The 71,065-nt window shown below is 35.6% G+C and overlaps 1 protein-coding gene and 1 long non-coding RNA gene across 2 annotated transcripts; both read right to left on the reverse strand.

Moving 5' to 3' along the window:
• Positions 1-23,201: 23,201 nt before the first annotated feature.
• LOC137572103 (uncharacterized) lies at positions 23,202-24,171 on the reverse strand. The gene is made up of 2 exons (XR_011031530.1): positions 24,110-24,171; positions 23,202-24,049 (listed from the first exon to the last, which is right to left on the reverse strand). It is a non-coding gene; the product is annotated as an uncharacterized lncRNA (long non-coding RNA).
• Positions 24,172-32,972: 8,801 nt separating this feature from the next.
• Positions 32,973-60,348, reverse strand: DIP-zeta (Dpr-interacting protein zeta). Its single transcript, XM_068283882.1, has 10 exons — positions 60,190-60,348; positions 53,930-54,634; positions 49,135-49,241; positions 44,449-44,665; positions 42,719-42,877; positions 42,497-42,625; positions 36,818-36,968; positions 36,151-36,293; positions 34,167-34,289; positions 32,973-33,933 (listed from the first exon to the last, which is right to left on the reverse strand). Exons 2-10 carry the CDS (start codon positions 54,222-54,224, stop codon positions 33,788-33,790), a joined length of 1,470 nt encoding a protein of 489 aa, XP_068139983.1. The 5' UTR covers positions 54,225-54,634; positions 60,190-60,348; the 3' UTR covers positions 32,973-33,787.
• Positions 60,349-71,065: the final 10,717 nt, after the last annotated feature.

Consider the following 71,065-nt stretch of genomic DNA (forward strand, 5'->3'; position numbering starts at 1 on the left):
ATACATTCTACACATTCCTGGCCATCCTTGCCAGTCCCTTGTCACTTTTCCTACTTGTCAGCTACATGGCGACAGCTCCTTGTCATTTTAAAGCCATTTGATGTATGACAAATCAAATTTGACAAACTGCCAGCAGTTGTTTTGCATCTTTGTAGCATTTTTCAAAACAGAGCGCAGAGTCGAGTCCTTCCTTACCCATGTGAAATCAACGCAGTACTTTTGCACATTAATACCGTATAATGTCAGAGACAACACAGGGACCCACATAAAAGTGGGGATACAACAGCAAGAAAAAGAAGTACGAAAAAAAATTTACATAGTCATGTTTTCCACACAATACGTCATGACAAGCAAAATTGCTACTGGGGACTTAAAAGGATGGAGAAGGAATCCCTGAATGGAAAGGACCTCGGTATGTTGATTAAAGACAATGAAGTGGCTGAAAATACATATATGTAAGTATGTATGTTCATCCCTTTTAGATTTACGTAGATATATGCTTATGTATGTTATTTGCTTTTCATTTGGGTCTGACGCATTTCAAAACTAAATAAAATATCAAAACACGTCTAAACTAAAACGAAAAATTGCGGCAAGCTTTGCCCCCAACTCCCAGGGAAATAAAAAGAGTTATTCTTGTTCCGCTCCCTTTTTTTCCACACAGTTTTCCATGTTGGTTTTTTCTTCATTTTTTGTTTAATTTCGTGCATTCCATATCTGACAGTCAAACCGGCGAAACGTGAGCTCAATCAAGCGCCTCTGCTTCGAGAAAGCGTCCAACAAGGGAAATTTACAAGTCACACAGACAAAAAGACGAACCGAGCACCAAGAATGTGGTCTAGCATGATGGCAAATGTGGTGGGATTGGGAGTGGGGTAAAGAGGTAGGCAAACTGAAACTGCAGTCAACATTTTTGTACATCTATGTGAATATATAGTTGTCTTTTTTTTTTGTTTCTGTTCTATATTTTTTTTTGGTGACTGCATATTGCATATAAAAAATTAAGTCGCCAGCGTAAGAAATATGCAATTTGCTCGATTTGTGCATGATTTCTCATTGCTAGCATAAAGAAAGTGTGCACTGAGAGAAACAACCATAAAATTTCTAAATATGTATTCTTTACTTACAATTAAACATATTAAGGTATTAATTCCAAGAGTTAACTTTTTGCCACTTGTATTTGGGTTCATTGCAGTATTATTGGGGACTGTAAATTTTGAGCATTTTTTTTTGACAGTTATTTTGATTGATTTACTTAAATGTTAGGGGTACTTCTATAAAATATATTGGAGGTCTTGCATAGCTAGTTACTATTTACCACCCTATTATCAAATTCTTAAATAAGTGACTTCAAAATGTCAGTTAATACCATATTTACCTTTCTTCATTTTGAAAAACTTTCTCTCCCGAATGTTGTTATTTTTAAGGTGTTTAAAGGATGAAATCCTTCCATCGCTATGCGATATTTTGTAAGAAGTGTTCAGTATCTTCTAGTACTTACTCGACTGCGTTTTGGAGAATGTATTGTATTGCTTTTTTTGTTCTTTGATCTGTACCATTTCTCTAACTGTATGCATTGCAGTCTATGGGGATCTGCACATAGAAGGAGTAGTCACGCCTGCATTTGCCTCTTTCGCTTCCTATTCCTTGTGCACCAGCACTCATATATAAAAACTATCGCTAAAGCCACAACGACGTTATCGATACATGAGGTGCCCGTTCACACACTCAAACATACATATGATAAAAAAGCGTAGACCCCAAGGATATGGTGCCAGTTTTTATGTCAAGTTATTGCAGTCGCACTACCGATCCCAAAATCCACGCTCTGAATAGAGGCTACAGTTTTGCCTTGGGCGACTTTGACTTTCCGAAAAACGCTTTTTTGATTGTTGTACAATGTGCGCCGTTTGCCGTTTGACTTCGTGCATGAATGACTTTGATAGGAACTTCATTTTGGAGGCGAAATGCATGTGGATTGCTTGCCCGAGACTCTGAAATTACTTTTGCGCCAGTTGCTTTGTACATTTTATATGAAGATGAGATGACGTCGGCATTCAACGTTGACGTCGGCGGATACTGCTAACCACCTTGAGGACGAAGTTGGCCATGTAACGTCAACTTCTGGACGCATGTTTCAAGCCAACTTTGGCTACCTTAAAATCGAGTTATCTGTCTGACGTGATATGTGAAGTTTGTTTTTGCCAGAGACCTGCCGGAGACGTCATCTCTGGCAAGTAAATTAGTAATCAATATGTAGGGATTGAAGATGCTGGTGGATGCATCGCTAATCCCATTAGCTGCACACATGGTCGCTCCCTCAGTGGTTGCTCGTTGCTTTAATAAGCTATGCTGTGTAGCCCAAAAGAACTTGGTAGAAGACTCCACTTGAGCTTAATCAAAAAACTTGCAAGTCTCCGAGTTGATGAAATGCTACAAGAGGCTACCAGCTACCAAAAACATCTTTCAGCATCTTGTGTATGGCACACATAAAGCACTTTGTATGCATACCGGGCACCCTCTCCTCCTTTCAGTTACCCCAAAGCATCACCCCCTCCGCCACCCTTAACATCATCTCCTCTATGTTGTAGTGTGTTATGAATATAAATTTATTTCCCACGTCACAACACAAACACCACACGACGCGGAGAAGCCACAGGGTGAGGGAGGAAAAGGGAAACTTACAAGCGAACTCAGACATTTCACACATCGCGCATAATAATAATAATAAACGATAACGAAATTTACTTCCTACGAAACCACACACAAATATCCACACACACACACACCCACATACATCTTTGTGAATGTAGATAGATATGGAGTAGATAGGACACCACAAAGAAGCGCATCCTTCCTACTTCCGGCTTGTGCTCTTGTTATGAAATTTTATGCTACTAAACTAGAAATAAGCATGAAGAACTTGTGTGGAGTGCTACTTCATGGGTTTTAATTTATTTAATGTAAACTTTTCGTCTACAAATGGATTAGGAAAGAAGGAAGGAAAATAAAAGTAAACAAGAGAAAAAAGGAAATGAAACGATGAAAGAAGAACGCAAAACGAATGGTACAAGGAGAAACTAAAGAATACCAAACAAAAATGGGGATTACTGAACGAATGAAAAAAAGAGAGAGATAAAGAGAAGAATTCCCGACGAAATCTGAAACTATCAAACGATGGATGAAAGAATGAAAGAAATAAAGTGAGGAAAAGAAGGATAAAACAAAGTTAGGAACCTGCGTTTAAGGAATTCTTCTCTTTATCTCTCTCTTTTTTCAGAAATTTCATTAAATGCAATAGAGAACAAAACGAAAAGAATGTAAAACAAAGAGAGAAGCGATCAAGACGCATGGATCATTGAAGGAAACTAAGAGATATATAGGCGAAAACCCTTTCCTTTACCCCAAAAATGGGATTGCTTACGACCGAATGAAAGAAGGAAGAAAATAAGAATTAAAAGTGAGGAAAGAAATTACAAGGGAAAAGAAAGGAGATAGATAAAGGAAGGTAGTACCACGAAATGCACAAAGAAGAAATAAGCTTAAGTGATCGAGATATTAAAATTGCTCGAAGAAAAATTCAGATTGAAAGGCAGAAAATCAAAGAAAGAAAAATAAAGGAAAAAACAACGAAGATCAAGATCAGAGTTAAGAACAACCAGAGGGCGGGAGCTAACTTCGACCGCGTCAAAGTTTGTATACCCTTGCAAGTTTTTTGTTACTCTTTCATTACCTTTGATCTTTAAAATGAAAAAACGATTTGAAGGGTTTCTTTATAGTCCAATGTTTGCGAAACGGTTTACATATGTACGACAAAACGAAGTTATTTTTTAGAGTCGTTGTTTTCCGCCGATTGTTCCTATGGGAGCTATAAGATACTATATCTTATCACCCGATCTTGATCAAATTTGGCACAGTCGTTTACAAGTGTAAAAAGATTAATAATTTACTTAGCTTCGCCTTTGTTTATATTAACCCTTAGAAGTGAGCATCTTTCGAGTCATCTCGGAGTAAATCAAACTCCTCATGATCTTAGTTAGTCAAGTTAGTTTCAGTTAATTTTTTTTTTACGATTTTTTTACATTGCTCGAATGGATTCTTTTGTGTTTGTACAAACTTATATATATATGGTTTATTAATAGATAATGGTACAGTAGAATTCTGGGATGTGTAGTTATAGTAGTAGTAGAAGTAGAAGTCCAGTAGTAGTAATTCCTCGTATCTATAGTAGTAGTAATCCCTCGTAGCTATCGTAGTAGTCTCGTAGTAGAAATCCCTCGTAGTTGTAGTAGTAGTTGCAGTAGTAGAAATCCCTCGTAGTTGTAGTAGTAGTTGCAGTAGTAGAAATCCCTTGTAGTTGTAGTAGTAGTTGCAGTAGTAGAAATCCCTCGTAGTTGAAGTAGTAGTTGCAGTAGTAGAAATCCCTCGTAGTTGTAGTAGTAGTTGCAATAGTAGAAATCCCTCGTAGTTGTAGCAGTAGTCCCTCGTAGTTGTAGCAGGGAAGTCCGATGTTGTTCCGAAGCAATTAGTAGAACGACTGAGAAGTACAGCTGTTAACAGACCTTTAACAGTGCGACGATAACAGCTTGTTAGAGATGGGTCACATACATAACAGATTCCAAATGTGTGGGGTAGTAAAATGAAAATTAAACAATTACGTACATAATTTACATTACATAGGTCGGCTTGATTGTGGTATCCGACAGAGTTTCCCATTCGTTGTCGTCTAGCTGCTCCTCCGACTGTGGCGAATCTTTGTGGACGCACATGGAAAAATGCTTGCCCTTCAATGAGACTGAAGTCTGGGTCGAAATCGTGCGTTGATTTCCGGCCGATACGGCATCCTGGTTCTGGTCAAGTTCCACTATGGACATACGGTTCATTTGAAACCAAAAAAGCCTTTTTGGAATATTGATTTGCTTCATTGTCTGCAACAAATAACAAATTTGTGTCATCCCTCTCTGACTCCATCGCTCGCTCTTTGCACTTACCCACTGCTCATATATCTCAAAGACGATCCAGGCAAATACGAACCCGAGTACGAATACGTATCCGAATACGTACCGAGTCGTCTCGCCATCACAGTGTGCTAGTCTGAACCAGAATTCCTCCAGGATACTCTCAGCTTTTTCAATAAAGGACAAAAGATTAAACATTTTAGAAAATATATATTTTAGTTTGTCTTTTTCCGATTTTTTTCTGCTTCACTATGAATGAATATTTTGCTGGCATGCCTTAGGTACACTTTTTGGTCATAAACCAGCCTACTTGGATGATGTTTGGCTTTTTTTTCGGTTTTAAAATTGTTTTTCCATCTAGTCATCCGCCTACTTGATCGGATGCAGACACACATTAACTACGCTCATGCATAGATAGAAATCCGACGGAACAAAATTATACAGAGTTCGTCCCATGATCCATGAGGTGTATGGGCGGAGATGCTTCCTTCTATGCGTTGCACACTTCTGACCAAAATGAATATACCCTTTTTGCAAGGGTATAACAATGGCAGGAATAAAACAATAATATAGAATATTTATTTAAAAGACTTGAAGAAAGAGTAGAAAACGAACAGAAGGCTTTAAGGAAGAAAGCAAAGAACACTAACAACCAGACTTAAAAAGTATGAAAAGATACTAGCATACTCAATCGACGAAACTACTCTACCTTATAAATCATTCGTCCTTCTTTTTTTATCCTCTCTTACCAGCTATCTCTTTCAATTACCTTCATGTATAATACATATACATACATTCATATAAGCCACTATGTAAATTCTGTTCCCTTTTAGCGTCCTTTCATCTTAATTGATTTCATTTTAGATGCCCGACCGAAATTTCAATAAACCAGTTAGCCTATCATCAAGCCATGACCACCAAAAACCAACAGAAAAGAAAGGAGAAAAATGCCCAAACTAGTTACCCGGCAGCCATAAAGCCAGGCGGGAAACATATTTTAGCCATGAAATTTATGCCCCAACACACTAAATGAATTTCGAGTGAAACGAGAGGGAAAAAGGCGGGGAGTAGTGATAGGGGTAGAGGGTATCCTAGCAGCTAGGACCACTTTTAAAATGCAACAAAGCCGAAAAGGGAGAAGAGCAAACGACAAACGCAAACAATGCAGATAATTTAGTTGGTGCGGCCGCTATTTTGTAGCCAAACGAAAAGAGATGCTGTGGGTGTCGGACAGTGGGATTGTAGATCGTTTATGGGACCAGTACGGGCAGCCATGCCAGGGCAGCTCTGCCAACTTGTTTAAATTTACGCTAACTCGACGGACAAACGAAAAATCCATTGGCACACCACAAAAATAGTTAACTTTGTACATGGAACATTTAAATTATGCAGGCTCCACAGGATACTGGGCCTATCGCCATTCTCATCCCAGCCATTCTCCTCCCAGACCATTGTAGCTTAGCCTGCCTCTGCTGTATGTTTGTTTGCCAAATGTCTGTCAGACAACACAAATGTTTACATTAGGCATTCAAAAAGTTCATGCAAAATAAAATAAAGTCGACTTGAAAGTGACTTTAAAGATTTACTAAAGGATATGTATACATATATATAAATCTTTTACATATATATATACAATATCGTATGAGAGTTTCCACAAAATGCAGCTCATTTAAACACATGTCACAATACTTTCGCACAGCTGTCACTTTGACAATTTTCTAGATGAGTTTTCTTGCGATTTCAACGACGCTTCCGCCTTCGACCCAAAAAAAAGACGAAAAAAGCAAACCGAGACCAAAATCTCTGAGTTAAGCTCGTCTGAGGTGGAACAACTCGTCTGGCCCTGTGCGTAGATCCCGTCAACGTCATCATCATAATGTTATGCCACACACACACGCACAATACAAACACACACACACACACGCTCTTATGCTCAAATATATCACTAGATGTCTTTTGGCTTTTTATCAGCGTCTGTGTGTGTGCCGTGTAATGAAAACTTGTCTTTTGGATATAGACGAAGTATTAGAAAAATGGCCAACAGCTGCGCTTCTTGACATTGCTGAATTAAAGGTGGTACATTTTGTTTTTGCTTCTTAATAATTTGGTGGAAAATGAAAATTTTACAATAGATAAATGCGAATTATCAACACAGACTTTTGGTAATATATCACTATTTATTTTAAACTGTAAGAAAAAGGTCGGTGATTTGTGAATTTCATATAGCAAAAAATATATACCTATTACAAAAAATATATACCTATTATGAGTCCTTACCAAAGCTCTTGATGATAAAATTGCTTGTTCCCTAAATAGCTGAATAGCTTCATTTTTGGGCTGCCTAAAACTGATCTTGAACCTACCAACCGCAAAGCAAAAAAGTTGGCCACAAATACATACACATTTTTTATATTAATTTGTGTGAACAAATTTTTAGTATATAACTTAAACTGTATTGTTATTAATTGGGTTAACTTTCATCAGAACAATAATAACAATCTTTGCTCTTAATTAAATCATTGCCAACATATTGTCCCTTAATCCACTAACATATTTTCCCTTTTCTTATGCCATGGATCTCTTGGTGGCAACCGCAACATATCCAACATATGGCACGTTTATTCATTTTAAATTAAGGGCGTCTCTTGCTACTCATAGCACTCCTTCTGGCGACATATAAGCGACAGCAAAGACGACGCAAACAAACAGACAAACTGACAGTTAAATGACATGCCAGACATCCAACAGGCTGCTGCATATAAAAATGCAACAACAAGCTCCTTCTTCAGATCCAGTCATAGTGTGGTAAGTCAACCATCGATTCTCCTTCCATTTATGTCTGGCTTTTTAAGTCTTATCTGATTTGATTTCTTATAGTAAGGGATTCTGTTCTTTTTTTATGTTTTATCCTCTGTCTATCTTCAGTTGCTTGGAAAATTGCATTTGTCAATAAAAGATTTGATGTTATTGATTTTTTTTTGCCTAATTAGTATGAAAAGGGGAAAGAGAAAGAAAGTGAGGGAGAAGTGTAGTAGAGTCACGTTAAGTCACGTCTTCGACTTTACAGAAAAGTTTTTAATTGCAATTGAAGGCCTTCGTTGTCTTATTGATTTGTCTGGAAAAGTTTGCTGGCTGAACTCATCAGCCTTTTCTAAACTGAACTACTGACAAATTGTTTGTGAGCTCATTTGCATAATTTTACCTTGAATATTTAGTTCAGACTTTCTGATGCCAAGTCAGGTAGTCACCTTGAACCCAAAATGGAACACATGAGAATTTAAGGAGAGTACAAAGCCAAAAGGTGCAAGAGAATTCAACCCAGGCCATTTATCAAATGAAGAACCCATCCAACCCCTTCTTTACCTCTCCCTCCATTTCGTTTTGCTCTCGCTTATCTGACCGGTTACACCTGACGTATACGTAATTTCTTGTGGCAAATGATTAACGAGTCTTGACGCCTTGGCGCCTTCACTTGACTCCATGACATTGAAATAGAGTTCAGCACATTTCAAATACAGTAAAGAAAAGTGCATAAATTTGTGTTTTATCATTTATATGCTTGAAATTTTAAGGGCATTGAAACATGAAAAATATTATATTTTAAACTAATGTAGATAATAAAATATAACTTAAAGTGTTGTTTTTTTGTATAATTGGATAAAGGATGTGTAATTGCAGAAGTCTAAAATATTTGGTTTTCGTTTTTCTTAATTATTTCATTTTCAAAATCAATGCATGTTTCATTGGAAGTCAATCAATCAGTTAAAATATCTATTGTTTGACATGAAATGCATTTTCCTTTTAGACATCGCCCTTTCTCCCCGACCCTTTGTTGGTTTTGGTTTGGTTTTCCGATTCGTTTCATGCTTTCAACACATACTATTCACTTGCTGATTGGAATCATGAGCAATTTCAATCACATACTCGTTCACGAATTGTGCAATAACCGAAACCAAATATTTAACATTTCCATGCTGCCAAGGAGTGCAGCTTAGTAGAGCTCGGAAAACACATTCACCCACATAAGTATGCAGTCACACACTCGCACGCATAAGTACCCGTTCACACACAAAACACACACACACATTGAAACTTGTATAACATTTGCACTCAACCGCTAAGTAAGTTGCCCAGAAGGCATGCCACAGTCTATAAGCAGCGATACGTAAAGCCCAAGGAAAAATTGTTGCGAAATATTGAATGGGTGTATGTGTGCTTGTGCGTTAGTGTTTGTGTGTTGAGAAATGCTTGTGTGAGTGTGTAGGTGTTGGCCTGGTTTCTACTTGAAAGCCATAAGTAGCCAGAAGCTTGTCTGTTGTAATAAGCCAGCCAAGCAGCCAGCCAGCCGAACAAGGGTGAAAATGACTGGAGAAACAGAAGGAGTAAACTTCCTGGTGCATTCCCAGCTGCAGCTGGCTCGCCTTTAAGTAGGCTATGCCCAGCTGCACAGGCAATAATTTCTAGCATTTTATTTAAATTTAAAAAACAAAAAAAAAAAAAAATTTAGTATATACATACATACCTATAAAAAGAAATTCTCAACAATTTTTCTGTTTAATCCTTTACCCCACTCCGTGCATATTTTTTTTCCTTTTTTTGCTTTTGGTGTGTGGCTCGCCTCAAGGCGAAAGGGAACAAAATTTTTGTTGCTTTTGGTTTTTTTTTTTTTTTTTGTTTTTTGGGTGGGAAAAAGAAAAAAAGTTTGGCGCATTCCGCAGTCCTGCCGCTGGCAACACTCAAAAATGTTTGCTGCCAGCCCAATAAAATCATCAGGAAATCCGCAACGGCAGCCACAGCAAGGACATGACTGGCTTCTGCCTCTGTCTTTCAATTTCTTCCTTTCTTTCTTTTTTTTTCTCTCTGCGTACATAAAAATGCCTTTGCTTTGCTTTCTGCACTTGAAACATTTCTCCAGCTTTAAAAAAAACCAAGCAAAGAAATGAGAAAGAAGAATAAAAAATGTACAAGGATGAGAAATGGGAAAGGAAACTTCACAGACGACTTTGCATTAAATTGCTCCTGGTTGCATAGTTTCAAGGCAAAAGAGACGCCGCGCCGCTTCGTTTGCGTCTCCTTTGACTTTTCCCCAAAATCAAATGAAATTATTTCCCTATTTTTTCTCTCCTAGTTGCTACGCTGAGTGTAAACATTTTTTTCATACAATGTTACACTGGGTTGGGTTAAATTTCTTGTCTATGATCAGGGAATAAAAACGCCATAACAAACTAAATTTCTCTTCGAATGTTACACTTAAAGATATATCTTGGATCTTCATCAATTGAATGACTAATGGAGATCAAGAAAGATGAGAGAAGTTATTAATTCGTAACAACTACAAATACACAAACACTTAAAGTAAATAGTAGTGACTTTGTTTGTCAAATGTTGGCTAGCAAAAAGGACAATTATAAGAAAGACAAAAGTTAATCTAAAGAAAAAATCTAAAATAATTTAAAGTCCTGACTACTATAGATACAAACAGTCTGTTTGAATGCATTTCGTTTAATAAGAAATACATTTTTAATGAAGTAATTATAAGTACTCTTTTTAATTAATGTGAAAATTTTATGCTTATGGTGGGAAGCCATGAAAAGTAAATACTTAATATTTAAAAAACAACCTTAAGGATTAATTTTTTTTTAAGATTTCATAGTTTTTGTTGTATTATTATACAATCAGTATAATAATTAAAAATTTTTTATTACTGATTGCCGCTTTAAAGTGATGGCCGCATGCCCTCCAATTAAGTTTTGACAATTCACCAAAGATTAACTTTCCTAGTTGCTTTACTCTTCTACTTAACTCTTTCTCTGTGATTCTGTCTTGTTTTCGCTCTATCACTTATTCCAGGCTATCTCCCTCTTTGGGGAGCAATCAAGTTGAATCCTTTTTTCACTAAACACAGTCATAAAAAGCATTTGCTCGAGACTCCCCACTAGTTGAGTGTTAATGCAAAAGGATTTTTGTGAAAGAAACCATGGGAGAAGGTTGATGGTAGCTGAGAGGAGGGCTGAATGCCGCAAAGGCAAAATCCTGGACAAGTACGTGTGGCATTTTCAACGCTCATAAAATCACAAAGTCACGTACGTAAAAGAAACAGAAGGGGAGCACCAAGTCTTGGCTTTGGCTTTCGCTAGCCTCTGTCCATCAGGAGCTCCACTCACATATCCTTTATTTCTTCCTCATCGTCTGTTTCTCTTCCCTTCTGGCTGTCTGCATTTGTTTCGTTTTGTTTTATTGGACGTCCTGCCGTTTGCTAGGCCAATCTAAACGTGCGTCATCCCCATCATGTCCTTTATTATGACAAGCTGCGGTTTTTGGGTTCTACGGTTAGAGGTTTTCTTATCGTTGTTTGTGTTTAATAGTTTTTGTTGTTTGTACATATTTATGGTTAGGTTAAGGGATCCCAGAATTGTGTGCGGTGACCGGGGGACTCGCGAGAGGTGAGGCTAGTTATTGAGATTAATATGACAAAGAAGGGGGAAATGCCTGACAATTGTTGCTTTAGCTGAACTTTTGCTTAAGATTTATGTTTAGTTTTCCCTTCGTTTTGTTAGGTAAGAACATATGAAAACTCCATTAAGTTGGGAAAGAAAAACATTTAAAATACAATAAAATTTAAGACTTAAAGTATTAATATTTGTATATTACGACAAGTTGATACAAATAGGCAAGTTTTCTAAACAAATTATTCTGTTTAGTCTAAATTTAAATAACACTTGAGCTAAAATTTACCCCTCATTCGGAGTCTTTAATATGACAAAATAATCCTTGCTAAGTTTTATAGCAACAAATAAGTTTATGTATACCTTTAAAATTAAGAACAAATATCCCATTTGTAGTCTATACCTTTTCTATAGCTTTCCACTAGTCATTGTAGTCTCAGCAGCTACCCCATTGAGGTAACTTGAATTGGAGGCACTTAAAGATGGCTTTGCCATATAGCCAGGTGCATTTCAAGTTGCTTACCAATGGCAACTTTCACTTGACTGCCTGTGCAAGTGCATCTTCATGTTGAAATCAAAGTAAAGTAAATGTTACCAGTCTGCCCTTGTTCCTTGGTCTCCAGCACCTATCAGCCCTTCGTCTTCCATCTAGCCACAGGCCACAAGGTTAGTTTGTTGGCAATTTTTCAATGATGTTTGTCGTTACCATTCCCACACCTTTTCCGTCCGTTCTCCGTTACTATCGTCAACATCAGCATTGTTGGTGACTTTAAGAATTTATGAAAATGATGAAGCCTGAATTTCTCATGGTTGCCAATGCCAACTATCTGTGTGGATAAAAACAAAGGTCCTTTTCGCCGTAAAAGGTTGCCGTTGCCATTACCACAGAGCAACTGTTTTTGCTTTTGCTGATGCTACTGTCTCTGTCGTTGTTGATGTTGTTGTTATTATTATGGTTGTCTATATCCTTGTGGTTATATCCTTGCAATGATTTTCAGTACTGTTGTGTTTACTCACGTTCTGTGTTAGCTCAGCGAAATGCAGTGAACTGTTCACAGACAGCAGCGTAGTCGCGGCCCTGGATGGGAATAAATGATTAAATCAATGGCAAGTTGAAGTTCACTTTAAGCTCTGCGATTTACAGTACCACTTACTATTTAAGCCAGTTATCAATCGGATTAGAAGCTAAAAATTTCACAGTCAGCGAGTTTTTTAAAATCGCATTCCATTGCATAAGTTTCCATCAAGTCAAGCGCCTAATTGAACTGGCTCAGCACACAAGAAGGCTAAATAAGATTTCGTTTACCTAGAGGGGACCATAAATTCTGATAAGACAGCCCAGTCAATCGATAATCGCTTAATTGGCCTCTCAATAAGTGAACGAAGAGTGGCGACTATAAAACGAAGATTGAAGGTAAAACGGAGAAGACAAGAAAAAAAGAAATTGGAATTCCCGACATGCCTTCAACTTGGCGCCTAAAACGACAGCCAATAAATGGCTTAACTTGGATATGTATCTCATTCATATGTCTGGCGGCGAATTGAAGTTTCTTTTCAGTTTGAAACGGCCCCAGATTAACACAAAGTGACAACAACCATTAGAAATTCTCATTAAAATTTTGGTCATCACACACACTCAACACACTCATTCATAATTAGTTATAAATCTTTCAAATATTCACCCGTTCCATGGATACTTTTTGGCATATGGACCACCATAAATAATACATTGTACTCGCATGAAACATAAACCGAGCAGTGGCATCTATTCACTCTCATTCCCACTCCATTGCGATCCCTTCATGAAACTGCCGAAAGCCAAAAAGGCAAACGGCAAATATCGCCGCGAGTGCCGTCAAGTGCGAAATTTAAATTTGCATAAATTATACAATGGTTAGCCCCATCCGCCCAGCAAACACACAAAAAACCAAAAAACGAAAGAAAAAAAGAGAGATGTGCCAAAGAATTTTCTCCACTTTCATCGCCCACAAAGACAAAAGAAAATTTAACACAAATTTTTCGTGTAAAGTCATGAAAAATATATGAGCGATAATCATGGGGGCGTGAGATTTGAGTGGCCATAAAGTTGCCTTTTTTGCTGTGTCCCTTTGTTGTCCTTGGTGGTAGTGGGTTGGGTTGAATTGTGGGAGAGATTGGGTCAACAAATGACCAAAAAGCATATTTTATGAAGAATAATTCGTTTCAGAGGTGGAAAGTGGGAAAATGGAAGACTTTTTTTAAAGTAGAATCATTACAAGTTTTATATTGCATTAAAAAGTATTGTATGGAAAATGTGAGCAAATTTAAATTAAATTTATTTTGTGAGAATTGCTTTTAGTTGGTGTGACACTGCTAAGTTTTTTTTTTATATAAACTATTCTAGTAAAAGTTCCTGAAATTATTTATTAAATGCTTTTTAAGTCAAGCTGATTAATATTTAATGAGTGATACACTAAAATTGTGATAAACTATTTACTTACTTCGTTTCGTGTCGTATATAATTTATGATTGATTTTAATATTTATAATAGTTTGAATGAAATAAATTTTTAAAAAATTAGACAAATGAATTAAGGTAACTGATCGAGATCAAAGATCTATATCTCGATTGGAATAAATATTATATTTTAGGTAAAAGTTACTTGTCCTCCGCTCTTTAAATGTCTTACAATTAATATTTAAGCTGTTTGTATTTATGTTATGAGTGAATATATGTCCAGTTTAAAACTTATTAAGATTTACTATAAAATATGACAAGTTAGGTTTTATTAGGTGTTAATTAAAGATTTGCAATTTACATATAGCCCTTAAAAGTATCCTAATAATAACTAAGTACGCTGTTAATTTAACTACTAATTTCAACTGAGCTTTCCAATCCTGAATCCTTTGATATGCCACTTACATGTCATCAGCTTCCATAACTCTTCCTCTCTCGTCTCGCTTTGGCTCTGACATTTATGATGACTGTCGGTCATGTTGGTTGGATCTCTGTCTGTGCCCATTCTCGTTCCAAGTGATGGTGACACGTGCTACATCATCATAGATGGCGATTTCGTTTTACTCTGCTTCTCATCTCTTTTTTCATTTCTTTGAATTGGTTTTTTTTTTTTTTTGATTTTCCATCTACCACCACTATTCCTCTTTCTCTGTCTTTCTTTTTGTCTCTCTAAGGCACGTCCGAAACATAAAAGTAACTGCACTGCGCTTTGTTGAAATAGTTGCAAAAGGAAACGAGCATCACCAGAGGGCCAACATGAGCAAAAACAAAAAAATCCAAATTCGACTGGACTTCAAAGTGTTAAAATTGCAACGTCACGGCAAGTGCGAAAGAGATTTCCGGTGAGTGCAATGTACCCAAAAAAAGAGCAAAAAAGCCTTCCAAAAAGATAGAAATAGAGATAGGAAAATGAGGGAAATCTAGACAGACGACGAGGAGGCAAAAAACTGCATAGCCTAATGATGGCTATGAAGCGCAGAGAAAAGGTTATAAACGAGCCACACACAAGAGATACAATATCTTTTTGAAGTCCGAGAAGGTGAAGAGAAGAGCGAAAAAGTGACTGAAGCAGAAAAGTCCATGAACTTAGTTAAGAATACACCGTGAAAAACCAAAAATCAAACGCTTTTTTTTCTTACTAATTTCTCAATAATTTTGGAAAACACGAGCAATTTTAAACACAAAATTGAAAAAGTTTCTAAAGCTTGGTATTCCAAAAATCCTTCTCTGGGTAAAATAACCATTTGGGTTCTAGCTCAAAATTTGCAAAGTGCAAAGTGTTATCAAATGCTTTGGATTTTCAGCAGATAGTTTTCAAAGTTTAATGTTCAATATCTAGGCAACAATAAATTATTCAAATTTTAAAGGCATTCTTAAGGATATTGCTTAAACATTTTATTCGAAAATTCGCAGTAAACTTCGACAATAAAGTGTTAATAACAGCATCGTTCCAAACTGAGGGCCTTATCATTTCGTTTAGGTTTTTTTATTTAAATTCAACATGGTCTGCCCGGTTTTCTCTTTAAATTCTTGGGTCAAGATTATATTTATTTGTGTGACTTTCTAACTTTGTGGTTGTTGTCACCTCCTGACAACCGCTTAAAATAATATAGAAGTCATGAATGAAACTTGAGTTAGTTGAATAAAAATAAAAAGGAAACACTTTGAATGGCTTTCAGTTAGAGTCCTTTCTAGAAAACCCACCTACTGCTCAGCTCTTCTTTGCTACTTGCCACCACCATCTTCTAGTACTTCTCGATTCATTCATTCGTCTATCTTTTCAGCATCTTTTCAAAATTGAATCAACAGAAATTTTCCTTTTTTGCTTGGAGACGTCTGCATAATAACTACACAGGAGTAAATGACCAAAAGGAAGACTTTCTCAAACTTTTTTGTGATGCGTGGCAGGGGAAGAGTGTAGGCGGTGAGGTGAGGTGAGACACTTGGGGGAGGCACTTGACAAGCCACTTAATTACAAAATAATAAAGATTTTTGTGTGTTTTCAGACACCAGTCATCTGTCGTCTGACGTCGTCGACACAATTTCGACCTGTGACCGCAAAAAAAAAAAAAAAGAGAAACTTTTACTAATTTCGAAATCGTCCTCGTTCTCATACCCGCTGTCCATAATGACCTGGTTACTTTTGTTCCCAGGACATCAACCCCCATGCTCCCTCTCTCTATCCGCTCTGTGTTTCTTCCTTACTGCCACAATGTTAATTTCAATTTTGGAAAGTCGAGGGCTTGTGGGAGTTGGTTTTAGTTCGTGGCCTGTTTGCTGATTTGATTATTAATTGAAATTATGTTTGCCGCAGCAACGCGCATTGAATTTCTGACAGGCTTTTGTGTCAGGATAACACTCCTTGATACCGCTCCCCATGCGATCCCCTTCCATTCAGCCAATTTACTGTGCCAATTAATTTCGACCTATCAAAGGGATACGCAACTACCAATAATAAAAACCTGGCCAACTCAATTTTTTTTAGGAATAATTCTAAAATAATCATTAAGCAGTATGTAACATTGCTTTTTTGGAGGTATAACTGAACGGCTTGGTTACTTACTAATGATCCAACTTTTTGGCTTATAGTCGTCTTTGGCTAGAAATATTACATTTCAGCATTCATTGCATCAAATCATTAATCACAAATTTTTAAGCCATTTTTATTAATATATAGCTGCACTTCTTAATCTTTTCACAAGGATTAAGTTTGGCTTACCAAAATCAGTCCTAGAAAAAGCCTTTGACAAGTAATTGTATAACCATTTACAGGCAAATCTTTAAAGTGGATCACAAATCACAGGTATGAAAAGATTTTTCAGATTTTATGATTTTTCCATTTCTGGTTTTAGTTTTATTTAGCATCAAATGTGTTAGATAAAATTAGTTTAAAGAATCGTTTAAAAAAATTAACGTTAAGAAGGACTTAAATGGTTTGTATGGTAAATGGTATATATGGGAAAGTGAGTCAGCATAAAAGACTTGAAAAGGTAAAAACGAATTCTTCCATTTAATACGAACAGGATAACGCATTCCTTTCGATAAAGTCAGTTATCTGGATTAAGGAAATGGCATTGAAATTCTACTGGACTTCTGAATGTGAACAAAAGTACTTTGACAATTGGGCTAGGACTTTTAAAATATTTGTAATTAGTTGACTTAGGTTTATAAGTGACTCCTAAATTTTGAAATAACTGGAGTTTAAGTTTAATATTATGTATCAGGTGTTGCCATTGCAAGCAACCCTTTACTAATAGATTTTTAACAATCCTTGGCACAAATAAATTTAAAATCTTTTCTTTACGTCTTTAATATTTTCAATGCTTAAGAAAAACCTTTCTTTGTGTTACTTCCTCCACCCGTTTTCAACGGTCCTTTCGATAATCGAAAGCTATTATGCCCACATTAGTCTGTCTCTGAAGAAGTCGAGATTTTTTTTGTTGTTGTTCCGTTGGTTTCTTGGTGGTTGTCTCCTTTTATGCAAATATTTACATATGCTCAAAAAAGACGACTACGCTGACAGGGGAGCGTGAAAGTGGATTGGGGATGGAAAGGACGAAGGATGGCTTCAAGGGCAGCGACATTGGCGGCACACTTTTGCGTGTCCTTGCCCCAAAGGCTCACACATTTATTTTTCGATTGTTTGCAAAGGCTCCTGCCAGCTTCTGCCATATCCTGTCTGTCTGACTGTCTGCCTTGTCTCGTATTTTATTGTTATTTTTTGCTATTAAATTGCGTCGGCTTATCGCACGTTTAAAATAGCAACAATAACATCGAGCACATGCCACGCCTCTGCACCAACACGAAACGCCCCCGCATCTGTACCCCATTTGAATTGTAACTTTTAACTCCATTTATTGTAAATTGTTGTCGCTCGTAGGCGTGGCATCTATCATTACAGATAAGGAAACAGAAATTGTGCGCGTGTTTTACGCTTGTCTTGAACAATATTTTCTTCCTTCTTTTCTATCTCCTCCTCCCCCTCCCTATTGCCCGTTGTTGAATGCGCAGAGGATTCCCCCGTAGTCGATTTTCCATAAAAGAAAATTTGCTGGCGGCACGTTCTATATGCCTGCGATTAATGTTGAATATGCTGGAATTTAAGAATTTCCGTTTTAAAATATTTAAATGTTCTTAAGTTAATTTTTTCTTTCGCCAAAACTTACGAATTTATCTTAAATGCATTTCAAATTACCATTTCTGGCATATTTTTGCGACAATTTTCCAAGCCAATTCCACAGGAAAAACAATTGCATACTTCTGGGCATTGCTAAATAAAAGGACTTTGTGAACGATATGAACAAAAATTCCCTTGTATGCTTGTCTAACAACCGAGTTATGTGGTTTGAGGAGTGGGTGGGCGTGGCATTTGAAAGTTTTTGTGCCGAACATGCTTGCCATACTTTTTATCTGGCCAAGCATCCAACCAATTCTTTGGTCCAGGGGGAAAGAGTTTATTAAGAAGGAAGCAAACTACAAAAGAACTTAGGGATATACATAGTTACTGGGTAAGGGGTTTGGAAGTAAACACCCGTTCCATGAGAAAGTTATAAGTGCATTTCGCATAAATGGAAAATTGTTCAATTTATTGAAAGAACGTGGATAGCTAAGGAAGGCATAACTTTATGAAATTGAAAAGATAAATATTTCTCAAAATATTGGTCAATTTGGTTAACCTTTTACTCCTTCTCCTTCCGCAGTTCTCCATTCCCCTAACTTCCATTGTAATGGCCATAAATGAGGCGAATCAAATTTGATTTGAGAACCACAATCATAACAATAAGAACAATCCAAGGACAACATTTAAAGACGATAAAAATATCAACCAACCATCCAACAATAAAACATTCAGAGGCAGCCAAGTGAGCGCCACTCGAAGCATTGTCCAAATGACATCAATAAAATATTTAAAGGAACTCAAGAGGAGAAAGAAGGCGACAGTGAGAAGGAGGTTGAACGGGGAAGTGTGCTCGTCTCCTCCCCTTGACTGGCGTCGTGGCCAACATGCTTAACGGGATAAACCAGGACGCGTTCAGATGTTGAATGAGAACTCACTCGAGGTGGAAGATGAAGCTCCACAATTCCGTTCGTTCTCGTCTCGGTTTCAACTTGACTTTGAAGTGGAAATGCTGGAATTTGAATTCAATCGCAATTGCAATCGTTATCATCTTCCTCCATCCTCCTTTTCCATGCTAACCCAGCTATAACTGGCTTTTTACTGCGGCTTCGGTCCTTTCCTTGGCTATTCCGCCTCGACTTATTTGTTGTGGGAAGCGGCTTAGACTCTTGTTAGCAACGTCTTTCAGCTGTTTACGGGTTTTAGAGTATAGAGAGAAGGCGTAAACAAGCGGTATAGATAAAGGGGGCGTGGCGGACATAAGTTTGTTTTGCCATTGAGTTGATCCGCTCAACAAATCGCGGACGGACAATCAGAGGAAAGGACACTTTTACTCCGAGATGGGTTGCTGATGATAGCACCACCAATTGAGATGGTCAAATTGAGGGTAATTGGAATGGGGAGAGGCACTTAAAGGGTATGCCGATTGTTGTTGTTGCCTTTGGGGTTTGGTCTATCACTTTTGATTTCTCATAATTTCTACTCTGCGTTTCTCAATCTCGATGAGTTTTTTCATCTTGTTCCGATGAGATTTACATATTTTAATCAGAATTCGAAATCGACGATTTCCCCAAGGCAATCAATTTGCCGAGCTGATTCCTTCTCGCTCCTAGAGTAGTTGAAGCCAACAATTTTTTGGTGTTGTTTGATCTAATTTTTCGACGAGCTTTAAAAAAAGAAAATTTCCATCTAAAGCCTATGTCAACGCGCAGTTTAGTCTACAGTTTGTTATCGCCCGAGGAGGATTTTCCGCCTGCCAAGTTGACGCCATCGTCGAGACTAAGGCTTAGTCCTGGCCGCAGGACAATGATAAATGACCCTCTTGTGTCGTCATGTTGGTGTTTAATTTTCAACATTTAATTTTAAAGTGTTTTTATTGCTGCCACCTGCAAGCAGGGTCAATAAAATATCGAATTACATTTTAATATTGCTTAATGAGCTACTTCCTCTACCATCGACCCAGTCGTTAAGTGTTTTACCGCAGTTTGAGGGTCATGAATTTTAATGGGAATTTAATATAATTAGTCGAACAATCTTTACGGATGCTGACTTTAAAGATGAGAAGAGACAAACAAAAAGAGAAAACGCAACCAATAATCTGGCTATGGAAAACTTTCTTCCTCTGTGCGTTGAATAGATAGGATAGAAGAGGGAGTGAACAAACCAGAATGCAATTGGGACATAAATTTCCATTTTCGGTTTTATGCCCTCGAGAGTTTGTAGTAATTTAACGCTAAGTTTTTCGCTTCTCTTCTGGCTGAATTGTCGGTCGGTAGCGACTCGCGACGGAGGTGGCAGCAGCAGCAACAATAAAATAGTAAACATGATGGAAAATAAGAGGAAAATAAGTCGGGCAAAAAATGAGAAAAGGAAATTTTACTAAGTGTCCCACAGTCTGGGGTCTACAGCGCGCTGACCAACGTAGAAAAACTTTTACCCCCTTTCAATACTCTACAGAAAGGGTATATTAATTTCCTTTAACTTAACTTTGACAGAATCTTCTATGTGTTTATTTTTGTTGTGGACAAGTAATAATATATTTAGAGCATTTTTATTAAACATTAATAAGTATAGAGAAGAATCCAAAATCTAAATAAAATCTCTTTTTTTTGCTCTTTCAGTTATCATAGGAAATCATATAAAGTTGTAATTTTTTTAAGGCCAACTTATCTTAAACTCTATTAAGGGGATAGAAAATTCCACTATACAAAAGTAGTCCGACACTTTGTGCCCATTTTTATGGACTGTAGTGGGGGGATCTTCAATTTACTCGACTCTGAGTGGTTTTTGTTTTTGTTATTTATCTTGGCCTGGTTACAGACCAGTTTTTCCTTCATTTTCCTCTTTGTTTAGTTTTTCTTTCTTTTTTTTTTCTGAGTATTTGTTTGTGTTTTTTTTGTTCTTTCTTTTTTTGGCGGCAATTTAATGTCATCATAAATACAAATTCAACTTGCTGAAAGCCTTTCACACTGTCCATTTGCTAGTTTGAGCTTGAACTTCATGTTGGTCTGGTTCATTGTGGTAGACAGAGTTACTTTAATTCCTTTTTCAATTCTATTAAGCCACAAGCAACCAACTCAATTGCCTATAAATTTTCGCTGTTATCAAGTCGACCAGTCAGCCAGTCTCCCCGGTTTCCCCTCCACCTCACCATAACCATCCAGGCATTCGGTCCACTTATTCATACAACACGTGCGAAATGGATGCATCTGCTTGTTGCCGAGTGCATACACTCTGGCACATTATTTAGCATTTTTTTTTACAAACAGCATAACTATTAAGCAATTGGACTAAGTCGACTTTGTAAGTCTCTTTCTTTAAGTTTTAGCTTAAACTTATTCTTAATATTGGGTTAAAAATCAAAGTATTGTTAAATTAAATGACCAAACAGAGGTTGGAAGAAAAGTTAGCCTTATTGTTGGACAAAAAACACAATTTTTCACTCATATTTAATAATTGACCAGCCGGAAAAATACTGAAGTTTTCAAAAATAATAAAGAAATTTGGAAATTTTAGTTACCTTCAGGGAAATTTTTGAATATTTATTTATTTATAATCTGAATCGAACAGTAAGTCTACTCAAACTTATATCTACAGATGAGGATTATGATAATGAGATAGTAGAAGTTGTATTTCTGTGGACAATTCTCTACTGTCGAATGGGATTACATTTTTGTTTTATGTTTATGATATATATCTCATCCTTGTATAACTTGCTTCGTGTATAAGACGGAGAGGAGAGGTTCTTTGTCCTTATTATGTTGTAATTGGGATATTCTGTAATCATGTTGAGGGCTGTTTTGTGTCTGCTGCACGCTGAGGTAGAAGTGTTGTCTTTAAATGGATAAGGCGAATGTATCCAAATCGGAGTCTTTAAAATGTTCTGCTATCGTTCCTTTTGAGGTGACTCTTTTATTTTATTTGGAAATCCTTAGTTTTGCCTTGACTATTCTTTAGTGTTTTGAGTGTCATGAATATTGTAATACAGGTTACATTAAGTTGCATTAAAGCTGCATTTTATTGGGATTATATTCATGTTTATTGCTTGATATATCCCATTTAATCTTTTATTCTGAATCCAAAAAGAAACTTAGACTAAAAGGAGAAAGGAGTACAACAACAAATCATCAAAGATAATCATACGAATATGAAAGCAGTGTTTCAATTTTTCTTTAACCTTAACCGATTTTCTTTGAAATTTTACAATGCTTTTTTCTTATTTACCTATAGGTTAACTTACTGTAGAGTATCTTAGACAAAGGCAAGTCGAGTTTACCTGTGCATCATGTCCTTGCACTTGAGCAACACGGGCAAATAAATACATATATGTACATATATTATATAGAAAAATCCTCTACAATCACCAACACACACATACACACTTGCTCGAATTCTATGAGAATAACAAAGAAGAAACCACCGGGACCGGGACATGTTTTCCAGCGGGAAACTATCCAACACTCCAGCCCTTTGAGAACTAGAAGAAGGAGACGCGCCACAAGTGCCGACTTTGCTCGGCATTTGTTTTACCGTTGACTGCAAATTATTTATGCCACATAAGGGAAGAGTAAGGGGGCGGGGCAACACCCTTGTGGGTTCCTCACCTGGCAATGCAATCAAACCAAAGCGTCGAGAGGCAAACAACACAGAAGCCACATTGCCATTTTCCACTTTCACTTGAGTGCAATTTTGCTGCTGCTGCAGTACGCCAACTTTCTTCTTCCTCCTCCTCCTCCACCAACGCCTACCGGAAGTTGAAGTCTTTTGTTTTCATTTCCGTTATTTAATGCAAGTGCCATTGTTGTTGCCATTGTTGTTGCAGTTGCTCTAGGTGCCAGCTGCCTTGACTAACATAATATATGGGATGCCCCCTCAAACACAAAAAAAAGGAGAAAAAAAAAACATAACCAAACCCAAAGAGAAGGTAAACTTTCAGCGCTGCTAACTTGTTGGCACCTAACTATATACTCCACACTATTTTGGTCCTGGTTCTTCTTGCTTTCCGGCTTGCTCTCTCAACACTTGGCAATACTTTTTTCTTCTCGAAAGCAGCGAAATTTGCATTCGCGTGTGTTTATTTGTTGGCTTTTTGACTACAATTTGAAAAATGTTTGCATTTTACCTGCAAGTTTCTCCTTCTAAACGAAGTTAACCAGATTTTCATGTGCAGATAATGATTTTCGCTTTATTTGCATGGCGATTTTTAGTTTTATTTGCAATCCCTTCACTTTTTACTTTTACATTTTTTTATGTGCTTTTTCTAGTTGGTTTTGGCTTAGTTGGTAGTTGCCGACAGAGTTACAGGGGGAAAGCAAGTTTTGTTTAGTTACCGTCTGAAATTTATGGGTACATTTTGTGGGTACTGCGTAAGTAGATTGCGAGAATTCTTTTCGCAAAAGTTCGACGTGCACACGTATGTATATATAAAGGTATATTTATACATAAGTATGTAAGTCGGTGACTATAGCTTAGCCCCATTATTCCCGTTTGAAGACTCTCGAGCTTGTGGCTCCTGTCCGTTTGCTGCCGGCTGGCCGGCTGGCCGTGCTTCACCTTCTCCTTCATCATCCGATGAATCAAAGTTATTCATGGTGAAACGAATTCTTCGGGTTGGCAACGATTGAATTCTTGGCAACGATTGAATTCTTGGCAACGATTGCATTCTTGAGTAAAGCTGAAGTCTATCAGCCATACTGTATGATCTCCGAATGGCACGTGGAATATTATAAGTAGGCCGAGTTGGGTAGAATCTCTCAATGGGAACAAATTGTAAAACAATTGATATACAGCGAGGGCGAACAATCGTTCGTACAAACACTACGCCGCGACGCCTTCCAGTTCCAGTTCGCCGAGTTCCATTCAGTCCCATTCGAGGCGATCCAGGATTATCAGTCATGTTTGTGGTCGAATTGGTCTCCAAGTTAACTGGCTGCTCTTGGGGCGTATCCCCAGATTCTTCCGTCTCGACACGAGGGGAGTTCACAGGATTTTGTGAGCTGGCCATTTTGTTTGCTTACTTGCTTAATAGTTTCCTCAAAAAATTAGAAACAAAATATATTACCTTATTCTAATAAATTTATTTTATTTCTTACCTTACAACAAAGTATGTAGTTTTAGCTAAATCTCTCGAAAGGCACTAATTTTAGTATTTCTTCTAATGCTGCCTTACAATTTTCAATTGACAGATGCCAAGCAATGACGACTAGATTTCGCTAAAAGTTTGTTTGACACAGGAAGAGTTGTTAATTTTTTCTATCGCAAACAAATTTGATGGTTATCGAAATGTTGTCATAATTTTTGTGCTGTCTGGCAGCTCACATACATTAAAGCATTCGATTCCGATTGATTTTGTTAGAATCGGCTTTGAATTGTAAAGGGAAATATTTAACAGATGAGATTTGTGTGAGATTGATGAAGATACATTTCTGACCTTATGCAGTTTACAGTCCAATTGAAAAATTATTGGATTGCATCTTGGTATAAAAGCATATCCTTATTAGATCATGTTCCGGAGTTGGCCCAAACGGATCACGACTTATGTGATATATGTAGCTGCCACAAGAACGGTCGGTCGATTTTTATGTATCTGCCATACCAATATAGTACAATTCTGAAGTGATTAAACAGGTCCTTGATATCTCAGCTCAACTCAGGAGATGTTTGGCATTACTTTCGAGCAGATCCCATAAAGATTTTGCAAGAGTTACATAAGTTACATAAGTTAAGTTGTCCATTTATCTCAGATGAAAATATTATTCGATGTTAATCGATTGGGACAAGAATTGGTTTATAGAACAACCAAAACTAAAACGTATCCTTTTCTGTGTAGTACATATTTAGATATAAATGTGTGCATGGAATTACGTTTAAATACATACTTATATCTGTATCGGTAAAACTTCTTATTTAAAGTTAATGGAATTCGTTTTAATCTCTTAAACTCTTTTACAAAGCAGTTAAGCCTATTCGACACAACATTTTGTAATTAATGATGTATTCATTGTTTACTATAAACTGAGTAAAAATTATCGAGGGTGATTACTAATGACTTAGCTGGTATGTGTAAAACTAAGTTAGTGGGTATCCTCTCCCAACAGTTTAGACTTTATTGTTTTGCTATTCCTTTTTGAAAAATATTGGCCTAAGGCACTATAATGGACATTAACAAAGCTGAGCTGTTGACTTAGCCCTTTTTTAGACCATCATCCTATCAAATCAAAGTTTTGCCAACTTTTTGGCTCAGCTGCATTTGCGTTTACGCTCAATCTGCCATGTACATACATACATGCACACACACCTACACTTACAACCACAGATTGTACTCAACTGACGGGCCACAAATTGCTTTTTAATAACTCAACTAAGCCAACTAAAACAAGAACAACAACAAAAGCCAACAAGAAACAACAAAAATTTGACCAACTAGAAGTTAAATGAAGGCATCAACATTCCCAACAACAAACTAAGCAAATCGACAAAACCAACCAGCTTTCCCCCCAACCCATTGTCCCTCTCTTATCTCCTCATTCCGCCTATATACACGAGGCAAATCTCTGTTTTTGAATAGTTACTTCTTCTGTTACCCTTTGATCCTTTCCAAGCCATTTCTCCAATCTGCACACTGCCAAAAACTTGAAAACTTCAACAATTTGTGAATTTAGTGGCAAAGTTTGCTTAAAATTTTTGTTCTTCCCCCACTTTTTCATTATCGTTTCGAGTTGTTGTCATTTCTCATTCAGTGTGGTGCTTATTGAGATACTTTTGCGGAAGTTGAAAACCAAAATGATATACTGCATACAATTAGATAAATATTTGCATCATTTGTCTGAGAATTGCATTTCATTATGTTTTCTTTACTGATCGGAATGTACTTGTTCAACTCATAAAAGTATTAGTAGGCAAAGAAACATATTACATGGTTGATTTTATAGCATTGTGATCCGAGTTAATATTGCAGCTAATTTGTAGTTCAAATTTTTGCTTAATTTTTAACATAACTGTTTCTTAAATTCGTTTACGTATAAATAGATTATACCAGCTGACAAACCTGGTTTAAATTTTTGATTTCTTAATCGAAAACAGCTTATTGATAGTTACCAATACTTTCGTATATGTTCGACATTTCGATGTGGAATAGATTGAATTTCATTAAGTGGCTTCGAAAAGTGAATCCATTGGGTTTATCAAAGCGACGAGTTTATATTAATAACTCTTAAAAAACTTAAGGACCGATCTAGAGGGAAACTATGAAATACCCCTCGATATATCCGCTTTTTAAGAGAGTCCTGGGTTTTTAGTATTCACCTTTGATACTATTTGCTTATTGTCCTTTTAGGAAAGATTGCAAATAAAAATAATAGAAAAAACTAAATATTGTTAGTAGAATCTCACCTTATGTTCATCTTAGTGTCTTTGGCTTTCTTAATTAACAATGATTCCGTCAACTAGATAAACAATTATGGCTAATAGTTTCCCCATTTGCAAATTACCATGTCCTTGACAGTAACACTCACAGAGCCACGCGAATTGGAAACTTTCCCTGAAATTGCTTACATGTTATCGCCATCTCTTCTTGTGGCATTTCGTTTTCCCTGAACACATGGCAACATAAACCAACATTTAAATAGTTATGACTGCCAAAAGAGAACACATACAAACATAAAATTATACTCTCTAAAATGCAGACAATATAAAATGAAACTATCAAGAGAAAGACTAGACAGAGACAGAGAACGAGAGAGAGACAGAGAGAGAGAGAGAGAGAGAGTGAGGGAGAAAGAGAGAAATGTTCCATATGCTAGGCAAAACATTTTATAGTTTATTTTTTCTCCTGTTTCTGTAATAAAAACTAATTAAATCTCCACGAGAAAGCATGAGTGAGATTAAGAGGGAGAGGGAAGAGAACTCTCTTCTTCTTGTTTTTTGTGGCATAACATGTTTCAACACTTTGCGTCTAGCCAAAACATAGGCTGAATGGGGGCATGGCAAGTGAAGGGGTGTGGGAGAAGAATGGAGGAGTTTGGCAGAGAGCAATTCAAATCCACATTGAAAATTTAATAACCAAAAGTTTTTTCCCCTAGTTGCCAAATTGCAAAAGTGCGCTGACTGTCTTTATCCTTCTCTCACTCAACCTCTAGCTCTCTCTCTCTCTCTCTTTATCTCTCTCACTCTCTTTTGCTAATTGTTGTTGTTATTCATTTATGTTTTATGCGGCATTTCCCGCTGACGTTGAACATTTTTTTTGTTGTATTTTTTGTTTGGTTTTTTCTCTTGGCACCGGAAAAACTTTTCGCTGGCAGACGCAGAGGAGTTGCAGTTAGTGTCGAGCTGTGATTGTTGTTGGTTTTGTAATTATTATTGTTTGGCACTTTTGGAAGCTGCTAGTCGCACTCCTTGCTCCGCTTGCTTCTTGTACTGCTCTTTATCCTGATTTCGGGAGTGCCTAAGTAATAAGCAACCGCAGCAGCCAGAAGTGTCGAAAAAACGAAAACGTAATAAAATTGTTGGCAAACTTCCCAGCAGCCGAGACGAGGCACATACCACACCTACACTCACACACACACACACACACACTTATAATGGCATTGTAAAGCTCGTAAGCAGGTGTAATTGAATAGCCCAGTCTACACCTTCTCCTACTTCTGGCTCCTCAGCATAGAGCCAACTTATTCACCTCTCATCTTTCGCTGTTGGCACCAGAGAATTTCAAGTGAGCAATGCCGAGACAAACCTCAAAAGTTATGCTATATTTGTGTCTCTCTTTCTGTGGATCTGTATGTGTGTGTGTGGGCTGGATTTCCACCGAGTGAAGAGGAAAATTTCATATGCATTGTGTCAGGATATTAAATGTGATAATTGCATTAATTGCCCGACAGTTTGCCACAAAAGGATAACAGCATAAAGAAGCTGAGAAATCTGAGAGAACTCAACTATGAAGAGCCAATGAAATTTAATAGTTCTATAATTGTATTCTTCACAATTCTCCCGAAAGTGGACTATATAATTTTAGACAAATTTCGAAGAGAAGTTACTTCATACCTTTTAATAAACAAAAGGCAATAATTAATTAAAATTTTATGGTCTGTTAAATGAATGGCTAAATGTTTTATTACTTCCATTTCCTCTATAGATTGTAGCCGTAGGGTAACTCAAATTACTCTTCCGTCACTTCAAAGGGACACTAGATACACGCCCGTTAGGGGCGTTAACTCATTATACGAGTGGCCCATGGGCTCACAGACGATAATTTGATATTTTATTGAAATGACTTTTGGCTATAAATACCAACAGACACTTTAAAATTAAATGCAAATTTGTCATTTGGCAATAAAAGCAACAGGAATCATTTATCATTTTCCCAGAGATTTAACTCAGTCTCAAAGTCTAGCTAAACTGTGCCTTTAAATGCAAATATATTTTTTAAAGCTCCCCAAAAACACTACTCAAAAAACCGTTAGCTAGAATAGTCTAGAAGAGAAATGAAAAATCAGCTCGGCAATTGATTGCCTTGGGGAAATCGTCGATTTCGAATTCTGATTAAAATATGTAAATCTCATCGGAACAAGATGAAAAAACTCATCGAGATTGAGAAACGCAGAGTAGAAATTATGAGAAATCAAAAGTGATAGACCAAACCCCAAAGGCAACAACAACAATCGGCATACCCTTTAAGTGCCTCTCCCCATTCCAATTACCCTCAATTTGACCATCTCAATTGGTGGTGCTATCATCAGCAACCCATCTCGGAGTAAAAGTGTCCTTTCCTCTGATTGTCCGTCCGCGATTTGTTGAGCGGATCAACTCAATGGCAAAACAAACTTATGTCCGCCACGCCCCCTTTATCTATACCGCTTGTTTACGCCTTCTCTCTATAGTCTAAGACCCGTAAACAGCTGAAAGACGTTGCTAACAAGAGTCTAAGCCGCTTCCCACAACAAATAAGTCGAGGCGGAATAGCCAAGGAAAGGACCGAAGCCGCAGTAAAAAGCCAGTTATAGCTGGGTTAGCAGGGAAAAGGAGGATGGAGGAAGATGATAACGATTGCAATTGCGATTGAATTCAAATTCCAGCATTTCCACTTCAAAGTCAAGTTGAAACCGAGACGAGAACGAACGGAATCGTGGAGCTTCATCTTCCACCTCGAGTGAGTTCTCATTCAACATCTGAACGCGTCCTGGTTTATCCCGTTAAGCATGTTGGCCACGACGCCAGTCAAGGGGAGGAGACGAGCACACTTCCCCGTTCAACCTCCTTCTCACTGTCGCCTTCTTTCTCCTCTTGAGTTCCTTTAAATATTTTATTGATGTCATTTGGACAATGCTTCGAGTGGCGCTCACTTGGCTGCCTCTGAATGTTTTATTGTTGGATGGTTGGTTGATATTTTTATCGTCTTTAAATGTTGTCCTTGGATTGTTCTTATTGTTATGATTGTGGTTCTCAAATCAAATTTGATTCGCCTCATTTATGGCCATTACAATGGAAGTTAGGGGAATGGAGAACTGCGGAAGGAGAAGGAGTAAAAGGTTAACCAAATTGACCAATATTTTGAGAAATATTTATCTTTTCAATTTCATAAAGTTATGCCTTCCTTAGCTATCCACGTTCTTTCAATAAATTGAACAATTTTCCATTTATGCGAAATGCACTTATAACTTTCTCATGGAACGGGTGTTTACTTCCAAACCCCTTACCCAGTAACTATGTATATCCCTAAGTTCTTTTGTAGTTTGCTTCCTTCTTAATAAACTCTTTCCCCCTGGACCAAAGAATTGGTTGGATGCTTGGCCAGATAAAAAGTATGGCAAGCATGTTCGGCACAAAAACTTTTGCACACCCACACGCCCACACATTCCATATTATTGGAGATGCCCCCTTGCCAGTCCACAAGGAAACGCATAACTCTGTTGTTAGGCATGCACAAAGAAATTTGCTCATTTTTTAGCCTAAAAGTATGCAATGCATTTCGGGGAAACTTTTTAACAATGGCGCTAGATAAGAAGGAAAAATATGTGGAGGACCTCGCGGTTTTAATGGGTTAATCAAAAAGATGTGTTTTTGCTATGCAATTTCCAAAAACATTTTTTCTTCCCATTTCTACGTTATTTTTTCTGGCCACTTCATTTGGGTTTGTTTGTTAACTTTGACAAATTTCTTATTCATCTTTTGCATTACTTCTTTACGGAAATTGTTTCGAGTAGTTTTCCATATAGTTTGTTCGTTTTCGTTTTTTCTATCTGCGACTCAAAACTTTGTCCAAGCAGATGCAATTGCCATTTGGGGGGGCTAAGAAATGCAAAAAAGAAAATGAAATAAAATATAATTTCCCTTTTATGCAGATGAGTCCTTTTTCTGCGTCCCTTGGTCGTAATGAAATTGACATCTTGTGTCGCGATTTCAACCTGATTCCATTTTTCCTATTTTTTTTCTCTTTAACTTGTTTCCTCATCAAGCATCTGCAGGCGTCCTTTTCCTTTTGTTACTCTTTGGTGTCTTTCAATTCAATTTCCGCATTTTGTTTGGCTTCTGTTTCTTCTTCCTACTTTTTGTCCATTTTTTTTTTTTTTTTTTGTAATCCGAACCAACAAAAAAATTCACTTTCATAAGTCAGTTATTAAATGATTTTTTTTCCTCATAGCAATTTTTGACAATTTGAAAACTGAGAAGCGGAAATAGACTCAACTTCATCAAACATGAAACTATTACAACTACTCATCTATTTTCATTTGTGTATTATGTTTTACGAGATTTGTTTTCAGAATTAATATATTTTCTTAAACTCAACTTTATTTATTTACTCATTTTCCCTTTTTTAGTTAATGATATTTCTTGAACTTGACATTAAAATAACTCCTTGGATTTAGATTGGGTTTTTCCATAAGAATTGTATACTTTGTCTTTTTTGTGTCTGTTATACAACAATTAAAAGTTGTGATACAAATATTGATTTCATATAATCTCTCAATAAGCCTACTATCAAACATTATGATATCAAAATGTTTAATAATTTTATGCTCAAGAGAGCTCAGACAGTAAATGTTCCATGACAAAATACGGTATTGGTCTTTGGGTAAAGAAAACTTTGCAAATTTCATTATTAAATGTAAAATATTTCCATTTTGTTATTCACTGCAACTCTTTTTCTTGCACTTTAAATCCCTTTTTGAATATGTACATATGTGTGCACTTACCTTTAAAACAAAATTGTAGTAAAATTATCAATAAGCTTTCGAGTTCAACCAACCACTTTTCAGTCTACTCATCAATTGGTCCCCTCCCCTCACCCAATTATCTTCATTAACCATGGCAACATCGCTCGCAATGTGCAATGTTGCACTTAAATTGTTGATTAAAAATCGTAATGAAATATGCATGACAAAAGTTTGTTTCAATGTGTCATTGAAATGCAACTGCCACGCCCCTTTTCATACACAAACTAACGCATATAGCATCATTTAATTGAATATGCGAATTGTGTGTGGTATGCGAAGTGATGTGTCTGTGTGTGTGTGTGTTTTTGTATGAGTGTTTGAATTACTTGAAAAGTTCCAATTGCAATATAAAAAAAAAATTAATATAATAAAATTGCATAGCGTATAAAATGTGGTCAGAGGAAAGGGGACAAATGGATCTGCATCTGCAGGATCGAAAAACTATATGAGTGAACAAAAAAATTAATAAAAAATAATAAATAAAAACATTGCATTCAGGTTAATTGTTTATTAATGTTATTGATGTTTGTTATTGTTTTCGAAGCAAGGTGAGTGGGGGAAAAGTAAACTGATGATTTAATAGGAAAGGGGAACTGGCGATGTTTAATTTGGTTGCTAATTAAGCATTTAACACATCATTTTTAATGTTTGTTGTTTTTATTTCAATTTGCTCACTTTGCATTTCTCTGTTACTCACATACATACATATATAGATAGGTATGTATGTATATAGGTATATATATATTTGTGTATTCGTATATATAATTTGGTTTCCTTTTTATTTAAATTTATGCCTCAGTTACAACTCATTTTATATGCTTAAATACATTTTACATAAGTATATTGTATATATAGTTTATATTTTTTTTATTTTACTTTAATATTTATTTTTTTTTGTTTTTATCTTATTTATGTATATTTCTCATTAGTAAGTATATTTAACATTTCTTTGTTTGCTTTGACCTTTCAAAGCTACAGATAAACAATTTCCAATCCAAATGTTGAACATTTTTGCTTCAATTTTTACATAAATTTATTTTTAGCTTTAATTATTTGGAAAATGCGGATATGAAGTAGTGGAAGTATGAAGTAGGGGAAGATTTCATTTGTATTTAAACTCTTTCAGGAGGAATATATTATTGAAATTGTTAAAATTTTTAATCCGTTTCGTCTTAAAGTTTTGTTGAATTCTTCAACAGATTACTGATCCAACAGCTATATCATTTTCTTTAACAAGCACAACTGAAAATCACACAAAAATACTTCCGCCATAGAAATTTTAAATTCCTCTTTTTTAATTACTTTCCAACATTACAGAGTTCAGAAAAATAATAAGTTTATTTAGAACCAACCTTAGTGAGTGAGTCTGCTTGAGACGTTTAATTGTTTCCTTGGTAAATTAAATATATTTTGTCTCATTTCAATTGTTTATCAAACAGTTATTTGAAAGTTTTTATAGAACTCGAGACAAATAAAAAATAGGTGTGGCATTTATTCGATTAAACATCTTATTAAAATGTCCAAATGTTAGGATGTAATTTTAGTTTGATAATCTTCAATTGTCAAAAAATTAGAATAGCCCATTTTAGAAACAAAATAAAGCTCAAAACCATTTTTAGAAAATTTTTTAATTTTCAAAAAAGAAATTGAATAGATTACATTATCAAAATTGACTCATTAATTTTGTGGAAGTATTTGGGATTTTGAAATGCTTTTTACGTAACAATATATGTATTATGTATGTATGTATATATATATATCAGTTGCCGTGATTATTCACTTAATTTGTTTTTTTGATAATACACACATATGAAAGCTTTTTCCCACTCGTTGGAAAGTATAACTTAAGCTTAAATTACTTTTCGCTTGTTTAACCAAATCAATTAATAATATAATTTTGGCTTTATCTACATAATATCATTCATGTCAACTATACATATTCGATATAACTACAAATGTATGTATGTATATGTATGCCTGTATTTAGTTTAAATGATTTTTATTCTCGATATGTGTGAGTGATTTTTATATGTTATAATTTGAATGTTGCATATCTTAAGGCGTCTATACTAAGCATACTTCTGCAATTGTTTTCCTTCTGTGTGTGTGTGTGCGTGTGAGTGTAGATGTGTGCCTGTGTGTTTATATATGTATATATAAATGCCTTTAGCGTTAAACGCAGAAATATATAATGTGATTTTCTAATCATTATCAAATTGTTTAAACATTCTCAATTATGATTTTCAAGCACAGCATTTAAAGCAAAATTATGTTTCATTTACCCTTTCCTCTTAATATGTTAGAAGTTTGGTTGCTTGTTTTGTGATTTTCCTATACAGATACATTTATATGTATATGTCCAGCTAATTGTGATTATACCATAATACGTTTTGTTTGTTTTCAACTAAGCTCTCTGTAGGCCTAGATTTTTGTTTTTTTTTTTTTGTATATAAGGGGGCGGATCATATGTTTAGGGTCACTTTACTAAGGGCTATGCGAGATTAGATATAACCATAGATATATTATATATTAAGCCTTAATCTTAGCTAGATCTGTGTTAAACTAACATAGTCTTAAGCCTAACAACAACATATGCATGGCAAGGAGCCACGCTATGGCCACCGAATGATTGGAACTTCCCTTGGACTCTCCATCAATTTCATTTGGATTATTGCCATTGACTCCTCCCAGGGTACTTTGTGTTTTATCTAAGAAGGATTTTTGTTCAGATAAACCGATTTCATTCAAATTCGATTGATATCGCGTATCTGTGTGATGCATTCAATGATAAATTGATGGGGCATGAAATGAAATAAAAGTCGAGAAGGATAGATTTTCAAATATTTGTATTTCAAATAGATGCAAGAGGAGATAGATAGAAAGTGGGATCATGATATCGTGAATCAATGGTGCCCATTGGTTATTTTAAATTAGTACTCACTTTTATCCTGTGCATAGATAGAACGAGTTGAGTCGCCACCATTCCCATTGACATAATTACTTTCACCCCAATGCGAATCGGTTGTATATATGCCCGATGAGGCTGTAGTCGGCGGATAGGAGACTGTAAACAAAAAGTTGACAATATTTTCAAAGTTTACTAAAGGGGAACACAAGCTTTACATTTTTATTGGTATATTCATACATGCATAGTGTCTATATTATAAATGGCATATTCTATTATTTGGTTATTGTTCTTGCTGTTGTTCTTTTCATAAAATTTACATTTTTCAATTTGGCATTTTCATCACGTTTCATTTCATTTGTGTGTTTTTATTTATTTAACAAATTGTTTTTTCTTCCTTCATTCTGGGTTTTTATTTTTATCCCACTGTTCTGTCATTATTTTTTTCATTTCCCAGGCATGAGAGGAAAAAAAAAGTTCGCCTGTTGGCATTTTATACGCCTCAGTTGATTATGCAAAATGCTAATTATTTTGTATTTTCATAATAATGTGGCAATATGCACATTTTGTACTACCCACGACCATCACCATTATCCACATCCGCCCATCCTCTCCCTGTACACACAAACATGAGACCCACCATTTGGATGTCATACTTATAATAATTAAAGTTCCCAATATTTTGAATTTGTTCAACAATTTTTCATTTCGATTTACAGTCAAACGGCAATTGCAATTTGTCATAGTATTTGGCAATTTTAAATATGCAAAATCGTTTGGTCATCATCATCTGATGGCAGTTGATTTTAAATGAAGTGTACAGATATTTGAAATTGTTTAATGGTTGTCACAGCAAAACGTGTAAAATTAATGACTCCTCGAATTGAAGCTGATTTTATGTACACGAAAGGCAATTGTTGTTGATTCCCCAAAAATATTTCTAATTTATAGTATCAGTACGAGAGTCGAAAAAATGTAGATCAAATAAAGTCAAAAGTTAATAAAATGAAAACTAGATGATAAACGTTATCGTTGTTCTAACTTTATTGTTATCATCATATTTCTTAATGTACTTTTGAGTTGGTTCTTAAATTTATGCTTTCATTTCCTTCTTCAAAAGATTATTACTCTATTGAACTCACTTAAAGTGAAATAAAGATTCGGTTAAAGTTTGAAAGAAATTATTTTGCTTGTGTGGTACTTTAAGAATTTCGCTTTGCGCAAATCTATCACGTAATTAAACTAAAAACGTGATATTAACTTGCAACTTCAAGCATTTTCCTTTTGCCTCCTTTTTTTTTTGACCAAGAAGCAAAAGCACATAAAAGTTGCACATTTTTCTTAGTTCGTTGAAATTTAAGTTTCGTCCGAGATTTTGAAGCTCATATGAGACAGAAATTTTCTTTTTGCTTGTCAGTTGAATCCTGCCCCAATCCCATTCGCAAGTCTCAGCCGTTGTCCCAGTCTGAGCCAACTCTACACCTTAACCAAAGGACGTGACTTGATTTCCTACTGGCTTGATTATGGGAGGTTTTTTTTCCTCTTTGCCCAACGAGCAAATGTCCTGCCACATTTCGTCCGAGCCGGCAAGGAGGCAATTAAGACTGTTCGGAGTATTAAATGCGGTTGAGATTTTTTTCCTTTTGTTTCTTGGCTTTTATTCACTGATTTTGCTTTCTTTGTATTCGCTCTCTCGAATGTCTACCAAATGGCTAACATTTGTCAATTTGTGTTAAGGCCAATGCGGTAGTTCTTCATGGATTTCTTAATTAGTTCAGATTTTCGCAGTTAAAGTTTGATAAAGTTTGCTCGATTTTCTTAACTTTCGGGTTTAACTAAAGAAATATTACAGTGTATTTTTCATCAAACACTTATAGTTCTCAAAATTAAAATACTTTTTGTGGCTAACTTTTTGATGTTGTGGCACAACAATTAAAAATGCATTTGCCCTAATGGCATTGTGAGAGCTTTACAATGTAATTGTCATTTTGTTCGAAGTATAGATGTGCATGAAGCTTACCATATAGTCTTATAATGCCATCTGTTTCGCCTCTTGGGTTTTTGGCCACACACTTGTAGATGCCATCATCGCCACTCGAGACATTGATAATGGTCAGTTTCATATGAGTCTTATAAGCCGGTACACCGACGCTCGATTCAACTCTGAAATTGGTTAATAAGAAAATATATAAACAATTAAATCTCAGGTTATTAGACGACCCTATATAAAATCTTACTCTATCTTATATATACTTCAATGTTAAGAACTACTTTATAAGTAAACAGATGCGTTGGAATTTGGTGATTGTTTTAACGTTGCCCATATAAGTATGCTATACTATTTTTAAAGCATTGCAATTTGCAAATCAGATTATTATTATTCCTGCTTACAACCCTGCGTATACGCTACTCCTAACTAACGAGGAAATGTCATTGAAAAGTAAAGATAAAATTATTATTTGATAAGCATTGAAGATTTTTTAACATACTTTACAGGGCCGATAAATGTTTTAGCTTCAAGTTAACTTGGTAAACTCAGTTACTGTATTCACGGGTTTAGTTTAGAAGACTTAACTTGAACTACATTCGATAAAAATTATCAACACTAAGATAAATGTTTGCTTTTCATTTGAATTTCGTTTTGAATTCTATGTAATTGGCAATGAATTTATGTTATTTTTACTTACTTGTACTTGTGAGAGTCGTGAATGATTGGTCCCTCGCCGCGTGTCCAGTAATTTAAGGATGTGGGATGAGCCTCCGTGAAACATTCGATGGTAACATTGAAACCTTCTGGTGCACCAACCAATTGATGTGGTATGAGTAGCATGGGAGGAACTATTTGTAATACAAAAAAAAAAAAGTATAATAATTAGTTGTCATTTTGTGTTTTTGGTGGGAACTCTTCCATCGTTTGGCTAATGTTTTGTTCATTTATACATCTATAGAGTGCACAAGTATCCGGTAATTAGTCCTGATATCATCAAGCATCGAAACTAACCCACTTAACACTTTGCTGCTTAACCCCTTGACAACTTAATTAAGCTGCTCATTTTATCACACTTAAGCCGTCGTCACACTTAAGCTTATTTTGATTAAAAAAGGTGGACAAGTAGGAGGCTCCATCAGTGAGGGTTGATGGCTTGGTATCTACTTAACCGAAACTCTTCATAAACGTGATAAACAAAAAAATAAATTAAGCTCTGAGGCTAATTTGTGTCCAAGCTGATTAAAATTTCAATTGGTTGGGTGTTTTTTTTTTCTCTTTATATTTTTTTTAAGTGTGAGTCCCAGGGTTTTGGGCAAACAAAAGAACAAATGATAAGGCAGAAAGGTTGGATAAAAAAAAAAACAGCCACAAGGTAAAAATGAGAAGCATGTGCTTCCATTGTATGCGATTCTCGCCTTAATGATGATGACACGCTGACAATAAACTATGTAAAAGAAAGCCCACCAAAAAAGGGTGTTCATTAGTTGACTCTCGTTCAGTGGAGAAAAATGTCATTTCCATTTAATATCTTAATTAAAAATGTGCGCTGAGTGCGCTCGAAGTGCTATGCTTTCTTTGGTTTTCATCCAAAAAAACAAAATAAAAGACCAGGAATTTCTAAAGATGTTTTTCGCTTCTCACATAATTACAAAGGTGAGTGCAGGCCAAGAAAAATACTGAATAATGCTATTCATAAGATTTTGCTTGAAAAGAAAAATAGTTTTTACCTCATCTAGCCATCTTCCTCTAACACTCACTGTCCGTCTCATTCTTTCTTGTTAGTGAAAGAACTAAGAACTTTCTCTTGGGCAAAATAAAAGACTTTGGCTTTCGTGGTGACTTGTCTTCTTGGCTCTCAATTTAAATGAAAATCAGTTGCATACGATACCAGGAAAAATGGTAAGGAAGAGTAGAAAAAAACTATCTCAGGTTGCATTTGCATAAAACCAAAATCAGGAAAAAATATTTGTGAAATATATGCATGCATAAATTGGACTTGAAAAACTTCATCTTTGTTGGTTGTCAATATGGGCTAGAGACGAGAGGCAAGAGTCCTTGGAAAGTTACCAAATGAATTAAAGAGATTGAGTGGTCGAAAGAAGAAGGTCAGTCAGTTACAAGATTTTGGTTAAGATGCAAAAGTTTTTGATTACAATTTGTATCTTTTTCTTTTTAAAAAATTCAATTATTGTTAGCTTACCTATTTTTATTTTTATAAATCACAGCTACGATTAGCATTTAATATTTAAAGCTAAACTAACCTTGTACTATAGAATTTATTGCAGTCATGTTAGACATGTTTTTGCAGCTTATCCCTCTCTTATCGCTTTCCCCATTAAAATAGTCAATGCTATCCAATCGGCAAGCAATCTTTAATGACCACATCTCTCAGTTTCATTGCCATTCGCACAACCAGGCAATCAGGCTCCAATAATCCTCCCCCCATCCTCCATGAGAACTTACACTAATTCCACAAATATTGTCTCAACATTTTCCTCCAATCCTGCAATCCTGCAATCAATGCTCAACCAGTTAAACAATGCCATTCCGACTGTAATCCTTGCTACATTCTCTCATTCCAACGTTTTCTATCTTTTTGTTCTGTTATGTATCTCCCGTAAGGACAACCGTAACGAGGCTTCATTAACGGCTAATTTTCAAGTTGTTTACACTCTCGGGCAGCACCTTTCAGAGTTTTTCCCTCCTCTGCTACCTTTTTTGTAATGTCACTCAATGTCCAGCCAACTACTCAGGCGAAAATTTCAAGCCCCGTGGAAGAGAAGAGTGGTCTATACTTGCAGAGCAGCTACCCTTTTCCTTACCATTTTTCAGTCTAAATTATTGTTGACTCAAGTCCATGCTGGAGAAAAAAAGGAGTCCTGACTTGGTTGGGCACTTAGCAGCTGCTCCCTGGCTTGGCTGCTGCCTTTCTACATTTTCCGCTTTCACAATATTGTCGCCACTCAATTGTAATTTAAATCAGTGCCGTAATAAGTAGGTGGGCGGAGACGACAATGCCCCTTCACTTCCTTGGACAAATGTTTGTCCGACAGCTATTGAAAGTGCCCAAGTACTTGAGGGACAGTAAGGAAAAAATAAAATCTGATAGAGTCTCTGTCCTAGGGTTCTTGCTTTATGCCTTTTGACTGCTTTGCAAGCAAATTCTTTGTTAAGGACTTGTGTGGGCAATTAAGAGGATCAGCAGTAGTGAAAGGAATTTTCCTCTGTTGGAGATGTTAGATATTTGTATACAGTCAGTCGGAAAAGTTCATAATATTGCATAACGTAAAGATTATTTTATGTGCTATTTCAAAGGTATTAGCCCTGTCTCTCTTGAATTCACACATTTTACATAACTTTATAAGTTCTTTTTAGTTACAAATTTTTATTAACTATTTAAGTACTTGTTCAATCATTTGCACCAAAAATAGCCAACGTTTTTCATCGACTTTGAGTTGGTAAACAAAAAGGTTTGATAACAATCTAAAAAGTCCGCAAAAACAACTAATTTACCAATTTAAATTTTAATTTATGAACTTTAGAAGGAAATGTTCATAAAGATAGAAGGACTCTATGGATACAAAATAAGATAACTATTGTTTATTAAATATTGATTCATATGTTGAATCTTCTCTTCCACTTAAGCTTTCTGATCACAGTAGGAACAAAACACGAATTATAAAAATTCAAGTTAACAGATTTTCAGCAAATTCTCTACTGTCAGTCTTAAAGCTTTGAAATTGTTCTTGTTTGAGTTAAAATCAGCAGAAATTATATCAATATATAAGATCTGCATTGCATACGAAATTAGCCTCAACGATTTCCTTACAAGTGGCTCAGGTTAAGGGTCGTTTGCAGCATATGTTGTCCTTTCGTATTTCTTGCTTTCTTTTTGCTGCTCCTTTTGGTTTCTTCTGTTGCACAAAGGCAACAAATCAGTATGCAGTCACAAAATGTAAGAAACAAACTCGGCTAGAGTTGCCCCTCTATTCGTATCCTATGCTCCCCTCCTACGTTTCTCCCACTGCTCTGCTCTTGCTGGTTAGAAAAATGAAACAGGAAACAGAAGCTGAATTTGTTGCTTCCTGTTTGTTAAGCAACGCACGCCACAAATAAACGTATATTTGTATGTATGTATGTGCGAGTGTGTCCTGGCCAAAGGACATATGCAAGCTGTCACAGTTGTTTTAACAAATTGTTTGGGAGGTACGGCCATGTGCTTTTGTATGGTTGTATGTGTGTGTGTGTGTCGAAATGGAAATTTGTTGCCTTGTGTGTGTGTGCGGCAGTTTTAAAAATCAGAAAGAGAATGTTATGTTTATGCTAAAGCAAAAATCGGCAGTCAAAATATTATTGAGATATTTGAGAGTTGCTAAACTAAAGACAGGGATTCAAGTTTAAGTTTTTTTTTTCATTCCATTTTAAGCCTTAAATTTATTTTCCTTTTCATTTTGTTACTTTTTATACACTTGTAAAGGCCAAAGTTAGCTTCTTTTGAGATTTTTCACTTTAAATGCTTCTCTACATAATAATGTTTAGTTGTTTGCTTAGTCATCTCTGTTGTATGATATTAAATGTGTAGAAACTTAAGGTCTTGCTTTAAAGCTGAATTGAGTTTTAGATATAGTTGGAAGCATATGTTCCGGGTAGAAGGTAGAAATATCTTGGTTGATTCAATTCTTCAACTTAACCTTCTTCCACCCAAATGCTTCCTCAAAGTTTGTAATCGTTTTAAAGAATAAATGGATAGCCATTGTTGTTTTTATACAATGTTTTAAATACCTAATAATTATATTTCAACTTGTGAGTAAATTAAATAAATTCACTTGTTAAGAAGACAATCTTGGACAAAATTGGAGTCTGATCAACGCATCCGTACTGGACACTCGGTGTAATCCTGCTACCATTTTACCCTTCTAATTTTTAAACAATTTTTAAAATGAATATATTTAAAGTAATAAAACCGAACTAAAATAGTGTATAATTTTATAAGATGAAAAGTAATCACAAGCAAGTTTAAACAAGAAACCCTCATTGGTGCTTATTAAAACATAATCTAACTACTATTTCGTCTAAAGCCCCTCACCTGTCTAAGTGCGGTCCTGTTTCGAGATTGCTCCTTTTTTGTTTACTTTGACAGCAATCAAGGTATTTCGAATTTGCGCTGTGCACACGTATAATTTGTATTGCACTTTTTGTCACCAACGGCCTCATAGGCAGAGGTTCTCTTTTGGGTGGTGGTCTGTACAGTGGTTAGTGGTTTGTTTCGGTTGCCAACAAAAATAGATTTATGCTTGCGGCATTTTTAAGTGACAGTAAACGAGCAAATTTCTGTGGCTACCACGCCCCAATACACAAACACAAACAAACACACACACACATTGGAAAAATAGGAGAAAAGCGTATCTTTTTTATTGTACTCCAGTATGACAAGCACATGACAACATGTGATGGGTGTCCTCTATATATGTGTATGTACGTATGTCTATCTGTCTTCCTATCTGTCGCTTGTAATAAATCTTAAAAAACTGCACCACACACTGTGATTTGATTCCTTTTTATTTCAGTTGTCGCTGTTATTTGAGGTTGAAAGCACAGACAACTGCAGCCACAAGTGTGTGTTCAAATTGCGAAATAGCAGGTACATAGACAACCCACGGTGGGCATAGTCCGGTTAAAGGTCAGTCTGTATAATCTGTTCTACGTTGGAGCAGTAATGGAATAGAGCAAAAATAGATTCAAGGTGAGTTTGGCTAGTGTCGACAAAACAAGAAATATTTTGACATGAGCAGAATGGATTTTCTTTCATTTTTACTTAACTACTATCAATTCAAGATCTTCATTCGTATTTACTTATTTTTATGCCAAGCAAAACTCATTCATAAATGTTGCAAAGATTTTAGAGGCGGTATACTAAGGACTTGGGGAAGTTTCTGTAATAAAGTTTTTGCTATAAACCACTGTAAGTCGACCCAATCCCACCCACAAACTATGCCATCAGGATCGACTTTAATCCTCCTGTGCCGCGAAATGGAAATATGAGTTGGCCGGCGAACAAAAAGCATGAAAAAAATAAAAAAAAAAAAAAAAAAAAATAAAACGAAAATGCCGACAAAAATACCTCGATTAAGGAGCTACCAATATCCTGCTCTTGGTCAACATGTAACAGTAAAATAAATTGAAAATCCTCGAGCAAACAAAACTAGAAAAGTGTTTGCTTTGGTTTTTGTAACATTTTTCGAATATATCGAGGTTGTGCTAACCAAAAACTGTTAACGTAGCGTAGAGAAATATGACAACAGAGTGCCAAACTCCCCAAAGTCACTTTATCATTTTGCAGTTGACAACAGGGTAACCTGTCCGTAGGGCTACTTACAGTCAACACTGACTTTGATGCGCTTGGAAACCGTGGGTGGAACACCGTTCGATGCGATGCATAGATAGGCGCCCATATCCAGGCGAGAGATGCGAGTTATCTCCAGTGTGTCACCCTCCCATTCATTGACTATAAAGAGAACGAAAACAAAGCGAAAGGGACTAAGAAATATGGTTAAATGATCGATTCGATGACCCATCCAATAGTTGGACTTGCACTTACCAATGTGATTCTTATTGATGGCTATGCGAGAATTATCATCCCGTTTCCATTTGATAATGGGCCGGGGACTGCCGCTGGCACGACATCTTAATGAAATGTTGGCACCCTCGCGTACAATGACATCACTCGAGCTCAGCGAATCATCGATATTTGGTGGCACTGTAGAAACGAGTGTAAGCAAATGGCATATTGTTAAATTTGGTCAAGGCAAAACAAGTGGCAAATCATCAATTGTGCACTAAATAAGGTTGCACCACGCCTCACATAATCCTCTTAAATAAATGCGCCCAGTGATATGAGCCAGAGCACGGCATGACAATATATTCGACCACATAAATTGTAGCATAATTTTAAGCGCCCAGTTAAAAGTGAGGTGAGAAATCTGTTTTATTTGTGTTTGGGCACAGGAAATTGCAATTGAATATTGTTGCATTAAACATGAAACAATATTTGAAATTTTGTTTCACTGTTTATGGAAGTGTGAATCAAAATGTATATACATAAACACAAATACATAAGTACCTATGTATATACATACATATACATTTTTGATTATACGATTGAATGGGATAAATGCATTCATTTTAAACTAAGGCACAAAAATATGTTGGAACTGATTTCATTGAAATTTCTCATATTGTTTTCATGTTATTCTTAAAGACAATTTAATTTAAATACAATTTTGTTGATTTATGAAATATTATAGAAATTACAATACCTAGTTAATATGTATTTATGTTATATTTACAGGGTGTAGCAGTATAAAAGTTGCGTATATATTTGACAATTTCTCATTAATGGATAGGAAAAACTTTTAAACTTTGTTACTTCTTTGGTCTAAACTTAGTTTTTGTTGCCACTATGAAGTAAACTATGATGATTGCCTTGAAAAGTCATCAAAGTCATTTCAAAACAAAATATATAAAATTATGTTTTATTAAGCTTTTTACTTTTTTTCCGTGTATTAAGAATTGTTAAATGAATTTAATGCTTTACCATTTTCAATTGAAATGAAACACCCTGTATAAAAACATTTTTCGCGTCATAATTCAATTAATAGCTAGTCAATCGCAATTGATTGCACTGTTCATAATATTTTGCTATCAATTTCAATTTTGTTGAACCTATTATTAGGATGAAAAATATGAATTTCGTCTAAAATAAAAATCTATTATTTTTGTCTTTTTCTCCAAAAAATATACATATACATATATTTTTTGGCAAAATTTTTATTTTATTTTTTAATGTTGTTTGCTTAAATTCGTTTATCGCCTGCATATAATTTCTTTTTTAATTAAAAGCACACGCATTCCCTGTTTCCCTGGTTGTCTCTCTCTCTCTCTCTCTCTGTGTCCCTCCCTCTGGTTTTTGGCTCAAAAATCGCATGCATTTTTAATAATTTGTTTGTTTGCCCATCCAGGGAAAATACGTAATTTCGGCTTGGCAAAAGATTCAGTGAACTGTGCTCGCTCTCTGGACCTTGCCTTTTCTGACTTTCGCCTGAGTTTTCTTTTTTTTGTTTTTGGTTTTTTTTGGTGCTTCAAGGCACATAAATTATTTTTTAATTCGACGCGTATTTACACAGGATTTTCGTGTGTTTTGTTTGTGAGCTTTTCCTTTTGCCAAACAGATTTTCACCTTCAACATTTTGTTGTTCTTTGGCGCCAAATGCCTAAAGCCATTTGAATAGTCGTTGATTAGATTCTATATAATTTTTGTATTCAACTTACCAACAACATTTAAGTAGCCAAATTGAGTTTTCGCAGTGACTGTATTGATTTGGCACATGTAACGTCCTTTGTCCTCTTCATGGACATTATTGATATGGAGATACCAGGTCCGATGACGATCGTGCTTGTCGTGCGTGACACTAATGCGTGGATTGCGCGTTATCACGTGATTGTGAACAGTTAGAATTGCCGATTGCTCAAAGTGCATCCAAGCGACCTGAAGAAGAAATCCAATTCGGTTAAGATACTACTAAAATATTTGTTAAAAATTTAAGTCTAAAAGTATATCCTGATATTGTTTGAGTTTTGTTTTGGACTACCTTAATTTTTGATCTTTTTTTGTTTTCTGATCTACGGCTATAAATTGATTGGCTATTTAATATTTAACCAATTTTTTTTGATACTCTAAACACGTTTAGTATTCACTTGCTGCCTGCACTTTAAGGCGAAATTGAGAAACTATTCAAAAATATCTAAGGGCATTTTTTAACCTTTTCACATGGAGAACCTAGTTCACATTTTCCATTTCCACACACCAACACGTACTTTGTGTACACCCAAGCAATTTCACAGCTCAACATCAAAAAAAAAAAAAGAAGAAAAGGATAAAAATTGGGTAAAAAAGAAGCAGGAAGAAAAAAATTGAAGGAAAATACCAAATAGCAAAAGCGGAAGCGAGAAAATTGCATCATAGTGTCGCATATAAAAATAAACGCAACCGGTTTCATGTTCCCTAGTATTTGCAAGGAGGCAAAGTCAGTCAGGATACGTCCTGTGTCCTGTGTGCTGTATGTGGTGGTGATAGCTATGAATTACATGCATCCAATACATGTAACTGAGCCGAGCCAAGATTATGGGCATGAGGGGGAGAGAGAGAGAGAGAGGGAAAGATGATGCTTCTCTAGTTACAGACACAGCTACTTAAACATGCCATCAGGCTAAACTGAGCTTCTCTTTTACCATGCCTTTCCTTTCCTTTCCTTTCCTTTCCTTTACTTTTCTCTTCTTTACTTTCCTTTACTTAGCTTGTTTCTTCCACTTTTATTTAGTTGCATGCCATGCACGTTTTTCTTGTCGTCGCTTTGCCATTTTCTTGTTGCTCTCATTTACACCTCAATTTGATTCTATTTCCTGCGTGTTGGCATGCCAAAAACCCACACACACACACACACACCTCCAGACACACCATTCTTTGGCCAAGGTAGCAAGTTGCCTCTAACAAGGTAAAGCTACTTGAGTCCAAGAGTCAGAGCTTCTTCAAGTGGTCCATAATGATGATGCCGGTGTGCTGCCTCAATTGAAGTAAGCTCTTTCCTGATATTCATTTTCATGGTAATGATGTGTTTAAATTCCAGTTTAGCAGTTTGATCTCTGCCATCAAATGCAATGGCCAAGAAGCAGCAGGTACTGTTACATTCCACTACATACACGATAATAGTTTGGCTTACATGGCCCAATAAATAGGTATAATTATCATAAATTCTTCACACTAATGCAAATTGCATCTACAAGTGTGATTTTAGTATTCCTCTTTCTATTTGGAAACTAATTTACTGGCAAAAAAATCTACCAATTTAGACGATGGTTCTTTCCAAATTCTTTTGCTTGGGAGTTAATGTTAGACTGGGTTTTCGTATGGAACTAAATAACGAACCAAAAAATATCGAACCTTAGAGAACACAAAAGAAAAATAGATTTGGAGGGCGTTGAATGCTACTGTCAGTACTTGGTCTGTCATTTCTTGGATTGAGCGAAATAGTAAGATTTTTCCATTGAAACATTAAAGGTAATCCTTTATTACACAATCAAGTGGGTAGGATCTGAATTTGATTATAAATGGAAACATTTTTGAGGAACGGAAATGTAAATAAACAAAATTTGAGATAAAGGTAAGTCAATAGAAAGGTAAGAGGGTCAGAGTGTGTGATAATTTTCGGGACAAGTCTGGCTAAAAAGAACACAATGTAAGGATATCAATAGTCGTATAAGGAGTGGATTTATCAATGTAACTTGATTCCTAAGAGCATTTTTATAGACTTATTTAGTTTATCTATTAAAAACTACCGATTTTTTAAGCATTTTTAAATGGCCAATAACCTAATTGGTGGACATAGTGAAATAAGAGTTTATCCCCTTCGCTTATAACCAATTAAGGTGATCTGAATTACAAAGATTTCGATATGTTACTGTAATCAGTTATCTTTTACAAAATTACGTAACCTGTCACATTATTTACTTCTCTTACTTTATAAATAAACATTGTGTTTTTCGTTTATGACAAGAATCATTTGCTTTCAAACATTATCGTCCATTAGTTGCATAATTTGCGCTGGACGAAGCAGCCAATTAAAAGAATTTAATTAGTTGACTTTGATTACCATTCACTAATTTTCATTTAGCTCATTTTCTATGCATTTCTCGTCCCGACTGCCACCCTCTTTGTCTTCTGCTTTGGTCTTATCTAATGCCAGTTATTCAGTTTTCTTTATGCCAAGTAATCAAATCATTAGCACTCATTACACAATGTTTTCTTGCAAAGCTGCTTAATTAATAAATCATTTCAACTTCCTCAGTTTTTTCCATTGCCATCATCCACCACAAAAAGCGCAAAGAAACTGCTAATGATGCATAAAACGCAGTTTAAGGGATTAATACCGATCCCTTTTAACGGTCATTACAGATTTCTGATGCAAGACTTTTTCCATATTCTACATTAATTTGGCCAGCAGTAAAAGAAGTCTGAACGAAATCAGTAATTAAATCAAATTTATTTTTATAAGCAAACCAAAAAAGCACTTGAATCTGACTCTAAAATATACAGCAGAAGTCTGTAACGAAATGGGAAATTCCACTTAAGGTTTATACAAAACTTCTCATTCTCAATATTTGGTTGATTGCAACTATTTGTTCAGAACCATGAAAGTACCTGGGTATATGTCATCAGAGTCGGACAGTTTTCAAGGACTAGACATAGGCTACTTCTCATTGGCCTTTAGAACACTTTTTCTGAGTGCATCTAATGCAGTGAAAGTGGTAAATTAAAATGTTATGAAGAACATCCAAAAAACGTATGCAGAATTTGGTTTCGGAAGGTGGGCGCTTTTTATACCCTTGCAAAAAGGGTATATTAATTTTGGTCAGAAGTGTGCAACGGATAGAACGAAGCATCTCCGACCATACAAAGTATATATATTCTTGATCAGCACGACGAGACGAGTTCAAATAGCCATGTCCGTCCGTCCGTCCGTCCGTCCGTCTGGATCAACGCAAACTCCTCCTAGACCGTAAGAGCTACAGAGCTGAAATTTTGCACGTAGGCTTGTATATACTGCAGGCGTTGTATATCTCGGATTTAGCCGGATCGGACCACTATATCATATAGCTCCCATACAAACCCCAAAGTCACGAACAGTGACTTTTCGCAATACTTCGTTGTTTTCTGTGCTATTATTGTGAAACTTAATATTAGAGAGTTTATTACGCATATAAACGACTGTGCCAAATTTGATCAAGATCGGAGGACTATATCATATAGCTCCCATACAAACCCCAAAGTCACGAACAGTGACTTTTATCAATTACTTCGTTATTTTCTGTGCTATTATCGTGAAACTTAATATTAGAGAGTTGATTACGCCTATAAACAACTGTGCCAAATTTGATCAAGATCGGATGACTATATCATATAGCTCCCATATGAACGATCGGTCGAAAACAGTGACTTTTGTAAATAACTTCGTTACTTTTAACGCGATTGTTTCCAAATTAAACATTTCTTAATTTAATATATCTGTTAATGACTGTGCCGAATTTGAAAAAGATCGGGTGACTATATCATATAGCTCCCATAGGAACGATCGGTGGAAAACAGTGACTATGATCAATATCTTCGTTATTTCCTATGATTGTAGGCCATTCTTTCGCAAACATAAGGCTTTTTAGATAAAACGTTCTTCCACACTGATGGCTAATAGGTAAGGAAAGAGTTACCAAAAAAGTTGCAAGGGTATACAAACTTTGACGCGGTCGAAGTTAGCACCGGCTCTGGTTGTTGTTAAGTTTGGCCACCCAAAGTTTTTGTCTATTATGGAAATGTTTGTTGTCTTCCTTAGAGATTGACGATATGTAGGATTGTCAGTCGAACCAACAAATACTGTTCTATTTGGGTGTTCTATCTATAATATATGAAATTTGTGATTTGAAAGCAATTAACAGCAAAGTATAAAGCATTCTACGTTCTGAAATTGGCATAGGCAAAGATATCACTTTTCAACTTATACCACATAAGCAAGTTACTTTTCCATCAGTAAAAGATAATTGAGACATTAATTGGATTAATTTAATAAACTCACATCCGATAATAGGCTAACTGAAGCTAAGAACAAGAGTTGCAACTATTCCCGATCCTAAAGCCATTTCCCTAGATAAGTATATATCATATATGTAGCTAATGCAGAGAATAGTTTTTAAAGAATAAAGCAATCATATGCCGTCAAAAGGTATTTAAAATGCAGATTTGTGTTTGTCCAAGTCCAAGTATTAAGTAAGTAACTGACATTAAAGTATTGAGATATGTGATATACCAAAGATACTTCGTAAACATATAAAGCATAAGATTAAAAGCCTTTTCAAACCATATAAAAGTTGAGACCTTAAGAGTGTTGTCACTTGTTGCTCACTGCTTACCTTATATGATCCCAGATTCTTGACTGAACAACCTAATTTGACATTGCGGCCAGCAGGTACGGTTACGTTTTCGATGTATTCAGTAAATTCGGGTTCTTCCACAACGGCTGTAAAAACAAACACAAAAATGTGTGAAAATGAGTATTTATATTCATTAGATTTTAGTTAATACAAAATAGAGAAATTTTGGGGGCCGAAAAAAAAAATAAAACGAAAAACTGACACCACGACAAAGAACCAACTCATTTTGCATAATCAAATAAAGCGGAAAAATCAATTATGCGCACAAAATGAATTGTAAAATGTTGGTGTGGCAATGTGCCACATGAAATAATTATACAGATTTTATTGATTTTTGGCCCTGGTTAATCATATTGATGATGGATGAAAAAAATGGCAACAAATATTCGAATATATGTATATACAATTAAACACATGTTCAACAGCACTAATGGAAAGAGACAGCTGCAAAAAGCGAGAGGGAGGGAGAGAGAGTGATAGCAAAGAGGGAAAAGTGGAAAGTCTCTCATTTTCCTTTTTCAATATTTGCCTTTCAACATCAACAAGTTAAACATTTTTTTCACGCTTTCCCCCTTACTCAGCATATGCGTTTCTCTCCATTGGCCGCAGTTTTCCACCATTTTCCTTTTGCCAAGCACTCATGATGCATTCATTAAATTTTTAATGACCTTAAAATCTGTTTAAATGCATTAAATTCACTTTGGTCAGAGGAAATGGCAACGCCATCAGCAACTATGACTGTGAAAATTCTTGTCAAATTTTCGTATTCAATTAAAGATAATTTCATAAACTTGTAAGTTTTGGAATGCAAATCCATGCAGACACTCAGTTTATTTTATTCGAATTTAATTTTTTTTTTTTTTGACATCGAACTGAATGCTGAAATACTTTGGAAATTTAATTAACTTCTTAGTTTTAGCTGCATGCAATTATTTAATCGCTTTGCCAACAAATACTCGAAAATTAAATTTCAAGTAAATTTGTGAACCAGAACAAAATCTAAAAGGACACTTTATACTGTGTCCTTATCGTATTACTGTGAATATACTTATAAGAAGAAGCATTTAAATAAATACATATGTATGTATATGTAACATTTAATTGGATACATTGATCAGCATAGTTGAGTTTAATATCAATTATATTCATCTACTTTATGATCTTTTTTATTTAATAATTTAAATTATTAATAAATGCAAAAACTCATCAGGAATCGGAATTGAATCTACTCTAGTCAAATTTACAAATATTCTTACAAATAGATGCCAAAAGCAGTTTCCAATTTGTTAATACTCAAAGTCGAAAATGGTTAGGATGTTGAAAATAGAAAATATTATTGGATGATTTATACAAAACATTTTCACAATACTGAACAGACCGAGAGCTGTAAGCTAAGAATGCTGGCCTTCTAGTTAAAATTCGCAACTGGTTTAAGTATGGAAGTAGTGGTATGACCTTACAATTCTAGAGTGGTTAACAAAGTCTGCTGATGAGAGAACTTAGTATGTAGTTCTTCAGACAACCATCTAATTTTTTGTCTTCCCGAAAATGAACTCGAGACCTGCTTATTCGAACGAATATCTTCAAATTTGCGACAAAATATGGGTTAATATTGTACTTTTCAGATAAACTCTATACCATTGACAGGTTGACCTCAGTGCAGTGTGATGATATTTTCAATTTTCTAAATTTTATCAATGGCTTAATTAGTCGTGTGCTTTTGATGTTGTGTCCAGGTGATGTACCTCATATATGTAGATATGTTTGTATATTTGTGTAGTGAGTATATGCATGTTTTTATGTGCCTAAACATGGAGTGTGTGTGTGTGTATTTATGTACAAACACAAATAGGCATATTGTAACGCATTTTGCACAAGTCAATAGAATTGGTTTTCAGTCACTCTGGCTTAAAGGCATGAGGCATACAATGAGCACCCACACACACCACACACACACACACACACATCCATGCTAATCCAATATAATCGTAATCATTGTCTGCCTTTCGGCAATTGACATATTTGACTTGGTTGCCGCCACGCCGCGTCGGGCCACCCATTGAACTGGGCTCAGTCTAATTATGAAACAATAACACAAACAGAGCAAATGAAACTTGCATAAATTAGCCAAGGCAAGTCAAGGCAATTGCATTTCAGCTCCACCATTTGACTCTTACATGACTCTCTCTTTCAAAACCGGCCAAGATGCAGTTCGTGAAGGAAGGGTGGACAGGGCATGTGTAAAAAGACTGTAGTGGCAGTGAAAAAAAAAAACAATGTTTGCCTCTTGCGGCAAGTCAAGCGTGCAACAGCAAATTCCCTCTGCATAATCATGGGATTTCATCCAGCTGCAATTTTCGCGCCAGAGCGCGTGTCTGCATATAAATTTTTATTCAAGCCTGGTGACGCCTCTCCCACTCCCAACCATAATCACATGCCCTAGTCCAACACCAAACTGTGAACTGGAGAGAGTGAGAGAAAATTGAGAAATTGCATATCAATGACTAGTAAATGTTCTCACTAAGATTAAACGATTGATCATTTTTGTTCGACCTAATGCTCTAAGATAAATCAAAGCTGTGACAATTAATCAACTAACTAAACCGAAAAGAGAAACAGTTACCAAAATCAAAACAAAACTCTCAATGAACGATCAAGGTAAATAAATCTTTATATAATATACGCCAATGACAAAAATTGAAACATATTTTGGGGGATTCAGTTCTGATCATGTTATAATCCCAAGTTCATGGTCTCCAAAAAGTAAGTACAGCAGATTAAGCAAGAGTAAAATACAACTTTTAGTTGATTCTTGGGCATGACAGACTATAATTTTCAAATTGTTGATTGTTACCTAATTACATTAATAACTTTTGAAAGTATGTTAAATGGGATGTTGAAAACATGAAATTTTCTTATATTGATACTTGGGACCATTGAAAAATATGACAATACGCATACAAGTGTAACTAAATATCAGAATTTCTATATAATTCAAGTGTCTGAAGTCTCGCCTGAAAAGAAAAAGAAAAGAGATATACATTGCTTGTTTATGATATTGATTCTATCTACCGATGTCCTGAGAATTTCTTCTATACAGCTTTATTCTTTCTTGGTTTTGACATACCTTTGAAATCAAATATTTCAAATTTCATATTTCATTTGCCACAAATATAAATAGCTTATAACTATTTTTTGCTTTTAATGAGACTTGTTGTAGCCAATTGATTTTGCGATAAGTCATAAAATTATCACATATTAAAACAAGTTAGATAGGTTCATAAAATTACAACTTCTTTTTCACTACAGAAGCTAATTTTGATAGTGATGTACATACAAAAAAATATTCTCAATTATTGAACATTTCATCTCATAATTTCTAAGTGTGTCTTTCTGTGGCCTAGCACAATGAGTGTTGCAGATTTACGTGGCACTTAAATTGCCATAATGCTTTGATTTGCGATCTCCTCTTAAAATTTCACTTATTCTTATTATCTACAGCAACGAGATGCTAATATATATGTAAAATTGGTTTATTTGTTTCACGGAAAAGTGCGAGCAACTAAAATAACTTTTTCCGAGTATATGCATATGTATGGGCTGCAGCCATTGAGGATTTTGAATGTGAAACCAATGTTGATATACCCTTTTAATGAAAAAGTAATAACATGCATAAAAAGTTGACAATGAATGATATTGCCTCATTGGCTGGGAGGGGGGACAGGCCTTAAAAGAGGGGAAATCTGTTAAAGAGCTGGTGGGGCGTTGGGGAGTTATGTTGATGATGCGGTTGATGTCGCCTGTTGCGACATAAATTGCTCTGCCTGAATGAATTTTGTGCACATTTAAGCGATGGCATTGTTGCTGTTATTGGTGTGCCTGTTGTTGTTGCTGTTGTTGCACCTGAGAACAATGACACCCGTCATTTGGGGGAGGCAATGTCCCCAGACTTGTACGTTATCCCAGTGCCCCACAGGCTACGTACATCCTCTTTTTTCTGTGTCTCCACATTGTGATATCTGTGCAGATGGCGCTTTCCATTTTTGGCATAAAGCCGTGTATCACTTATGGCCTCGGGACAACCTACTACTCCTCTCTATCTAGCTCTCTCGCTCTCTATCTATGCACCCTCTTTCCAAATGCCAATATGCCAGTCTCTCCGAATGTCAGTATGTAAATCCGATTGCCCTAAGGTCAGCCGCCTACAAGATTCCGCTTGCTATTTATAGGCATCCCAAGCTTTGGTAAAGAAGCCAAAAAATAAAGATTCAGTGGCGGAACGTAAGACAAAGAATTGGGTCTTTAATTAGTGGAATGGAATCGGAGTTATATATCGTAATAATATAAACTGTTATGGTACCCGTATGGTTTTTTGACCTTTTACTTCCTAATTCTAATTATTCAGAATGTTAATCTAAAAATGCTTCCCTACTGGATCCTTCTATATCTGAAATGAATATGATTTGATTGATGATTTTGTTACCGAAATCAGGATTATTGTTCAAATGATGACAATGGATGATGACGGTCTCATATAAGTGGACACTCGACCACTGATCAATACAATTTGTTACTAGAAATTCAAAATACTTTATTGATTGCCATTGACAAGCCATCTATGGCGATGATAATGGATTATCATTTATCGCGAGGGATCATAAAAAATCTTAAAAATTCTAAAGTGTTTTAAACCATTTCGAATACCATCTGTTTGAATATCTTTTTTCTATATTTTATCAAATGTTTGGGTTTAATATGTTCCTTGGATACTTACTATTTAAATTCGAGGTTGGTACATTGGCGACACCGCCAGCTACAATTACGCCATTGCTGCCGACGACAGTGTTACCAAGGCCACTTCCAGCGGTCGCTCCTCCTCCAGTTATCACTCCTGTGGCTTGGTTCGCTGTTGTTGTCTTGGTGCCACTTGGATGCTTGCCTCCGGCGTTATTGCCACCGCCGACACTGCCATTGAGTATCTGTGGCAAGATGATCTTATTGGTGGAGTCCCCCGCAGTTGCCGTTAGCACTAGGAGGGCTCCAATTAGATGCCAAGATGGCAGCAACATCAACTTGCCGTACTAGTGCTTGATATTAACACGGAGGAGCTGACTAGGTAGATGATGAGGTTGTTGGAGCTGCAGCAGCAGGAGACACAAGCCAGGAGGAGCCCCAACAATGGACTTGTCGCCTGGCCAAATTGCATCCTCTCTATCCAGGCTCTCGATGTATTTTTTTCTTTTCTTTTTTTGGTTTTGTTTTGTTTGCTTGATGTTGAGAGTTTCTATTAAGCTAAAATGGCCTTTGGCGTTGAATTGTGGTGAATTTTGTTTTTAGTTCGTTTGTTGTTTTTGTTGTTTAATCTTTTGTTTCAAGCGGGCATTTTCACACGCAACAAATTTTCATATTTCGTTTAACTTTTTTGCCAACATTATATTTTTGCATAATATTTTTTGCCAAGGTTTTTGTTTTCATATCACTTAAAAGGCACACAACAAAATTTGTTTATCAAAAGTCACACTAATTAGCCCCCATTAAAATTTCATTCGCCTTTTGCTCTAACAAATTTCATTAATTTAATTACAAACACTTTGCCAAAACGGTTGAGGGTGGAGGAAAACGATGATTAGTTTCTCTTTTTTGGGGAGGAAAACTCATAAAAAAGTGCATAAAATTTGTTCTCAGATTTCTTTCTTTTTTTTTCTTTTTGTGTATGTGGTCTATGAGGAAAATTGCTTAATTTCATAAGCGACACATAAGGGAAAAAGTTTTCTCTGTGGTTTGCTGTCTCTGGTGACTTTTTTTTTTTTGTTTTGGGTGGGGACCAGTCACGCTTAAAAGTCATAAAAAGTATATAGAAGAGAAAGTTTCAAATATATACGGATACACATACATACATACATATATTTGTATATAAAAAACATATAAAATCATAAAAAAAAATGCCACAAGTATGGAACTTAAGCCAGAGCAGAATGTTCTGAATTAATTGCCATATGGAAAATGCTTCCAGCTGTTGCTCTCATTACAAAAGTTTCTTAAAAGATTTGTTGACAAAAAATATGTATGTATGAATATCTTACGGTAAATGGACTTTCTTTTCCATTTTTGTTTTGCTGTAACTCGCTTTCTGGTTTTATCCATCTAGATAACCCTAGACCATATATCAATTGGCCGCCAGAGGCTGCCGCCTACTTGCATTTGGAAAATCTTTATGACTTTTTGGTTGGAGCAAAAAACTTTCCCATGTCACGTGGCACTACAAGAACGGGGACGCAACTCTATGGCATAATATTTTGCCAAACTTTATTGAATTCCCAGGCGTAAATGGTAACTGCATGGCATCCAAGCAAAGGCCAAGAGAAAGGGTTTTAAGGGAAAGTTACTATGTAGACGGCAAACAATTGCCACAGGCGGAATAGTGACAAGAAAGGGGTAAATAGAATGAGATGGCTGGCGGGGTGAAAAACCAGTGCATTGCTGGCAAATTTATGGATGCCAAAGTCATATGGAAAAACTCAAGAATTAAACCTTTTATTGCCGTTGCATACTTTTGGGCTTTTCGCATGTGGGGTAAAGGTGTAAAAGTTGAAACCAAATTTACAATGGCTGGGGAAATCCGTTACTCTAACCATAAAACAAAATGAATGTAGATGTGCTTTAAGGAATATTTGAATTTTCTTTGCCAATATCGGTTTTTTTTTTTAAATAAAGCAAATAAAATTAAGGCCTCAGCAACTGCAACAATATTATTACTACTTCAAGTCAAATTAGCTTTATATAAAATTACAACTTAATGAAAATCTTTCCGAAAATTCAAATATTTTTCTAACTCCAGGTTCATATATTTCCAAAGTTCAACATATTCATAGACAGCTAATTTATTTACAACATTAAAAGATGCAATCATTGTCTATTGAAAGTGGCAACTGTTTTCCTCTAGGTAGCAAACGAGGGAATTTTCCTGCCGATGTTTTTCCTCTCTAAAGGAAATCAAGGACTTCTATTAGGAATTTTACTACCCTACAAAAGTCCAATCCTCGATCAGCCAGTCAGCATCAATATATTTAATTAATTATAATAACATTTTTTCAATTATGACACATATTTTTTGTGAAATGTTTTATTTCAATCCATTGTGGACATTTTTCGATACAGGAAATAGTTATTAAACTTTCTCATAAATTGTAAGGTTCTTTTTAGTTGTCCAATACAACTATATTAACAATATTCATTTCATCCCATTTTAGACTTCATATCAGTCATATTTGAGTACTGAGAACTAAAAATTTTATGAAATATTCTTTTATAAATGTTTTTTTTGTTATTCAATGTTAAATCTTTAGTTTTGAATTGTCTTAAACTGCAGCTTAGCCCTGATTGTCCTTTGGAAGCATTCATTTCTATTATAACCCAATCAAAACTATCGAAATTAGGAAATGAGCTGATGATTAACCTATTTTATGTATACATACAAATATTTCCCTTTGCCCACTTGTGTGGCAAACTTTGTATCAGAATAAGTCTACCCTATTGGCACGTACTGCAGATGCTGCCATTCACTTAGTACTAATGTCAGAGACATGTGACCAATTAGCGTAGGAAATGTTAGTGAGCCAAAACGCAATGAAATCGGTTGGGAGGGATTCCACAAAAGCAAACAGAAACCGAATGCCGCATTGGCATTTTTTTCGTTGTTGCCTCTCTTACTCTTAATTTAGTCCTGCTGGTCACATCGAAGGATACACGTTTAAATTTCAATTTTTTTTCCAAAGGTCTAATTAAAAGGTTTTCAGTTCTTTTTTTTCATTTTCTTGTTGTCCCTCTACTTCCAAGTAGCAAATGAAATTGAGAATTGTCATGGTTATGGGTTGAACTTTATTTAGATGGCTTCGCAGAGTACAAACAGAAATGCAAATACAAAATGTATACAAAAATTGTTTACGGAAAATATATTACAATAATAAGCCTGGGCAGCTGTTGTCCATAGGGCTAAGTGACTCAAATGGCCACCGCTAAATTGTTGACAGCTTGGGAGGGTTTCCGGGGTGGCCATAGGGCAAATTATTTGTCTTGACATGTTGTTGCTTTAAAAAAGCGTGAAATCTAAGGGGATTTTCTATAAATTTGCATCCTCATTAAAGGAGCATTCATTCATGTTTTGGTCATCTATTTTAGAGACGGAAGGATCGAATGTAATACTTATTCTTTTTTATTCAGACACGTTTTTTGAACAATAGACCAAAGTTTTAGTTTGAAAGAGTAAAACAAAATATAGGAATTGAACAAAGCTAATAAAAACTAATCTGTTAATAAAATAGAAAGGTAAATAAGCAAATCACAACACAAGTGTTTTCAATTCAAATAAAAGTTGACAAGATTTGTTTACTTAGAACAAATTGGTTATTGATATTGCTGAAAAATGGTGAACAAAGAGATGAAAGGTGGAAAAGTATATTGGGTAATTCAGTGGCAGATCAGCCTGATCAATTTAGCGGAGGAAATCTAAAGTTTTTAGTGAAAGTTGTTATTGGATTTCAAAGACTGACCGGTTTTAAAGGTAAAATCTTAATTTTGGGGTGTCAGGGGTCATTCCTTCACTTCCATTTTGAATGTTTTCATAGATTCTCAGAACGGTTTTTAATTTTCATTTGATATTCTAATATTTACCTAAAGAACTTCATTTAAGAATAGCTAATGTCAAATTCTGATGACAAACCATTTCCTACAAAAAAGTGGAGTCATTTTTTGTCACCGCTGTGCCATCTATTCACTAACCATCGTTACATCATCATCATCATTGGGAGCAGCATCATATTTTTGCAATTTTGTTTGCTTTGTTCTGGACAATTTGTAAATTTGTTGTCACAGAAAAACAAAAGATGAACAATAAGCCCTGCGTAACGAGTGACAAAAAGGGAAGTTAGCTGGCAACAGCTGACGGCTTGCTATTGATCTGCATTGATGCCAGGCCACATGCAAATACAGTGAAGCTTGCCTTAACACAATTGAATATGTGGACACACAATCAAATTCGCATTTGTGTACCCATCATATTTTTCGTTGGAGTTTCTAATACTTTTGTCTCTCTAAGGTGCTTGTCATTTGGGAGTCTTTACTGTAGTCCCATTACATATGCAATTTTCAAGCTGTTGCCCCAACAGTTTGTTTGTATGTGTGAGTTTGTGTGCCCCCAGTTGTCCCATTCCTCTACCCTGTTCCCTGTCTGTTTGTAGTGGGTTAATGTATTTTTAAGCTAAATTCTTTGTTTATATTTGCTTTGCTGTTTTCTGGTTGTGTTTGCCTGCAGTTTGTTGCAGTTGCAACTCTCCCTCTCCCTCTCTCTCTCTCTCTATCTCTATCTCTTTTGCCATCTGCATCGTTCCATCTTGCCATTGATTTTTATTTTTTGGGATAGGTCGATGTTAACTTTAGTTGATTCATTCAGTCGCTTATAAGTTCGTTTCAAGTTTTTTCCCATGGATTTGAAGTATGTCTTTGCCTCATGTGGCAGGAGTCAAGGGGTAAATCTCAACGTTTTGTTTGCCTTTTGTGGCATGAAATGTGCATTAGCAGAGTTAACTGGTTAATTGTTTGCCTATGTCGAGTAGCAGACAAGCCAGGCGACCAAACAGATTCAGAGAGTGAGAGAAGGAGGGCGAGAGGTACGACGAATGTTGTGCGTATGTGTTTTTGTGGAATTTAAAGCAAATTCAGAATTGATTCAATTTAAGCAGTAAAATTTTGAAGATTTGTTTTCACAACTTAATTACTTTTTGAATTTCATTAGTTCTCAAAAACCAACCTTTTTGTTTTTGCAAAATCTACGCCATTAATATTTTCATTAATTTGAATATCATAGTTAGTTAGTTAGTTAGGAAGTATAATTATACACAACTTATTATTTAGATCAGAATTCACAGACAAACATATCTCTTAATAATCAATTCCTAACAAAGTTAAGAAATACTTGTCATAGGTTGCAAATTGCTTGGCTTAACCATTGTAATAAACGTTTTTATTTCTTATCAGACTTCTAAACTTTTTCATAGTTGGTTGCCTTTTCGAAACATAACTGGGTTAAAAAGGAATAGATTTCAACAGTTTTGTCTAACCATATCTGACTTAAAGAAATATTTGCATTGGAGAATTCTTAAATCTCAGCTATTTCCAATGTCCTGCCAACGAAATAGATATTAAATGTTTTATACCCATATACTGGGCAAGAAATATCAGCGATTCCCAAAGTTTTCGACTTCAAATTTGTACATTGTACATTAAAAATATAAGCAAATCTATTTGATAGTCTGAAGAAAATGGAAAACAAAGTTTAAACGGCAAAGATTTATAAGAAAATTATTTATTTTTATTCACATTCCACAATCCTTAACAAAAACTCATTATGTAATTAATTTAAGAAATACAGAAACTTTGCGTCACATCAACAATCTAAACAGCACACAACTATTATTAAAAGTAAAGATGGTGCTTTAAAGAAAAAATATTATTGTAATATTTGTCAAAAAGATAAAGAATAGTTTTAAAATAAAAAAAAGGTTTCCATCAATTTCCAATATTTTACTTTATTAAAACAAGTCTTAGGAAAATTATAAAAATTTAGCAATGACTTTGAGTATTTTCCCTACCTAGATTGCTCTTAAGAAACTGACCAGTTTTACACATACAAATGTAGGTTTTTATATTAAGATCTTTAAATTTATTAAGCATAAAATTTGGATTTCATTATTTAAAACACATTTTAATCAGAGCACAATACAAAAAGCAAACTCAAATGAAATGTAATTTTAATAAGGTTTCCTTAAGAATTCAAAACCCGTTTTGGCAATATTTTCTCTACCAGATCCTCCATGTTTATTAGAAACTGATTGATCAAAGTTTTAGAATTGGCTAACCACCTATCAAGTATAAAAATATCAAATTTCCTGTGAGACTCTAAATTCTATAAATAAAAGAAGGATCCTTCGACTAAAACTTTTAGTTTCACTTATTTGGCATCTTCTCCCCAATGTTCACCTTTATGATAAAAAACACTTTCACATTGTAAACAAATTTCATTGCATTCGTTTTATTCAATTTTCACAAGTACATTTCACAAATGTCACAGTATTACGTTAAATCGAGATCTTTTTCGTATTACTAAACAGTTCAAAACCAAAAGCGAAGGTTCTCTTAGTATTTTGAGCACTACAGCGCGTCCGCTTCGTGCAGAATCCGTAACGAAACTGATTCGTCAACGAAAGTTGGCATACGCATGGAGCCGGGCTCTGAGTCCGGCTATGGTTACGGCTTCGACTCCGGCTTCCTGCAGCAACACAAACATCATCAGAAAAAGCGTGCCGACAAAAGAAAATTCAACGAATGAAAAATGTAGTTACGTATACGCCATGGTAAAACGAATGATAACAGGCCAACGTAAGAGCAAACGAACGAGTGAACCCGAAGTCATCGTCGGTCGTGAACCAACCAAAAAGGACGAGAACAGGATGCTGCCGGCCCCGAGTTTCCCTTTGTTGCCCCATGGATGGGGCTGGTTGGTTACAGTCTGGTGGGGGGCGCACAGGCTTGTAGGTTGCGTGCAACCACAACCGCAACAACAGACCGCAAAACACGCGACAAAAATGTTAACAGAACTGACCTCCCTCATTCCAGTTCAGGCCACAGCAAACCGAAGTGTTCGGAGTAGTCCCACCGGCAGTAAGTGACTTCCGTTGGAGCCAAACTCTGTTAACAATGTTGCTCGTTGTTCGAGTTGAGCTCCAACAAGTTGCGCTTACCCCACCAGTGTCAGTCTGTGGGCCAACACTGCGGCTTGGTTGGATGGATTTGGCTTTCTGGTTGGGTTAGTTCGGTTGGGCTTTGGGATCTAGTGCATTTTAATTATAATTGAATTAAAATGAATTTAAAACAAAAATCAAAACAAAATTTCTCTCCTTTGCCATATGGCATATTAGATGCGCACATTTAATTAGACAAGTTAATTAAATTTATTGCAATTTTATTTGATTTTTTGGGGCGCAGACAAAAAGATGTGGGATTTTAGTTGGTGGTTTGGACTTGTTTTGCGAACAATGTTATTAGCTCGGTACTCAATTAAGAAGGCTTATGCTAAATATTTCAAAAAGACTTTAACGTTTATATATTCAAATTATTAACAGAAAAATATGTAAACATGAGGAAAAGTTCTTCTTAAAGTTATAGACTCTGACTTGATATTTTCAATATGTAATCCATATATCTAAATAGATTTTTAATTCTGTCCTTTTTGGTATAAAATCTGAATGGTTTAGCCGTCTTCACAGATGGCCTTCATTTAAGTGAGATCCTTATGTTTCTTTTGAATCTGATCATTAGCTGTAGTACATGGCGTATACTTTATCACTGACTGAAGGGCATTGAGAAACATCTGATACGTTTATTTTAAGACTAAGAACAAGTTGAGTATAATATAGAAAGTTATTTTTACAATTTGTTGGCCAAGCTATGTCAACTTGAATATAAATTTTAACATTCTATAAACTAACTTATAAAATTTAACAAGAGACAAGATTATTTCATTAAAAATTATAAGAAATTGGGCGATAGTTCCTCTGTACTTTAACAGATCACACAACTATATAGTTTATAGTTTAAGTATGTGATAAATAGTTTTTTTAAAATTAGGCATAAACTTAAAAGTTGCCTAAACATAGTTTCGATACGCTTTTCTTACTTTTTAAAAAAGTAAATTTATAATAAACCTCTTTGCTTAGTTGAATTTTCTGTAAAGACGACACCTTCCCTTTTTTTTTTTTTTGCTTTCCCATATCATCTTAAGAAACTTTAACATCTTTTGCATAAATCCAAACAATGCTGCAAAAGAAAAAGAAGTGAAACTCTCTGAAAAAATGCTTCAAACAATTGTATTCCCCAAACTATTTTACCTCATTTGCACTACCAGTTGCCAGACTAGACGCCGTCGCATACTTGAGCAAGAAAACAAAATAAAAAATATAGAATAACAAAGAAATTCTCACAAAAGTCATGCTAGAACTGAGAGAAGCAACACCGAGGAAGAAACTTTCCATTTTCAATTTACTGCAGAGTTTCGGCTAAGTAGGGAATTTCTCAGCTTTTTTTTTTTTTTTTACTTGGCCCCAATTGTTGTTGATGTTGGTCCTGTGTGTGGGTGTGTGTGTGTGTGGCTCTCTGTCTGTCTTTAAGAGACCAAAAACGGAACAACATTGAACCGGAAGAATAACATTGAACGCCAAACAATCAGCAGTCAAAAAATTTCATTGTTAAAGAAGTTGGAAAAAAATACACAAACACACACACACATACACACCTCCATATACCCGCACACTTACAGGAAAAAGTTTGGACAGGGCGTGAAAAATACAAAGGAAAAAATGGTGGCAAACTTTAACACAGGGTGTGCAAAAAAAAAACTTTACAAAAGAAGCCAACAAAGTGTTGTAATGGTCGCCCTGGGGAAAAGGATGCTGGTGGGGAGCTGAAATAGGGTCGTGGTGAGGGGCTGGTATTCCCCGTTGCACCTCTTACTTGACTTGGCCGCCACTTGACTTTTGACAACAACAACTACAACAGCAAGACGAACAACAACAAAATGTGTTGCAACGACCTTTTGTGGCCTCTCTTGCTCTGGACACATGCTGGCCAGAAGGCGCAACAGCGTTGAATCAGCCACGCCCACCTGGGAGCCAACCCACCGCTTTGGTGTTGTAATGAACTTGCCTTGGCATTTGCACGTATTTCCTGTGGCCCTAAAGAATGAGACGCAGCTCGTCTCCCACCCCGTCTAGCCTTGTCAGTTTTAATGTTTTTGGCATTGAGCGATGTCGGTGGTGAAGTGATTTGAAAGAGTTCATTAAGCTTGTTTAGTATACGGTCAACTGGGAGTGAAATTTTCTCACATAGTTTCGAATGGACGAATGGTTTGGCCTCGCTTATTTGTCTGGCGGGTGAAAGATTTCACCAACAGATTGTTGCTTTAGCGAATGTCGAAAAGCGTATTATCGAGTTTTCAGATTTAAAAAGGTTTAGCTAATTAGGCCAGATGGAGCTTTACTTTACTTTTGAAAATGTTCTACAGGAAAAAGTATAGAAGTAAATACATATATAGGATTCACCGTGCAACTTTTAGTTCTTGCAACTGGTTAATTATTTTGAAAGGTGCTTCTCTTAGGTAAACTCTTTAAATACATGGCCTTAAGTTAATGGAACAGTGTTTGAAACTATATATAAACTATGCCGTTTACTACTATTCTATATTTCAAGCAAATCTATAGTCTGTATGGCTTGTATCTTAAAAATTGTGATTTCAGTATTTTCTTGTATTCACAGAATATTCCAAAACTTTAAGTTTAAAAGTAAGTCTCAGCTTGTAGCTTAGTTTTTGCTCAGTTTTTGAGATACACTTTTTTGTTTTGAAATAAAATAATTCAACAACTGTCAAAGTCAAAAAGACAAAAAGACTCATAAATAGTTATCATTCTTTGCGTGATCCGGCGTCACTTTTATAGTAGAGGATATATAATGCCTAATGCACTTACTTAAATAATTATAACTCTAACCAGATATATATAAAGTAGTCTTAATGTATTTATGACCCTTATACGATCGATAGAGAATAACTTGTATCGATATGAACTAAATGACTCTTCCCTTTTGAAAGCTCGCCTTGATAGACGTGTTTTTTAGAATAACTTGAAATTCCTACTCACTTCAATATAAATGCTCATCAGATGCTCATCGAATTCAGCCCAAGCTTTCAGATACACAGATGAACGAACAACTACCTTCTGTCTGTAACTTTTCGATAACTTTAGTGTACCGATTTCTTTCTAATTAAAGTAGATGTAATTAAATGGAATAATGAAAAATTTTTTCCAAATGAAATTGCACACAAAATAGCTTTGTAAGCATGTTTTAAATTCCTATTTATTTTCCACATATTCCCTTAATAAAATCCTTTACTTCTGTGGGAAAAATTGTAACCGTCTTAGTCCCCCTTCTATGCATTCTTTCCCAGCATTTTCACACTCAAGCTGGCATGCACTTTGCATTAGCAATCGTTTCGCTGCAGCTGCACTTACGCAATGCAACACACACAAGTGCCTTGCTTGATAGCACCTAAAAGTATGCAACTTTCGCTGAAATATTTCATGTTAAATTCCCATAAAATGACAGGAATATTTATTGAAAAAATAAAAACCCAACTGGCGAAAGATGGCAAATCAGGCAAGTGGAAAATGGAGTGCGATGGGCTGGCACAACCATCGGGGTGATTAGACTAGAAAAATGTGATTGTCATTGCCCAACAAAATGACACAAAATTTGCATTCATCTTCACTGAATTAGGCCTGGTGACTAAGCACGCTTGATAAACATTTCTTGAGTCAAACTTCGTTTGCCTTTTTATTTTTTTCAACGCTGACAAATTGACTTGCCACGACAAAGCTTAAAAGTATGCGCCTAATAACTCAATAAAGGAAGTGCGCTGTGCCGCTTTTACCCCGCCTTACCACAAAGTGTTTGGCTGTTTTCTTTGTGGCTCACCAGGATAAGCCGATTTCCGCTTGTTTGCCACACAATTACAATTTGTCAGTTCAGTCTCAGGTTTCGCTCTTGTCCTGTCTCAGGCGTATATATCAAAAGCCTAATTAGGGATTATTGCGGTGAGAACAACACACCAACACACACTAAGTCGGAGTGTAAAGAGGCAATTGGTGAAGGTGTTGTCGGAAGAGGTCAGGTTGCTTGACGTTTACTGTAACATTTGTCGAAAGGTAAAAGATATTTTCTGACAAAACAAAAAGTTAAAAATCAGAAACAGGTCTATTAAGGCAAGTTAAGGAAAGAGTTATTAAAAGCGACTAGAAATGTTTTAAAAAATCGACCTAGATGACTTTTCGTACATTAAACTAAATGCCACTTTACTATAATTGCTAAGAGTTTGCAGCAAATTGCTCTCAAAGCTAAAAACCTCTAAGGTGTTCCATAAAATATATTTTAAATTTACTACGCCTCTTCACTAACGGCTAACGGCCTAATGAGCACACGTAGAACATCCTGTCCTGCGGTCACCATAAATAACGCAACGAGCATTTGTCATCTGACCCGCCTCTCACCTAGAATTTTCCCTCTAGTCAAACTGCAGTCCTTGGCCTTTGTCGACGTGTTGGGCTGTAAATCAGCTCATTAGTTAAGTTGCCAACGTCTTTCCTTCCTTGTTTGTGTATGAGTGTATGTGTGTGTGTGTGTGTACCTTCTCTACCATTCTTTCATTCTCGCGCTAAGCTTCATTTAATCAAAACAAAAACTTGACTTGGCCAAAAGAAAAATTACCAATAGGCATCCCCCCTCGATACAAGCACATGAACGAACTAAGCGCCCAAAATGCCGCTTTGAATGCTAATAAATCTCATTTGGTGAGGGTTCGAGGAAAGAAGGTTTCGTCTCTATCAACGCTTTCAGGTTAACCTTTAGCACTAAGGAAATATAATTTAAGCCTGGCCAATGGATGAGAACTAGTTGAGAAGTTTTTGGAATTTTTCTGGGGGTTTTAGTCGATAGCCAAAAGTTAAGCCCTTCAAGGATAGATGTACATATGTGAGTGTGACTGCGTGTGTGTGAGTTAATGAAGCATGGCTTTTGGGGTGTTAAAAAGTTAGAAAAAAGAAATATGGCAAATAAGTTGTCGATAGAGTTTTATTGGCAAATGATTGTCGGGGTTATGATCTCTATTTGATACGCTTCAATTGCGTATTTTGTGTTAAGATTGAATCTAGGACAGTAAATGTTGCAGCTTAACTAACACACAATTTATTAAAAGTCTTAACTATGAGTCTCTTGCACTATTTTGGAAACTATGCTCCATTCCTCCGACTGTACTCGTTGGATCACTCAGAATGTGAAGCATGTCTCTCGACAGGGGAAACTTTTCTGTTTCTTCCTTCCAGAGAACAAGAACTTCACTTTAGAACAATAATAATTTAGAAAATAGCCCAAAGGACCAACAGGCGAATAGAAGCAGCAGCAGCGGCAACAGCAACAAAAGCAACACCAACAATAGCAGGAACAACAAACTTAAGTAGCTACCATAACGAGGGGCTAAGTGTAAGTTCCGTCTTACCGTGCCATGCCTCGAAGGTAATGCTATGCCATAATGACGTCAAAGTTGTCAGAAGGAGGTCCTTTCATATTGTTACGGTTACCTTTTTGCTTTTGCTTTTTGCTGTGTTGTTGTCTTTTTTGGTTCTTTTTTTTTTATTTTGGTGCTCACTATGATGATAATGCTGATAATGGACGAGAAGGAAAAAGCATTGCTGATGACTCGAAGCTACTTGAAGCGCGCTAATCTTAATTACTTTTGTTTAATTACTTTGACGTTTTGCCCGCGATGGCCTTCGCCATTGTTTTAGAGTCGAAGTGCCTGAAGGTATGCAACGGCTTTTCCGCTTCTTTTTAAAATAAATAATGTTTACTTACATAAGTATATAGTATACATTTCTCTCGCTTTCTCTCTTGTCTCTCTCTCTCTCTCTCTCTCTTATATTGTTGGTGGAAAGAAGTTTGCTCAGTTAACAAAAGCTTGGTGTACCTTTTCCTTTTTTTTTTTTTTTTGCCGGCCACGTCCAGGTAGACAAATAAAGGCCATATGCTTTTAGGCGCTTTTCGCTGGCCCTGATTGCTATGTATATTCATATTTTCCTTGGTTTTTTTTTTGCATTTTCGTAAACTAATTTGATGATTAAAATCTCCAATGCCCGAGGAGCGGCAATTTCACCTTCCACCTACAACCTCCAACCAGCCAATTAACATAATAATGTTGATTCTTTATGGCTTGCCAAAAAGTTTTCTCATTGACTCTTTGGTCAATGTTTGTCCAAATGACAGGGCGTATCACACAGCTCGAGAGGTGGGGGAGGGTAAATGCGACTTATGAATTTGTCAGGCTTAAAAGTCTTTTGCCACAGAGGCCATGAAATTGTTTGATTGCACATTAAGTCTCGACAAAGTATGCACTAAAATTTTTTTGCAACAAATTATTTATGAGCCCAATGAAAATCAGAAGCATAAACTGTAGCAAACGATAGTGAACGAGAAGGGAACAGCAATAGTGACGGGAAGAATATGTTGGACACACACCGAGTGCCCATGGTCTCAAATATAAATTCCTGAAGCGCCAAAAAGGCTCTGGCAATGAGTTGTACAACTAGAACTCTAAATACTCTACAAACGTTAACCAACTTTAAGACTTTAAAAATATGATATGGAAAAACATAAAATTTTCCTATTACACGACAAAATTGTTAATGGGGTCTAAGAAGTATTTTTCAATCAAAATACAATCAATTGGGACATCATCATCTAATCTAATTTACTAGTCTCACAACTGTTCTCCAACTTAGTGATGTTTAGTAAACTACTAAAAATGTATATATCCAAAAGAAATTAATTTAATTCCCAAAATATTATATGTATATATCATAATTTTTTTAAATCTCTTACGTAATTCGTTGTGTTTATTCGGTGTTCTCCTGCATCGTAACTATATTTTATATGGTCCTCAAAAGTAGGCTATAAATGTTAAGGCCAGACACACACATATACAAAAACACACACAGAAAGAATCAAAAAGATGGCTCTGGCTTATGACGTGTTTAAAAGCCAAGTGAGCATTCAAAATGCCAACAGTTAAAATTCTGGCATATAAAAAGTAAAGAAAATAAAATGAAACAGGAAATCATTCCAGGTATTTAGTTTGTAGGATTGCCAGAAGAATTAAGTGAAGCATTAATGGCCATCGTGTACATATATATTTATATAAATATTCCTTCATGTGCTTAAATGAAAAATATGTGTTACCATTTTTTTAAGGGGCCAGGACAGGAGGATAAGCTCAGCTCTTAAATTCAAATATAAACAAAATTGCTGTCATCGTATTCACAGTTAACTTAGGCAGCCTTTTAGTTGTAGTTTTAAGCCGCAGTACATTAATTTAAATGACATAATAAAGGTAACTACGGCCATTAGAATTAAAAAGTAAACTTACATCTATTCTAAACAGACGACTCTCTTTGTTTATATCAGATTAGTCTAAATTTATACACAACATATTGATTGAAGGATCAGCTGAAGTAAAGTTTAAGAAGGACTTTGAATCTAGAAAAAATAATATATTAAATTGTTTATTGTATACACAAATTTATGCCAACAGCTGTGACTGTTGTTTGTTCTTTTCGATTTCTGCTTGCCGCTCTTGTTTCTTGGTCTCTGCTTTCCTCTTGGGTCGTTTTGTGTTTGCTTTTAATTTTTTGCTTCAATTGTTTGCAGCTCTTGTGGCTACCGTTCAGGGGGGAGCCCCATTTTAATTTACGCTTTTTCTGCCTTCGCCTCTTTGGGTTTTCGTTTTTGGCCTGTCGTTGTGCCATGTTAGCCGCAATTGATTTGCCGTAAATTGTATTTTTAATCTGTCCGATAGACATTCGACAAGCGATACTGTTTTTTTTTCCTACCTTATTCCCCCTACTGTATGTGTGTGTGTGTGTGTGTGTGTGCGTGGGGGGTAGGTGTTAATGAGAGTGTCAAGAGTTTTATTTATTTATTTATTAGGTAATGCGAAACTCTTTAAAATTGGCTCGATCTGTTAAATGGATGTAAATCGAAATTCTAGAGAACATCAATTATTTTGAATATTATTGAGTAAGAGTATTCCCAACTATGTTTATTTTTGTCCTTCTAAAATTTTTTGGTTTTTAAAATCATATTGAACACATTATTTTCAATCTCTTATGTACCATAGGCAATGAAAAGGAAGCAATTTGAAACCCACAACTGAAGATTTTTCTCCTTAATTCTTTTAGTAATTTTTGTCCTGATCCGATTAGGTAAATAAAAGAACTCATTTTGAATTTTAACAACATTTTTTTAACTTACAAGTTAAACAATAGTCGATCTCTTTACTGACAGCTAAATATTAGCAACAATTTTCTTCTTTGAGCCTTTTGGTTTTTAAGCTTTCAGCTGAAATCACATTTCCGAACACCTTGTCAATAAAAACAAATTTATCTCAATTTATTTGTAAATTTCTTTTTTGTTTTAGATGCAATCAATTAAATTGCAAATTAAGCATCTAGCAACAAAATAAAAAGAATAACATCAAAGACCGAATGACAAAAACACACAAAAATAACTAGATAGGATATCAAAGAACTAGGAACGACTTCTGGATTCCCTGTAGCTTTTTATTAGAGAAGAGTTGAGTTGGACTTAGGGTTGAGGTAATTTGAAGTCTTTTTGTAAGTATTTCGAGTAGTGTCTAATACATTACTTTTCCAGACTTGAATGTTTCAATATACACAAAATATGTATATCTCCTACTGCTGACCTAACTACATATTTATTTGTAAAGGAAAGAGAACCTGTTCCTGGGAGTAATTTTGAACTTGATGTACAAATGTCAAATTGCTTAGTTAACTCAGAACCTAAATATATATATTTATATATATATAGTTTTGTAAACTAACCTAGTGCTGGAATCAAATTATGAATCGAAGGCGCTTTTCAAATCAAGCCAAATCCAATAAAACCCTTTAGCTTTAGTGACTTCTTTTTGGATAGATTTTCTGTTATCCTTAACGGTTTACTTAAACATTTGGACAGTTATCTATAAGATTTATACGAATCAGAGAAGAAGAAGCTTTCCAAAGAATTCCGAAGATATGGCTCTATCCACTTAACTACTATAATATATAGATTTCTAAATTCCACCCATAAGTATATTGAATATACCCCGATTGCGGTATTTTTACAGGATTTGCAAAGTGGAAAATAAAATTCCAATAGAAAAACAAGGCCTGAAAATTATTTCAGGGAATTCATTTTTTTTATTTTGTTATTTTTGTGCTTTACTTTTTGCTCTAGTTGAGATGAAAATATGATTGACAGTTGCAGGAATCGCATTAATGTCACTCACTCACACACACACACACACACAGACATACGTGTTGGCCGCGTTGAGAAATTCAATTTGTGTTTGTGTTGATTCGATGTAACTCAAGGGAAGGTGGCAAAAGTCTCGGGCACTAGGAGTATATACCAAACGGTATATTGAATATTTCACAGGACACATACACATTCTCTCACATTGCAGACAATGGAGTGATGGCATTCCTTCAGGATATGTGAGTGTGAGTGTGTATATATTTTTTTTGTCTTAGGACATTTATTTCATTGTTTGTATTTCGTTTGGGAATTTGATTAACTAGAACTGTATGCTGTTTGTGTTTGTGTCCGTGTGTATGTATGTATTTGTCTCTGTGTGAGTTTTGCTCTATGTCTCGTCTACTTTATGTAAAATAATGTTGGATCTGAAATATATTGCATATCGCAAGTTATTTTTAGCAAACAGCAACGAACTGAAGTGTGTTTGTCTTTTCTCAGTTGTTTTACAAATAAAAACTAAAGTTTTATTTCAAGTGATGTGAGATGTGAGTAGATGGCTGTGGAGCGGTGGGGGGTAGCTAGTTGGTTTGACGATATGATGCGGCACAATTCCTCTTTTCGCATAATAAAATAAAGTGAAAAGTGACTGCCGAAGTGGCAAATGGATGGTTCAAACATAAACAAAATTCCATAAACTTGCAAGTTTTTATTTAATTTCCATTCGTATTGATTACACGAAGATGCTGGAAAAATCATTGAAAACTTTTTAAAAATGTTAAATTCTCTGAATAATAAATCTATGTTCAATAATATATAATAAAAAAAATCTTTGAGGTCCATAAAATATTTAATTAATTTTTTTATTGTTTATTATATTAAGACTAATACGATCTCAAAATGTCAATTTGAGAACTAAGTTTGAACTAACCAACTTCAAATA

The sequence above is a fragment of the Drosophila tropicalis genome, unplaced genomic scaffold (genome assembly GCF_018151085.1).
Source record: "Drosophila tropicalis isolate 14030-0801.00 unplaced genomic scaffold, ASM1815108v1 contig_201, whole genome shotgun sequence".
In the NCBI taxonomy this organism is placed as follows: domain Eukaryota; kingdom Metazoa; phylum Arthropoda; class Insecta; order Diptera; family Drosophilidae; genus Drosophila; species Drosophila tropicalis.

What these genes read in the sequence shown, in the direction of transcription:
- DIP-zeta (XM_068283882.1), bottom strand. Translation starts at nt 54,224, where the DNA reads ATGTTGCTGCCATCTTGGCATCTAATTGGAGCCCTCCTAGTGCTAACG. An exon ending in CATCAATAAGAATCACATTG is followed by an intron (nt 42,626 to 42,718) that starts GTAAGTGCAAGT and finishes TTCTCTTTATAG; the next exon opens with TCAATGAATGGGAGGGTGAC. An exon ending in TATCTATGCACAGGATAAAA is followed by an intron (nt 33,934 to 34,166) that starts GTGAGTACTAAT and finishes AATCCTTCTTAG; the next exon opens with ATAAAACACAAAGTACCCTG.